Raw genomic sequence first — 72,089 nt, forward strand, 5'->3', positions numbered from 1 at the left:
ACCACTGCTGGGTGTCCACACTGCACCCCTCATGGGCTAAAGGATCACAGATCCTGAACAAGGGTATGGTGAGTAGCAAATGAGAAAGAGGCTTGGCAGATAGAATATGACCATATATTAATTAAAGAATATAAATTAATTTCCCCTTGAGTTGTTTTATAATATGTTAGAAAACATGCTTTTAAAATCCAGTATAAAAAAAATCTCACTTTTGTATTGCCTGTAGCCATAGAACACACGAGCCTATTCCTTCTGCTCAAAGAAGCAACTGTAATAGGGACTAACAAATCTGTTTTGGACTTGAGATCAAGGAAGTATTTATACAAAAGGGGCAGAGTCTGGATTTTATTGGGTCATCTACACGATGTGTTCATTAAATATTCGTCTTAAGCTTTAATAGCTAAATCAATTGAATTTTTGATCTCCAATAAAAAAATGGGAGAAATTGGTAGAGGATGTATTTTCCAGAAGGAATGAGAACACTGTTTACCAACAGTAGAGGTCACCACACATCATTCAGTTTCTCCTTGTAGTTTTAGTGGCATTGATAGACTAGTCATTTTCCCTTCTCCATCTTCTTGCCTCAGAAGTTGGACTCAATAGAATCACTGAATTGCCAGGTGGGACACCCTCCAAAAAATTGAATTATTTCCTGGAGATGCGCCCCTTTGTAGTACAGGCTTCCCCTCCTAGGTACAAGTGTTCTGGGAACCCATCAGCATCAGTGTACCAGCTAGCATTGTTGTGAGAGGCTGCGTTTGGCTTCAGTGAATTTTTTTTCGAGATTCTTTTAACGTGTTTGCCCATTTCATGATGAGTGCTTTATGAGTGCACCTGCCCACACCACACTGAATGTTCAGCAGTTTTTGACCTAGATGAAAAAAGTCCTCAAAGGGAAATGTTTTGCCAGTGTAGAAGAGGTAAAAGAGCCGAAGCAACAAACGGTTTCAAAATTGACGAGTTCAAAAACTGTTCTGAGCAGCGAAAAAAGTGTCTTGAAAGGAGGGGACCTGGTAGGGGAGGGAGGGGCATACCTCATCAACAAGGGAACCTGCATAATCAACATTCGTATACCTAACCCTGAATTGTACCCCACATCTTTATAATTAAAAGAAAAAGAAAGGTGTATTGCAACAAACAGTTCTTGAAGGTGAATGGAGTTTAAACGTGTAAGAAAAGATACACAATTTTAAAATAAATTCCAGTTGTTTTGGGGTCCCTCTCATATATTATATGCTGTAATGGTATTTTCTCCCAACAGGAAGAGGTACGAGGCAGCCACAGTATATCAGAGCCCCACGGATTGGCCTGGTTGTTGTTACAGGTCCTTTCAGAATTAGTTCAGATCCCCTCAGCTCAACTGAAAGAGGCAACAATGGCTCTAAATCTCACCCGCCCTCCATACTCAGCCCTAGGGATGCCCTTCAGGGCCCCACAAAGCCAGGGCTGCACTGCTGCGCTAGCCATGAGGCTGTCTAAAGCCAGAGGTGCCTGGAGCCATCTCATCTGCTGACCACATGCTGGCATCTGGCACAAGCTGTGCCTGCTCCACTTCTCAGGTTCCAATTCGCTGGGGCTGTTCTCCCCTTGGTGCCTGGCCCTGGAAAGTACGCAGACCCACCCAGGCAGCCCTCACAAGTTGCCCTGCTTTCCAGTGCTTTCCACCTGCATGAGAGACACTTCATATTGTGGCCAACAGGCACCTTTTTTTTTTAAGAGAGAGAGTCTTACTATGTTGCCCAGGCTGGTCTTGAACTCCTGGACTCAAACGATCCTCCTGCCTCTGCTTCCTAAAGTACTGGGATTACAGGCATGAGCCATCACACCTGGCCATGGCCATGGCAACATTTATCCTCAAATTTGTTCATAATGATTGTCTCTGTTGTCTCAAGCCTTCACTCCCTAGAAAAGCATTTCTCGGGCTGGATGAGACCTTCGGTCAGTAGTGAGGGGATTTCGGGGAGTAATCATAGTCTCAAGGAGGCCGAGATTCCTTGAGATGGAGCTGGAGATTGCAAGTCACATGCATGAGATGTGTTGTGCCCTCTCTGGGGACCTCCTGACATTTGGGATTAGCTGTGACTTTAATGAAAGGATACTATAACCTAGTTCTCTGTCCTAGCGAAAGACAACCTCCAGTACACACACACACACACAAGACTTAACAAGGAGAAGACAACAGAAAACTCAAGATAAAAGTATGAATACCCTTACGTCGGGTCTGTGATTTGTGCAAACATCGTGCCAGCGATTGGCAGAACCCAGCTTGAGACTGAGTGACGAAAGGGTAGCTGCTTCTCTCTAAACATCTCATGCCCAGTTCACTCTCAGAAAAGGGTGTGTGCGTGTGTGTAAGCTAAAGTCTCTACCTGCCATGTAGGCTTCAGGGTTAGACAACGGCGTTTCCACTCCACCTTCCTCAGTCCCACTACAAACCGATGTGGTGGAGAGAGAGATTGCTGTGCACCCTCCCCCTTCCCTCCATCTTTAATATTGAGGCTAGAGGCCTCTGGAAAACTACCTTCCCAGAAGTATGCTCCAAACCTCCACACGGTTTGGATTGAGACATTTAGAGGTCAGTCTTTCAAACTGCCCCAAGGAGAAAACTCAGTTTCAAAAATGTCTTCCTCCTCCACTACGAGTCGTGAGGTCTTCCCAGTTCCTGTCTTCTACACCTACTTTCTCTAAGTCAAGTGACCGCCTATGAAAAGGTAGCAGGAGACAGTTCTTATTCCCAAAGGTTTTCCTTTCTAATACATGTTTGCCTGAGAACAGTCTACACTTTCTCGTAGAATATTCTAGTAAGTGCATCTACAGAAACAAGGTTGAGGTGTCTTGTTGAGGTTGCAGACTCACATTCAGACACCACGGCTTGTTGACGTTGTGGAGGCCTGCATAATTTTTTTTTTAAGAGAGAGGTCTTGCTATGTTGCCTAGGAGGGACTTGAACTCCTGGAGTCAAGTGATCCTCCTGCCTCCACCTCCCAAGTTGCTGGGACTGCAGGCACATGCCACCATGCCCAGCTTGACAAACTAGAGTTTAAATTAATTATGGTATCCTCTCTCCTTGATGATGAATCAAGATGATGAATCAAGAGCGGCTTAAATTAGTTTCAGTCATTAGGGGGGGATCCTGCCATTTCTAGCCTCATCTAATCAATTAATAGACCTAGTTGGGACACGTTCTTACCATGTTGTTCCGAAGAACTAGCTCGCTTGGCGTCATTTAAAACTACATGTCAATAGGATGAAACTTAATTCTGCTTCTATTCGTATACTATCACTTCTCTAATTACCATTAGTGTTAGGAGAATCTTGGGAACTTCAATGCATTTGTTTTTTCCTGGGGTCTTTAATCATCCTGTCTGCTACTCATATATAAACTGCAACTTACCTGAGTGACAGTCACCCCTCCGGCCCACTGGACCAAAGAAAGAAAGCGTGATTTGTGTATACTGCTGTATAAGCCATGACTAACATATAGGTTAGTCTGAAAGCTTGGAAGACCTTCCAGGGTAGCTGTGGGGTTGGAGTCCCAGTATCAGTCTTTCTGTCCAGGTGGGGCCAAACAACTGAACTCTGGAGATTTTATAAGACTCAGACCTGAATCTTCAAGTCATTCCTCCCGGTAAAATGTTCAGTGCTGTTGTCTGGAGGTGACTATGACTTCCTTCACAACTGGCCTCCATATCCTAGGCAGCGTGTCAAAATTGATACCTGTCATTTCTTTTGGTCCTCAGCAACCCTATGGGATAGGTTCATCCTTATGCCCATTTATGCCAGGGATATCCAGAAAACAAATAACATAGGCAAAGAGAGTGGAACTAAGAACTAGAGTGCAAGTCTGTTTCATTTCAAGGCCCCGTGGTATGTATTAGTTGTCCTGGTTAATCCTGCAGGAGCTACAGTTGGCGATTTTAAATAAAACATTAAATAGCATTAGCATCAACGATAGAGTTCACTGTCTTTCAGGAGTTAAAATTTGTTCTGCCATTTAAAAGTGGTAACTCAGGAAAAACTGCGAAAATAGACATAAAAACTGTGATTATGAAACATGGAGACCAATTTTAAAAATAGAATTTACAAAACCAAATGGGTTCTTTTAAAGTATAGTCTGGAAAGTACAGCAATGATTCCATTGCTCAAAGCATTTTTTAGATTACTATTTATGTACCATCAATGCCTGTTTACAAGAAAATTAGTCTCATAAAATGACAGCAACATCTTGTATTTTCGGTAGACTTAATTGGTTGCTTAGGTTGAAATGTTAAGGGGATTAAAATCAAGGTGGGATTAGACAAAAGCTTGTTTCAAATGTGTGAAGAGTATAACTCAAAGAGAGAAAGCATAATTAGCATATGTTGGTATAAGCCATGACTAACAAATGGGTTGTACCATCTCCAATGATGAATAGTTGAATCTCAAATGGATTTCTGAAAGCTGACATGTTAGTCAAAAATTCACTATTGAACAGAACCTAGTAGAGAATCATTTTATGACACTAGAGTTGTATATCAAAGTTTCCCAGTCCTAAGACCTGGCTCCACCTTCCCAGATGCAGGGCCATTTTACAGTTCCCAAACTGGAAATATACCTTATGGTTCAAGTTGGAGGGAGTTAGTCAACCATTTCTCAGCCAACCTTGAGAAACTATTGTTAACAGTGAATCCTATGAATATTCAAGAGCCATGATTTGTATTTTACAAAGAAGTCTTCATGAGCATTAAAACTTTTCTTCAAGCTGGGCTCGGTGGCTCAGCCTGTAATCCCGCGCCTTTGGGAGGCTGAGGTGAGTGGATTGCCTGAGCCCGCGGGTTCGAGACCTGCCTGGGCAGCAAGACCTCATCTCTACAATAAATCAAAAAAAAAAAATCAGCCAGGCGTGGTAGCGAGCGCCTGTAATTCCAGCTACTCAGAAGGCTGAGGCGGAAGGATTGCCGGAGCCCAGCAGGTTGAGGCTGTGGTGGCCGGGAGTGGCCACTGCACTCCAGTCTGGGCGACAGAGTGAAACTCCAACTCAAAAAAAACAAACAAACAAACAAAAAACTTTTCTTCAGAGAACATAATTGAAGCCTGGTGATGGCTGCACTCAGAGGCTCACTTGGTCTTTTTCAACAAGTCATTTCATAAATTGTATGGTTTTTTTTCTAATCTTAAATTTTCACTTCTACTATATGAATAAAAATATCACTAAGAGAAAGTAGGGAGGGGAAAAAAATAAAGCATCCTCTTGACGTAAAACCTGGTCCTGACTTTCAAGTGTCATGAAAGCTTCATGATGGCTGTCAGGAGGCAAGTCTGGGGAGGTGAGGAGAACTAAGAGTGGGGAGACCAGGCCCAGCAGCACTGCCTGGACTCACCCTCCCTCCTGAACAAGTGCTGCCAAACCACCATGGATGGCTCAGTACATGGCTCATGCCTGTAATCCTAGCACTTTGGGAGGTGAAGGTGAGAGGATTGCTTGAGCCCTGGAGTTCGAAACCAGCCTGGGCAACATTGTGAGACATCGTCCCTACAAAAATAAAAAAATTAGCCAGGTGTTGTGGCACATTCCTGTAGTCCCAGTTACTTGGGAGGCTGAGACAGAAGGATTGCCTAAGTTCAGATGGTTGAGGCCACGGTGAGCAGTGATTGTGCCACTGCACTACAGCCTGGGCAACAGAATGAGACCCTGACTCAAAAAAAAAAAAAAAAACACCATGGAGGACGATGTAATGCACCCAGGCTCTCACTGAGGCTCAGCTTTCAACCACAGGCTGAAGCAAACAAAAGCTGGTCCACACTCGGAAGCAGAGGACCTGGGTAACCAGACCTTCCTTTCCACCACAGAGCTCTCCGTGGGGTAGGGGATGCTCTGCTCACTTGAGAACAGAGACGTGGGGCAAGAAGAAGGAGATACTCCCCTCCTCCCATGTTTATGAAGAAAAGGACATGCCACATCCTTTCTTGGTCCCGAACATGGTCTTTGGAAAAGACTTTTTGGAAATGATAAAAGGATGTTCAGAGGCCAGGCTTTTGACTGTGTGGTGGACTCCAAGTGCATCTCAAAGCAGCAGCCAGAAAGACTGTGGCGGTCCTACCTTCTCCCCCTGGCAGGCTGACAGTCATACTGCCGAGTTTCATCTTTTTCCTGGAATTCAGTGGTCAAGAAAGAGCCCTGCCATTTCCAAGACAAGGGCCCATGTCCTGTGGGGATTCTGGACACAGAGTGAGGAAGTGGAGTGCCCTCGTAGGCCCAGGGCTCATGTCAAAATAAAGAGCCAGCCTGAGCATGAGCAGGGAACTGTCAGACCACAAGGGTGACCTTTAGTGATGGAGACAGGGTGGCCTCACAGGTGTTTCCTTTTGTTCGTTAGGCTGTGCATTTTAAGGATAACTCAAGAGTGTCCTAAACCAGGTTCTATGTGTGGGAGAAATATATGTTTGCACTTATTTTCCTACCATGCTATAATTAGATTCAAATTTTCTTTAAATTAATAAGCTCCCTTTTATCAATCATGAAATGAAGAAAACCATCTCTCAACTATTAGAACTATGAACCAGGACACAAACAAGGACAATTCTCTGAAGGTTTGGATTCAAGATCTTCAGATTTGTTATTTTGTATTTAATTTTATCAAAACCTCGTTCTAATCTAGGCTCTGTTACAAAATATCTGAGCACATCACTTAAGCTCTCTGCTAACGAGGCCATTGGACTTCAGGATTTCTGATGTCTTTCCAACTTCAAAATTCTATCTTGGAAGACACATTCTCAAGCCAATGATTAAAAGAAGCTTATGTTACACTATTTCACTTTGTTGGCAAAGAAAAAACAGATGTTCCTTAAAAAATCATTCTCTATGCCCTTCTTACTACTTTGCTGTTAAGAAGACTGGTGGTGACAGCCCAGGCAGGTTTCACACCAGTGCCTTCTCCAGTCATTCCCATCTAATCGGTGCCACTTTAAAAAGTATCAGGAGGTCAAAGGAGATAGGAAGGAGCTTCTGCCTAAATTATCAACTTTTTACTTTTATAATGATTTAAGCTCATTACAATTTTAAATTATATATGTTTATTTCAATTAAAATGTTCACAGACTAAAAGATGGTATTTTATTAGAATCAATGTATAAGAAGTTTGCAATACTCATTTCTCATGAAAAATAAAAAGGGAGAGTGAGAGAAGGTAATCATTAAGATTTGTGGACCTGAGTGACCACGAAAACAGATCTCTTCCTGCAAACCAAGCACACAGAGACACACCCGCCTGTCTAGCAGCAGCATCCGGATGATGCATTAGATAAAGACCCAACATCCTGTGTGGTATTTGGAATGCAGGGTAAGGCTCACAGCTCATGAAGGCAGGATTCAGGTGCTGCTCACTGCAACACTTTGCAGACACACCACATCCATGCCAATGACTCGTGACTGACTGTCCCATGCAGTGACAGTGAACTGGGCATACTCTCACTCACTCTTGGAGGAAGCACTTTCCCTTTTAAGAGAGAATGAATTCAGGCAATTCTTTACAAAAATGACAAGGTTCAAAAGAAATGTTTGCTCCAAGGCACCAAGGGTGTAAGGCTTTTTAGAAAACACACAGAAATGAACAGACTAAAAAAGGGAATTAGTTCTCAATGGAGAAATCTGTTACCTACTGTAACTAGTGTAGACAATTACTTCAGATCAATTACAATAAAATGCACATGAACAGACTGCACTGTGAGTGGGAATGTCAGGCTAAGAGCATTCCTGTGGGCACTCAGGGTGCTGGCTGGGATGCACTCAGGGGTTTCTTCTCAGGGACAGAGAATCTGCACATCATTTGTACTTGTAAAATCCTTCTCCAGTCTTCTTGCCAAGCTTCTTCTCCGCTACCAGCTCATTCAGGGTTGGGCTGGGCTGAAATACGGGGTTCATCGCATCCATTTCATGCCACCCTATTGCAAGGGGGGAAAAGGGGCTTAGAACAAAGTGCTGGGCTATTTTTACATCTTGACATTCCCAGGGCAAGTCTGGAGGCAAAGCATGAGGAGGAGGGTCCCTCCTCTGAAGTGGGAGAGCACCCTGGGCACAGTGCCGACTCAGGCCACCACAGCAGAGGCACCAGGAGAGCTGCACAGGTACAGCCATGTCAGCCCCAGAGCAGGTGCACTGCTCATACCTGTGCTGAACGAAGCCTGGCCCTGTTATGACTCTCCTGTTTATCCAGTTTCTCTCGGGAAACCACTGAGGCTGAAAGTCCAAGGACACTAACAGAATCCATTAGCTTGCTGGTTGGACTCCTCAGTGGTACAGTTAACTTTCAGAATACATGTTAAAAATCTGAATTCCTACCACTGGTATTGTGTATCCTCATAAAATTCAAAACTTTACACTCCAGCTAGAGCCCTCCCAACTCCTCCCAAAGACATAAGCATTCTTTGTGAAACTTGGGACCATGAGGTACATTCAACTTCAATTGTCTGGTTTTAATAATTAGTTTTACTGTCTTCAGAGCCACTACATTAAAATCGATATTTTTTTTAAATGGCTGTGTATCTGGATTGCAATGGAAGTTACACAAATTAATTCACGTGATAAAATGACCTGGTATACCAATGTTATTTCCTGGTTTTAATTTTGCACTATGGTTATATAAGACATAACCATTGGGAGGAGCTGACTCAATGGTACATAGGACTATTTTTGCTATATTTGCAACTTCCTATGAATCCATAATTGTTTCAAGATGAAAAGTTAAAAAAAAAAAAGATTACCCCATACAATAGGCAGTCATATTTTTCCTTCTCCTGACATCTGTTAACTTAGGGGTCCCCAGACCCTAGACCACAGACCGGTATTGCCTGTGGCCTGTTAGGAACCCAGCCACACAGCAGGAGGTGAGGGTGGGCAAGCAAGCAAAGCTTCATCTATATTTACGTGGCTCCCCACCGTTTGCATTACTACCTGAGTTCCACCTCCTGGAAGACCAGCACTGAAAAGTCTGCTTCCATTTCCAACATCCTATCTTTGTGAAGCAGGGTTTTCTGCAGAAATGGCAACCGAAACGAGATTACAGAGTAGTCTGGGCATAAGCAATACACTTTGGGGGACACTTTCTCCATTGCCCCCAGATGGAACTGCCTAGTTGCAGAAAAACAAGCTCAGGGCTTCCACTGATTCTGCATTATGGTGAGTTGTATAAGTATTTCATTATACACTATAGCATTATAATAATAGAAATAAAGTGCATAATAAATGTAATATACTTGAATCATCCTGAAACCATACCCCCAGCCCTGGTCTGTGGAAAAATTGTCTTCCATGAAACCAGTCCCCAATGCCAAAAAGGTTGGGGACCACTGTGTTAACTTGAACCTTGGAAGGTCTTTGCTAAGAGACCTGATAATTTCTGTTTTAATTATAGGCATTATAATTCATAGTTCAGAAGAATGACCTCAACTCAATTAAAGAAAGACAACAAAGAATTCCAAGCCCTACCGTCCATGATGAACTTTGTAGTATCCAGCCCAACATAGTCTAAAAGCTCAAATGGGCCCATGGGATACCCGGCTCCTAACTTCATGGCAGTGTCAATGTCTTCCTTGGATGCATCACCTGAGGAGAAAGGGCAGCACTGGGTCACCACCATCTTTCCTATAAATCTCCCTATCATGGGGTTAGTCCAAGAATTACTAGAATTTCATATACTTGCATATTCAAAAAATGGCTAGAGTCAAAATTTCTTTTTTCAGAGGTACATGCTGAATAGGTCACAAGAGTTTCAAAGCTACTGCACCACTGTTCATGGAGAGAGAAAGCCCCAGTGCCTGGAAAAGGGCCATTAGCTACTTACAAATGGATTGGCGTTTTCCAACTCTAGAATAATTAATTTTAAAGTATCATTTAAAGCTATATTTTCATTGAAATATCATTTAAAGCTATATTTTTTATTCATAATTGGGCTTTTCCAAAAAAGAAAAGAACTAAGCCTTCTGTTTTTCTATGTCCTGTATGTATACTTTTCTTTTCCAGCTTTCTTGGCTCTCCAAGTATTGAGTATTCCCTTGGAATCACATTCACATAAACTCTTCAGACAAGATAACTGTTTAAAGAATAGCCTGAACCTGATTTAGAATTGCCATGTGTGTTTGAAAGCGTGTTGAGTAGACTAAGATGAGGGTCAGTGCACTTTTCCCTTGGATTTTTACTCTTAACATGTTGTCCTTGGGCCACAAGAGGCCTTTACAGAAAACAGCCTGTTCCCTTTCTTCAAAACCATAAACTGGAATAGCCTGTAACAAGTGGCTACTAGAATTTTGTTCCAAAGCACAAAGAAGCAATCAATCACACCAAGCTAAATAGAAAAGGAAAGTGGTGGGGGGTGAGGGAGGAGGAGGGAGAGTGCTAAAACACTCAGAAAGAGTTTCATACCAAAAATTTCAGATGTTTAGGCACAAGGAGCAGAAACTCTTACATATCGATAAAGACTACATATTTAAAAAGCATATAAAGTAGTAAAGTAATGTCAAAGGATTTCAAGGCAGTTTAAGGTGATTAGAATATCACTCAGTTATTTTTTTATGAGTGACATTATTAATACTACACTAATTAGGATTCGACTTCTGGGAAATCACAATTTGAGTTTCAGGCCATAAGAAAGCAAACAAAATACAAATCCATATATGAGCCTTATCAGGCAGCCTCATTCATTTACTCATTCATTCAACTTTTATGTAGATCTATTACATACATACCAGGCACCCGGGACTTAGGATGGGACAAAGGAAAAAAGATGAGACTTAGGATGGGACAAAGGAAAACAAGACAAGCACGCAATGTACTCATGATATAACAGAAGGACTCAGATGTCTCAACCAAAAATGTCAACCTTGCAAGTGCTGAAGAGTCATGAAGGTTTACACAGTTGTGTGAGCAAATATGGAGAGATTTACTCAGACTGCCAGAACTTCACTAGAACCACTCCCTAGGCCTGAGTCCTGAGGGATGAAGAAAGACTCCTAAGGCACAAGCAGGTAGAGGAGGACATTCTAGGCAGAGAGAATGGCTTGTGCAGAGGCAGGAATTAGAGGGAACATGCCATCTCTGGGAGGATTTCATCAGACCATGAGGCTCTGTGCTGGGAAAGTCCCCCCAGTGCTGGAAGTAATGGCTGGGCAGGCTCCTACTTTGGGTCTCAGCACCTGCCTCCATGCTGGGGCACTGCCCTCACACAGTTAAGGCTCAGCCTCTCACTTCCTTCAGGCTCTGCTCGGGTGTCACCACCTCAGAGAGTCTCCTCCTCCTCCCTACATATGGAACAGCAACTCCCTGGGCTCCAGGTTAGGACTCCTGCCATCCCTGGACTTTATTATCTTCTCCACAATTACTAGCCACAACATAACATGTCCATGCCCCAGCTCCTATACAATGGGTAGTCACCCTGGTGATGGAAAGCTGAAAGCATAATGGTTCTAAGTTGCTTATATCCATTAATTAAATCTATATTAAAGGACAAGATAATGAACCCTAGAAGCAAGACTCTAATTCCAGATTCTGAGACTCACTTAAGGACCATTTTATTTTGAAATATAGTTTGAAGATACAGCACATCATAGAAAAAAAACTAAATAGTTCTACAAAGTCAGCATAACTCTACAAATTTTGTTCTGAGTAATACAGAGCAAAGGAGGCAAAAAGGGAAGAAATAAAAGATGCAAACACAGATCACTGTGCCAACTAAGAGTTAAATGTGTAATCAGGTTTTATACCATTCCTAAACTTCTTTAGAGTCAAGTATTTCTCTGAGAATCTGACAGCCTCTCCATAAAAAAAAGCATGTATATGTAACATGCTATCAGCCTTAGGAAAACTCTGTCCTGCTGCTAGTTAAAAGCCTCTAACTCTAGTTAGGGGCTGCATCAGTCTTAGGAGAACTCTGTCTGCCTCTAGGTAAAAGCCTGACAAAGCAGAGCTTCTTCCGTGAGCTCCAAATCTGCAGGCTGGAGCCTGGGACCCACTCACACCTGCTGCTTTGGCTGGCTTGGCAGCAACCCCTACCACCCAACCTCAGCATCAACAGTAGAGGCCCCAGCGCCCTGATCAGACACACCATCCTGCATGCTTCGTGTTTCCTAATTGCCTGTCCTATGCAAACACTCTGGGGAGAATGAAGATGAAGAGGACCCAGACACTGCCCTAGAACAGCGAGTACAGTGAGAGAGGGGGAACACATGTTGTGCCACAGGAAGGAGTGGCAAGGGCCAGAGGGAGAGCCAAAGCCTCAAGCTGTGACAACAGAGATCACGTCCAACCTGGAGTGCCATGGACACTCAGGTGAGAATGGTGGAATAAGTCTGCGGAGATGGCAGGGCAGAGGGTGAGAAGGAAGGTTCTCTGGCAGAGCCTATATGTAGCAGGTCACCATAGATCCACTGAGATTGTCCTGAACAGAGGGAATGCTATAAGCAGGATGTCGCACAGTGACTGGGGACAGGCTCACGACCCTTCCAGGGCCAGCTACCAGCACACCCCCTCAGCAGAACTGACCACGTGGTCTGCCACCCTGCTAGTGCTGACCAGCTGGAGTGAGTGCCTAGCAGGGGCAGTAGTCCATTGTTGGGCACCAGCCTGTCCAGCCTCTGTCCCTCTCACCCACACCGGTGAGAGTGACTGGTGCATACATCAGGCCTCAGTCACCAAGTATAAAAGAAAGAGAGCAAAAGAAAGGGAGGACAGAGCTGGAGACACTGAAAAAAGGTCCATCACAAGGTGCAGTCAGACAGTAGAGGCAAGAGAGGGTCTATGGGGAGTCGGGAGAAGTGCTGCCAGCAGGGCCTGACCGGACAGGCCCACACATTTTTCCAGTGAACTCCACCACTCATGACAGCAGGCAGCAGGCTATGGATGGAGCACCCAGGCCCCAGCTGTGTCAACAGTCGGGCACAGAAAAGTTCTTCCCACATGAGTCCAGACTAAGGTCACAGAGACTTTGCCATGCTGCTGGACCCCAAGACACCTCCAGGGGGTATGTGCGCAGATACAGTATGCAGTGTTCCAACCTCCTGGAAAATATGACACTTTCATAGCAAGTAGTGGTGGAGACTGGTCTGGAGAAGACATGAGGTTGGTTAGCTGTGGTATAATCCCACCACTTTGGGAAGCCAAGGTTGGAGTTCAAGACCAGCCTGGCCAACATAGTGAGACCTTGTCTCTACATAAAAACACAAAAATTACCCTGATGTAGTGGCACAAGCCTGTAGTCCCAGCTACTCGGGGTGGGGGGTCGTAGGGAAGAGGCTGAGATGGGAGGATTGCTCGAGCCCAGGAGGTCGAGGTTGTGGGATTGTGTCAGTGCACTCCAGCCTGGGTGAAAAAGTGACACTCTGTCTGAAAAAGAAAAGAAAAGGAAAGAAGAAAAAGAAAAGACAGAAGGTAACATGAATTCCCTTGCTTCCTGAGGGAGCCTCCCTAAGGCAACCTGACTGGAACAGGGAGAGCTGGGATAAAAAAGGAACAGGTATGACAAGGGGGAATCAAACGTGTTGAAGAGACATAGCAGGCAAAAGAGGGAGCATTCAGATGCTTCTGGCTTTAAAGTGGAATCACTGCAGTTGGGTCAGAGGCTCAGAGCAGTGAACAGAGACAGGCGCAGGTAGCGTCTAAGCACTCCTCTGTGTTGGCTGAAGGGAGGGAGTAGCCAGGCAGCAGAAGGACATGGTGAGAGGCTTGGGGTGTGACACAGTTCAGACCATAGTGTGGACTGGAGGGAGGCAGTCCCCACTCCAGACAGGACACCCAGTTCCTTCAGAAGCAGATGCCCTGGTTCACAGGCCCTGAGAAAGCTGTGGAAAAAGAGGCAAAGGGGCCTATAGTGGCAGGCTATCAAGGGTAGCACCAATGCACGCTAAGAGCATGTCCCTGTGGGGTCAGGTCCTGCCCTGCCAGCTTCACCTCACAGGTGACCAGTGATGGTGAGGACAAAAGGGCATCCATCCACCTATGCAGAAAGGCACTGCTGCTGTTGGGGAGCCAAGACAAGACAAGGACTTTCCACTTTCCATCAGACACTTGGTACATCTGAGAGTATATCAAAGGGACACACTGTGTTTCAGTGAGAAAAACACCATGAAGAGGTGGATCAGCCACATGCCACATTCTGAAACATTATATATATTTTTTTAAAACTACACAACTGCCTTTTAAGGTAGGACAAAATGTTTCACACTTTCTTTGAGGTGTAATTAGGCATATTTGTTGATAGATAAACACAGAAGTGTTGGTTTGATCTTGGAGCAAAAGTGAGGCAATTGCTTCCATAAACCATAGAGAAAAGTTTTAATATTTAAAGCAGATTTTGAGGAAGCAAATGTGCTTTCATCTCTCTGGAAGAGCTGGTGTAAATGTTTTGTTTCAAAAATGACATTCTTAGGAGTGAGCATTTGTGAATGAAGTAATTGAAAACAATTATACTTGCTTTTTATCCAGTCCTATTAAGGCTTGCTCGCCTTTGAAGCAGACATGATAGTTACCTTTCCAGAAATAGGGAGGGGAAGGCCGGCAGAAGGATGCAGATCAACATAGAACCCAGGACCCTATCCCAAGTCTGATCTTTCTACAACAGGAAAAACTAAATTCTTTGTCGATTAAGGAAAAATCTTTAGACCATTTCTAAAGGTTAAAAAAGCACATCACAGTGTCATTCAGTAAGGACAGAAACAGGTCTACTAAAAACCATCCTTGACACACAACAGCCTTGTCCCACAGTTGTCATTACCTGTCACATAGTCATGAGTTTTAGACCTTAGGAACTTTCAAGATCCCCTAGCCTAGTGATTTTTATATGATGATTATTTTCTAAAGTAGTAAACTTCTTTTTTTTTTTTTTTTTGAGTTGAAGTCTTACTCTTTCACCCAGACTACCGCAGCCTCGACCTGCTGGGCTCTGGCAATCCTTCCGCCTCGGCCTTCCGAGTAGCTGGAACTACAGGCGTGCGCTACCACACCTGGCTCATTTTGATTTATTGTAGAGATGAGGTCTCGCCAAGTTGCCCAGGCGGGTCTTGAACCCGCAGGCTCAGGCAATCCACTCACCTCAGCCTCCCAAAGTGTGGGATTACAGGCTGAGCCACTGAGCCGGGCTATAGTAAACTTTTTAACCAAAAGTAGAGATCCAGGATACTAATCTGGGTGACCTGTACAGAAGCTCTGGCTAGGCCTGTAGTGGGAGTCCCATAGCTGCTTCTCAGAGGCCTCACAAGGAAGCCTGGGGCCATGGGAACACAGTGAGGGAGGTATCAGGGCCCAGGGTGAGGCTCAGCTCACAGGGCTCCAAGTGGTCATTCCTTCCCCTTCTTTGTACTGCTGACCCTCCCTAAGATGCTGTGAAACTCCAGGCAGTGGTGCCAGAGCGGAGGCCCACTGCTCCTGCCCCAGGACTGGATAGATACCTCGTTCATACAACTTGATTGCATCCAGGAGGTATGGAATCAGGAGACGGTTCACAATAAACCCGGGAGTGTCCTGTTAAAGGAGAGAAAAACAGTAAAGATTAGTGAATTTTCATTAAACTGTATCTTTTGTGAAGTCACCAGATTGCCCTTTCATGTCCTGCACTGTTACCCACATTTATCAAGCTCTACATTTTCAATTTTTTGTTCTAAAGTTCTAGCACAGCCTTATTTCTATCTCACATGACAGTTTAACAATCAAGGTACATAAAAGAAAAAAGTCAGCCCCAGATGCCCCCTCTGCACAAATCCTGAAAGGAAGGCAGATCAAGGCACAGGAGTCACCAGAAAGAACATGGCTTTGGGGGCAGGAAGATCTGGGTTCAATCTCTGATACTCTGTCCTGTTGTCACTCTGAAACTCAGTTTCTTCATCTGTGGATGGAGGGGTTATAATCACCACCTCATTATCTTGAGACAATTATCATTATTATCTTGAGAAGATACTCGGAAAACACACACGATGCTGTGCACACGGCCCTGTACTCAAGCAGTGGCCTCCTTAGTCCTTCCCACTTCCCCCCAGGAATCTAGAAAAAGCACTACTCCATCGTGAGCAATTTTCACAGGAGGACTGCTCTCCAGGCAACCTGGAGCTGTTCCTGGGCTCTTCAGCGTCTTCTTGGGTTCCAGTGCACAACACAGTGGAGTTGAGTTGGGGCAGGTGCTGGAACAGCATGGAATTCCGAGAGTAGGCCTTTCAGGGCATGCCACCTAAGGCCCTTGCACCCTGGACGGCACCTCGAGCCACACAGCCCTTTTCAGGGATGTCCCTCCTGGCAACTAATCTAATCATCTTCCTGGGAGGACTAGTGTGGGATTTGGATTTCATCTACAGATTTCTTTTGGGGACTTGTCAAGGAGGCCAGGTTGGTACTTTTGCCAGGAAGCGGATTTCCACTAAATAAATGGAGCCTCTGTTTTTGTCAGAAGGCTGTGATCTTCCTGATGGCAGAAGACTTCACCCTGGTCTGGGCCTTGTCCTATCTCTAGTACACACCAGGCACTCCATTAACATTTCAATTGAGGATGAGCAGGTCCAGCATTCCTCACAAAGCGAACCACACTGCATGCTAGGCAACAGGAGTTGAACCTCCTTTAACTTTGGACAAGCTGAAACCAACTCCAAGCCCTATCACCACAGGAGCATAAAGATGCCCAAATGAGCTTTATCAGCTTAATCAAGGTTATGAAACGATGTTGATATTATAGGTGCGGCAAAGATACTCTTTTCAACTTCAAAAGGTTTAGAGTAGAAACTCAGGTTAAGGCATCTGAGCACAGGAGGCACACCACACACAGGTTTAATGGGCAGAAAGCAGCCTGGTAAAATATGCACTGCAATTGCAATTGTTAATATTCTCTAGAGACAGAGCTCAGAGCGTAACAAGGAAAAAGTTCTAAAACTTACTAGTAACCAAAGAAACATTCATTAGGACAAATACCATATTTGCCAACAAGATTATCAAGAGTTGTTCCCCCATTATTATGATATTCAATGCCACCGAGGACGGAGAAAGACAGATGCTCTCAGAATATAGGTGGAATGTAAAGAGAAATAGTCCAATAATAGAGCGATTTATTTTGTCTTTTTTTTTTGTTTTTAGAGTCAGAGTCTCACTCTGTTACCCAGGCTGGAGTGCAGTGGCATGATCATGGCTCACTACAGCCTCAACTTCCTGGGTTCAGACAATCCTTCTGCCTCAGCTTCCCGAGTAGCTAAGACTACAGGCATGCACTATCAGGCCTGGCTAAATTTTTGAATTTTTTGTAGAGACAAAGTCTTACTATGTTGCCCAGGCTGGTATTGAACTCCTGGGCTCAAGCGATCTTCCTGCCTTGGCCTCCCAAAGTGCTAGGATCATAGGCATGAGCCACAACACCTGGCCTCACTAATTTAGTTTTACATTATCACATCCCTTATCTTTATCAGATTTTTAATTTCTTTATTAAACACATTTTATTTACTGTGCTTATTATGTGTCAGGTACTGTTCTAAGTACTTTACAAATATTAATTCATTTATATCTCATAATAACCTCATGCAACAGGTACTATTATTATCCCTGTGTGAGGTATGAGGATACTGAGGCACAGAGACATTAAGTAACTCACCGAGGTTCACACAGTTAATAAGTGCCAGAGCCAGGATTTGAACAGAGTCAAACTAGTCCATGACCTTAACCTTCACATCACTGTCTCCCTGTGAAGTCTTACTATCAAGACACATTCCAGGCACATTAATGTCATTCTTCTGTCAGGCATTGGTAAAGTACAATATTGTAGACCAAATCCGCCCATTTTTCAATAAAGTTTTGTTGGAGCATAGCCACACTAGGGCCTGCATGTACTGTCTCTAGCTGCTTTCACATTACAACAGCAGTGCTGAATAGTTACAAGAGACTGTAGCATAAAATGTCGACTATCTAGCAGAAAAGTCTGCTGACCCTTGTTCTAGGTGGGTACCATACAGTGTCTGGATGCCTCATCAACAGCTTCAATAACTGACCCAGAAAGCCCTAAGATACCACACAGAGGAGTTCTGAAATGATCTGACAAGGACAATTATATGTGGCCAAAGAGTTCCTATTCCTGCAGCCACGTGTCCACTCCAATGGGAGAATGAATCATCGCTCTCCGCGAATTAATGATGCTGCTGAGGATAACCATTCGTTTTTTCCTGCATGTCCATTTTCATATCTTGTTTTGCCTCACCCTGATGTTCTTCCTAATCCTATTGCTACTTTCTTCCACTAACAAAGCATAAATGGGTAAGAAAGGACAGCTACAGTATCCAGTTAGTAATTAAAATCCAGATTTGAAACCACAGAACTAAACAAATACAAAAGAGTATTCAAAATGAGAGTCCCTGATAACACCTTGCTCCTGGACTGGGGGCAGGAGACAGCACATATAAGTCTTTGGCCATCAAGACCTGCCTTGACTGATGGTTCATTCAGATGATTAAGGAACAATATGTTTTTTTAATGGGTTAATACATTACTGTGAGATCAAACTGAGGAATATTTTAGAAAGCAAAAGTATTCCAAGAGAAGATCTATAATGATATAAACAATTGTGGTCAAAATAGTAGGTGGCTTACTAATAAAACCTGGTCATGATGTGACATTTTGTGACAAAACTACCTCTTTAGAAAACCTGCAAAATCATGCATAAGTGTATTCTCTAAGAGGAAATAAAGCAAAAGAGAATAATCAGAATGAAGCAGGTCATCATTTCAGCAACAAGGATGTTTATACATATAACTGCAGAGTATAAGAAAGGGAAAAAACACCAGGCTTGGTAGCTCACACCTGTAATCACAGTACTTTGGGAGGCTAAGGTGAAAGGTTCACTTGAGCCCAGGAGTTTAAGACCAGCCTAGGCAACATAGTGAAACCTTGTCTCTACAAAAATAAAAAAATTAGCCAGGCATTCCTGTAGTCCCAGCTACTTGGGAGGCTGAGGTAGAAGGATCACCTGAGCCCAGAAGGTAGAGGTTGCAGTGAGCCATCATCGTGCCACTGTCCTCCAGCCTGAGGGATAGAGTGAGACCATGACTCAAAAAGAAGAAAGAAAGAAAAAAAGCTGGAGGTCAAGCATGCTTTCCACTCAACCATGCTTCTTACTGAAAAACAAAACAACATACAACAAGAACATAATGCAACATTCCACGGAAAAACAGCCTCATCAATGCTACCTTGGGCAGACTTCCTGTCTCATCATTTCCCTAACCATCTGTAGATTCTTCCCAAAAGTAAAGCTCTGGCTTTCTTTTAGGGATGCACGTGTCTACCAGGCTTCACCTGATACATAGGGTTCAACAGAATTTAAAGTGGATTGGGCAACAAAAACCATTAATGAAAATACAGCTGCGCATCAACAGACCCAGAGAGAAGGCCAGAGTCTTCTGATCAGTTCCAATCCTGGGCTCTGTTCTGATTTGAGACTACCCAACTAATAGTCCTGTGCATGGCTTAAGAATCTGGGTTCCCTGCCTGTAGACAGCCCACTCTCTGCAATAAGCAGACAGGCCTGTAGTAAACAGTACTCCTTTGCTCACATAGTTCTCTGAGAAGAATTCCACCAGGAACAAGTCAGGTTCAAAAAAAGTACATCTTCCCCAAGCTCCCCATACTCTACCTTGCAAGAAACCGGATGCTTTCCCAGGGTTTTGCTAAAGTCTATCAGAGATTCAAATGTCTTCTGGCTGGTCATTGGTGTTTTAATGACCTGGAAATGCAAAGCAGAGAATTATGACCGGAGAGTCAGCAAACAACTTCAATAGAATGTTTCTAGGAAACATTGATCAAAAGGTTCCACATATGCAACAAAAATAATTTTAGTTTTAGCACAGAAGTAGGGATCTCAGGCTAGAAACAGTGTTTCCCTAAGTGTACATTTTAAGACAACAGAGTCCTTCAGAATGCATAAAATCAAGGCTTAAAATATGCACGCATGTGTGTGGTATGAATGTGTGTGCCAGTTTTCCAGGCTTTATTGTTGAGACAGACCTGGGTTCAGCTGCACCACCTACTGGCTCTGTGACCCTGGGCATGTTTCTTGACATTGAAATCACTCTCTCTATCTCACAGAGCCAAGGTGAGAATAACATTAGCTTGAGGTAACTGAACACAGCTCCTAGGAGGAAAGAAGAGCTCAGTAAGTGCTGGCCTTTGCTACTGCTCATTACTTGAGTGGCAACGGGGAGTCAAGAAGGATACAGTGACTGTCCTTAGCATCCTCTACATGGAACCCATCTCTCCTGCCATAAATGTGAAGGAACCCTAGGAAAGTGGAGCTTTCACCCTAGTCACAGGTCTCCTGGATGCCCACATGGGCACTGCTCCCATGACACTACCCTCTCCCACACAGACATCCAGACACCAGTGGCTTCAGAACAGACTCATCCTGAAGGGGAGGCTTTCATGCATACCAAGCAGGGCTGTGGCCAGGGCCCGTCACCCACTCCAGCAGCCTCTTGACTTTCTGTGAAGCACAGGCATGGGTGCAACTGCCACCCCGCTGGCATCTATATGAGACGGCACCAAGTATAATGCACAGTCAGCACTCAGCAAATGCTTAGAGAATGCATCTGTCGGGAAGTAGATTCTGGCAAACAGAGATACCCAGGTGAATTTAAATAAATAAGTATATTTACATGGATATACACGTACATATGTACGTGTGTGTGTGTGTGTGTGTGTGTACGAGAAAGGACCCCAGAAAACCTGAAATTACCTTTCAGAGAGTGGGCCCCTTGTAGTACAGGCTTCCTCTGCTAGGTAAGTGTTCTAGGAACCCATTGGCATCAGTGTACCAGTTAGTGTTGTGAGAGGTTTTATTTGGGTTCAGTGAATTTTTTTTTAGGCAAACAAGTGACTGATTTCTCCATGACGACAACACACCTGACCATACCTCGCTGAGTGTTCAGCAGCTTTTGACCAAAAACAGCATGACTCCCATACTTCACCCTCCTTATTCACCTGATCTCACCCTGAGCAACTTTTTTTGAGTTTCCCAGTCGAAAAAACTCCTCAAAGGGAAACATTGCTGCTGATGTGGAAGAGGCGAAACAGAAACAGCAGAAAGACTAAAAGGCATCAAAACTGATGAGCTCAAAAACTGTTTTGAGCAGTGGAAAAAGCATCTCGATAGGTATATTGTATCACTTCAAAGAGTACTTTGAAGGTGAATGAAACTTAAACATGTAGTAATAAACACACAATTTTTTATAAATAAATTCTGGTTTATTTGGGTCCCCCCCTTAGGGTGTGTGTGTGTGTGTGTATGTGTATGTGTATAAAATTTAAAGGCCAATAAAGAACTCCAACCAGTGTCAAAGCAAACAGGCTTGGCTTTGATATCAGACTCTTTACACGATCTCAGGCAAGTGCATCACCTCCCTCCTATGAAGCGGGTACTGCGATAATTGATATGTTCTCCCCTTGTAAGGGGCTGCCTAGCTGCATGAGCCAATGAGCTGGTGTTTGTGCAGGGTGGAAGGCGCTGTATAAACAAGAAGTCGTTCTCTCGCCCATGTTTCCATGTGATCACAGCCTGGCTGTGGTGGCAGTCACAACACTGAGGGGAACAAATGAGTGGAAACTTGGTAACGGAGATGAGGGACAGGAAGAGATGGGCCAGAAGCAACCTGCAGGACCCCAGCAGCCCCAGAGCTGCTCAGGAGTCTAGCACCTCATCAGTGCTCCTTGTAGAGACCTTCCACTGCTTTGGTCAGATTGACTCCTGGGTATTTTATACTTTTTGTAGTTATTATAAATGTGGTTGCTTTCCTCATTTCTTTTTCAAATTGCTTACTTTTGGCATATATAAATACTACTAATTTTTGTATGTTGATTTTGTAGCCTACAACTTTACTGAATTCATTGAACAGTTCCAACAGTTTATTGGTGGAGTCTTTAGGTTTTTTTAGGTATAAGATCATGTTGTCTGCAAATAAAAATAATTTGACTTCTTCTTTCCCAATTTGGACGCCCTTTCTCTCTTTCTCCTATTGTTCTGGCCAGTACTTCCAGTATTATGTTGAATAACAGCAGTGAGAGTTGGCATCAGAACCACAGAGTTAAGACAAAGACTGCTACCTATGGAGTTTTAAAAATAAGTTTTTAGTTTAAAGAAGTCAATAGTGAAGCTTTGCTGTTTTTTTAAAAACAGGCAATGGCTCACATCTGTAATCTAGCAACTTGGGAGGATTACTTGAGCCTAGGAGTTCAAGACCAGCCTGGGCAACACAGTTAAGAACTCATCTCTACAATCCTCCTCCCCCCAAATTATCCAGGTGTAGTGGCATGCACCAGTGGTCTCAGCTACTCAGGAGGCTGAGGAGGAAGGATCGCCTGAGCCCAGGAGGTCGAGGTTGTAGTGAAACATGATCATGACACTATGCTCCAGCCTGGGCAACAGAGTGAGAGCCCAACTCAAAAAAAAAAAAAAGCATACACATTTTAAGAGATGTTATCTACGCATTACTTTCTGAAATTGAATTAAATTATGGTAGCAATGTGTAGCATGACATTCACTCAACCATGCTTCTGCCATTTTGACTGTCCTACCTATTGCATGGTGACATTCATTTGATCAATGCCATCTTCTGAGTGAACGTCATACTTAAAATGTGTATACTTTTTTTGGCAATGGAGTATGATGCTCACTTAAAAAATGGTGCATATATGTATATATTTACTTATATACTTATGTTTATGTTTATAATATGTATAATTAGGCCCAAGGAAAGGGAACACTCAGCATAGTATACAATTTGTTTTGGTGCTCACCACCAGAATAAAAATTATTGAATACAGAAGAACACTTTTACGAAATATTTTCTAGAAAATGGTAACATTTCTATGGCTCCAAGTCAAAATTTTCAACTATATGACTACCTTATATAAGAAGTTATAGAGCAGTTATATGGCTTTAAATCAACCATTATATGAAAAACTGTTAAATAGAAAAGTAAATATTAAAAAAAGAGAAAACGGTAACATTTGCTAAGAATGAGCTGTTAACAACCAACATACTATATTTCCAAATACACAAGTAGACATTATCAGATAGATTTAGTTGAAAATATTAGAGTAAATCTACAGAATGCATCTTTAACACCAAAACAATTATGTACATGATAGAGTAACTAAAGAAATTAACTGGCCCCTAGGTACTGAAATGTGGAAAGTTCCACACCACTTTGCTCTTCTCTGCATAGGACAAATGCTGTTTTTTTGGTTCCCTGCGCCTCTCCCCTTCATTCCTCATCTTCAAAAGCAGCTTGGGGAACAGAGAAGATGGGAAGGAGCTGAGGAACAATGTTAGCAGGACTGATAAATTCCTGCTGTAAGATGGTCAAAGTTGTCACTTGAGAGAAAATACTAGATGCTAGAAAAGAAGATGTAGTCATTGTTATGATTATTGTAAAAACTTATGCTGGGCAGGGGGAGGATGAGGGAATAAAGGAGGAAAAAGCAGATGGAAAAGGCAGCAGGAAGAAAACTGGCCATGTACATATTCCCAGAGGCCATGTCCATTCCTGGAGGTGTTCCCGGCTCCATCACCCACACAGCAATGTCCCCCACACTTTGCACAGGGCAATAACTCCTCGACCTCCGGAACAAATGCTACTTTAATAGCGGCTGCTCCTCAGACCCTGTAATTAGCCCCCCCTGTGAAAAGCAAGTTGCCACATTTCAGGTGCCAATTGCCTACTGTGACTCCATCTTCACACCCCAATCTCCAAGCAAGCAGAAGCCCAAACAGGAGTATAGGGGCAGCCCTCCCTGGCCCACCCCCCCACCTCCGGGTTTGTGGTCAGAAGGCTCAAGGCAGTCGGAAGCTTTGATCACAGCACACTGATGTGCCTCATCTGGGGACAATACCAAGGCACTGCTACATGGGATCAGAATTTGCCTCTGGAATGGTGGACAGGGTAGTGTAGTCCGTCTAATGAGAAGTCCATCTACAGCACCAGGAAACTGACCTCGACGAGACAACATGAACACATATGGGTCTCCCCGCTGTGGCTGCTCAAGTCCGTAGGCTCCTGCTGCCTTCCCAGTCTAATACCTCTCTGTATTGCCCATCAGCTGGGACACAAATAAGTAAATGACATTCCACAAAGTTTGCAACCCTCCTGCATATCACTGGTCAAAACAAAAAGTAGAGGGATCCTCCCAGATATTAAGTGTTTTTCTTCCTCTGGCTTTGGAAAGGACATACTATGGCAAGAGACACCGGAGCACAGGGACAGCCTCCCCCCACCACCCCCCATTTCGTTAAAATCCACCTGACACACTCCTGCTGGCAGGGGTGGTGTGATGCAGAAGAGCAAGACTGGGAGAGCAGCAGAGCCAGCAGCCACCCATATGCCAATACCTACTGACCTCCACAAGTTTCATCAGGGGCACTGGGTTGAAGAAATGAAGGCCAGCAAACTGGTCTTGTCTGGTGGTGGCATTGGCTATGTCTGTGATCTGCAAAGAGGAAGTGTTGCTGGCAAAGATTGTATGTCTGTGGAGAGAAAAAACGGTGGAGCATCAGAAGGAGGCTCATGGTTGGAAGCAGTCCACACTCCCCCCAGGTGCAAGGCACAAGATGACTGCTTCCTTCCAGACCTGTGGTCTTAACCCACTGGGGAAGGCAGGGAAAAGACACGCCCTCGAACAAGAAGGCTGAACTCAATAGACCTCGGCTTTAATTAAGTTTTGAAGTTTTAAATTAAGTATAATGGAGATTATTTGTGCTAAAGGAATATTTAATCCTCATCAATCTTTCCTTAATTTTCAAGAACAAAATTTCACCTATCTACTTGTAATAGTTAACTTCTGTGGTATGCGAGAATAAGAAAAGGTGGCTAGTTGATCAAGCAAGCTACTAAACCAACCTTCCTCACAAAATGAAACTAAATAAATCAAAGATGAATAAAGAAAGGAAGGATGTATCACAGATACCTAAAATCAATCGAAAACTCCAAATAAACACCTACATCCTCAACCAGGTAATAAACACGAATTAACAACTTTTCCTTCGAGTGAATAGCTTTTTTTCGTTGGATAGGGATGAAAATGAAAACAGAAGAAAACCAACATGATCCAAAAAAAGTTTTAAGGTGACACAGGTAGATTTGGGGATGGATGATACAGGCATATACATGATACAAGTTCAAGGTATTCTGCTTACAAAATCTTTTTTAAAAGTACCACCTGCTGGGTGTGGTGGCTTGCACCTGTAATCCCAGCACTTTGGAAGGCCGAGGCGAGAGGATTGCTTGAGTTCATGGGTTCGAGATCAGTCTGGGCAACTTGGCGAGACCTCATCTCTACAAAAAAAAAAAAAAAATTAGTCAGTCGTGGTGGTGCACGCCTGTAGTTCCAACTCCTTGGAAGGCTGAGGCAGAAGGATCACCTGAGTCCAGCGGGCTGAGACTGCAGTGGCCGAGAACGTGCCACTGTACTCCAGCCTGGGCGACAGAGACTCCTACTCAAAAAAAAAAATCATCTTATTTTGCATATTTAAGGCATTATTAATTTAAAAAACCTACACTGACTTAAGTCAAATTTAATGTTTTGAGACAACACAGTGGAGTGCCAAAGGCAGGATAAGTCAGGCCAATTTCCAGGCTTTCCGACAGTGCCACCTTGTGGATAAGAATACAAGCTGGCCTGCAGCTAATTACCCCAAACCTAAGCGCCAGACTCATGGTTCCTGAAATCAGGGTTGGGTAAGAGGAGGTAAGGAGGAGAAGAGAGAAGAAATCAGCAATTTGGAGAGGAGGGAAGAGAAGTGAAAGGTAAGGACAGTGTGGGTGGGTGGGCAAGAGTCTTCCCTCTGAAGGCACAAATGCACCTGCCTTCTCTGTAGCTTCCAAGTTAGGCCATTTAAAGGCCAAGCAGAGGGCTTTTTCTTTTTTTAAAAAATGACAAATTTTTAAGGTTTTATTTAATTATTTATTTTTGAGTTGGGGTCTGATTGTTGCCCAGGCTGGAGTGCAGTGGAACGATCATGGGTCACTGAAGCTTCCAATTCCTGGGTACAGGTGATCCTCCTGCCTCAGCCTCCCTAGTAGCTGGAACTACTGGCATGCACCACCACATCCAGCTAATTTTTTTTTCCATTTTGGTAGAGATGAGGAATTGCTATTTTGCTCAGACTTTTTCATAGTCCATTTGAAGGGTTAATTGCCTACAAAAGGGGGAAACGCTGGCACATTACATCACACAATAAAGTGACATCAGAGCCCAGTGCCATGTGATTCCAGCCCAGAGCACTCTCAGAATATATCATGAAAAAGAGGAAAATGTCTCTTTCCAGCAGACCTCTGCCTCTCCCAATCAGGGTAGGTAGGCTCTGCTCCACACAGGTCTTGCTCTGCCTGTGTTCAGCACAAACACAGTGTGTTTACATATTAAACACGCAGGACTGTCTTATTTTCTACAAAAAAAATCTTCTCATATTTTCCTGGAAGCAACTGACTCTCTTCTTGACCATCTTCTGTTTTTCTCTGACACCTAGATACCCAAAAAGCTACTCTTCCCTTAAATGTACTAAAAGCAAGTCAATAGCTTGAGCAGGCTACGCCCACACCCAGGTCCTAGTATTGAGAAGACAAAATTGGGAAGTGGGAATTGCAAAGGATCAGAGAGTCCATGCTTTGTTGAAAGGGGAAAGCTAGGACTCAGTTCAAGCTGCCTGTGACCATAGTCAAGCTCTTCAAGTGTGCTTCTTAAACTGAATGTCAACTCAGGATGCAACTGCTTCATCAAGTCTTAAAAAGGAAACTTTATCACTTGAATATATTTTATTTCCCCATAATAGGATCTAAGTGTAAAACTTGGTGTAATATATGTCTCAACAAAGTTGCTTAGAAGAAAACTTAGCAAGCATTCAATAGTGGTGGTAGTCTAAAACTGTGGCCCCCAACTTTTTTGGCATTAAGGACAGGTTTTGTGAAAGATAATTTTTCCACAGACAGGGCAGGGGGTAGAGGATGGTTTGGGGATGATTCAAGTACATTACATTTATTGTGCACTTTATTTCTATTATTACATTGTAACATATAATGAAATACATAGCATCACTGCCTCAGCTTCACCTCAGATCACTAGACATTCGATTCTGCGTGCAACCTAGATTGCTCACATGCACAGTTCACAATAGTATTCACACTCCTATGGGAATCTCATGCCACCACTGATCTGACAGAAGGTGGAGGAGGTAATGTGAGCAATGGGGAATGGCTGTAAGTCCAGATGAAGCTTCGCTGGCTCACCCACTGCTTATGTCCTGCTATAAGTCCTGGTTCCTAACAGGCTACTGACCACTTAGGGACCCCTGATCCAAAATGAAAACAGAGAGTGTCAAGAAGGATGGCTGAAAGTCATATCTTTGGTGTGTGCCCTCTCACACATCACATCTGTTTTATAACAACTCAGGTGAAGGAGTCAAGCGCAGCACCTGATACGCAGCAGGCACTCAGGAGATGTGAGCTGAGTTAAATCCATTTCCTAACAACTCTGTAAAGTACATACACCATCTCTATTTACACATAGGGAACCTAGTCTTGCAGAGACAGAATTGGAAAGGTCTTGGAAATTGTTTACCCCTCACCCTTCAACTCACATTACAGATGAGAAATCCCAGACCTTTCCAATGTCAGAGAGTGGAGTGGCCAGAGAGTGGAGGGGGTGGGGGGCAGGCACCAGACCACCTGACTTTCCCCCAACAATCCTTGTGTTACCTGTCACTGACATCAGAGGACAGTAAGGCTTTTCACTGTCACCAGAAATGGCCATCGTTTCAAAACAGGCTGAACTGCTTGAAGAAATTCCCTTTTCTAAGGTGAGTGTAATCAGCAGAGTGACATACAGATGACAGAAAGGCAAATTTCCTCTCTGTTAAGGCAGGGCCCCTCTGGCCACGAGGCCACATATCCCTGAGGGCTGACGTTCCAGTAGACTGATATGCGAGTGTCTCTCTTTAGCCATTGCTCACTGGTGCTTCCTGAAAGTTATTTTTGTCATATAATCTTATTCTGTCAGTTCCAGCCAAGAAGGGTAAAGTGCAGCCAAACAAGTCACCAGGAGAGTATGAATTGCTGTCAGGTGTCACACACTTGAAGGCTATGGATTCTGAGGTGAAGTAGGTGTTGTGTGTACACAGATACAGCTGCAAGCCCTGGGCACTCCTATGTCTAGCATGGGTGTGGCTGGCCCTCCTCTGTACCCTTTTAAAGAAGTCTGGTAAGAATTCAATGCTCCCAAGAGTGTTTCAGCTTAAAACATGAGTGAGCCCTGGGGAACTCTGTGTAGACAGAAAGGAATACCCCATTCTGTTTATTTTACCCCCAAAAGGGAGAAACACAAAACCGTACTGAGGTTCCTCAGCAGACATTTAAGGACATTCCCAAGTCTCCTCAGTTCCTTACATGCTTCAAGAAACATATAGGCCTCTTCCTGGTTAGATCCCTTCGCATTCCAATGGGTGATTCTACCTTCATTTGAGGACAAGGATCATATCTGGGCAGACCCAGCCTCAGGAAGCAAACTGGGAGTGGGAGGATGGAGAACAAAGGAACCAGTACTGGCTTTTCTAGAAACAGCTATGGGGCAGTAGAAAGAGAGATGGATAGACTTGTCCGAGGATTCTTTCCTGGGGGAGGCAATCAATAAGGAGGAAACTCTGAGGCCCAGGAAGGGAGCCCTCAGAACCCAAGAAGAATATACAGGGGTCACCTACTCAGCGGCAAACTTGTCCAGCCTTTTGAAGAGCTCGTTCTTGACCTTCAGATTCTCCACGATGGCCTCCACCACCAGGTCTGTGCTGTGGACCACAGATGCTGCATCCATGCTGGTGGATATGCTGCTTAGGGTCTTCTGCATAAACTCATCACCAGCCTAGGGCAGTGGGAGGAAAGAGAAGAGAGTACTCACTGGGCTCACTGGGAATGGTGTGTGGCCTGCTGCAAGGAAGAAAGAAAGAGGAGGGCTAGGGACCAACACACCCAGACACAACCTGAAGGCACCCTGAAATCCTGAGAAGTAAAACTCCCTACATTTTTGCTTAGGAGCGATGGCATCTCAAGATACTTCTAGAAACCTAGGCAAGAGTCTGCCTGTGAACAATCCCAACTGTTGAACAACTGTCATTGTCTTGTGTGATCTTTCAAGTTCTTAGCTCTGCTCCAGTTACTAAATTGCTCACACAGATATAACCCACTATTTCCGTTCCAAGAGTATCCATAAAACCTGCAATGTATCCTTCCAGAAAGGGTAAGAATGTGGCTCAGCACTATCCATTAGTCTTAGAGGTGGTGCTGACTATTCCTCTCTAATAGGAGACAGACGAGCTGAGTCAGAGCAAGAACCAGGGTAAGAAAGCCAAACCCAGCAGTCATTCAGCAAATAACAATTGCCATCATGTACCAACAACTGGTCTTTCAAAAATGAGCTAGATGCAGGCTCTGCTCTCAGAGAGCTTGCAGTTTTATCTTTTCCTTGTCTTCCCTCCTGTGACTCCAGGTTTCCACAAATGGACCTCAATTAGAGCAGAAACACGGACAGTGTCTCAATAAGCTGCCACTTTACTTCAAGATGTAATTTGTCCACAAAGCATCAAAATAGCCATAATCAGCAAAGGCATCCAAAATCATCATTAAACAGCTAGATCTGAGCTCTTATATAGAAATATAATGGGAGATGATTGGTAGTTTTACATTTTCTATTAGCCACGTTTAAAAAAAGGGAAAAGGGACAATCCCTTTGGGTCCCCTCCCATTGTGGGAGCTTTTCTGTCCTCTCAATAAATACTGCTTTCTTTCTTTCTTTTTTTTTTTTGAGTTGGAGTCTCACTCCATCGCCCAGACTGGAACGCAGTGGCATGCTCCTGGCCACTGCAGCCTCAACCTGCTGGGCTCCAGCGATCCTTCCACCCCTGCCTTCCAAGTAGCTGGAACTATAGGTGCACACTACCATACCCGGCTAATTTATTCATTTATTTATTGTAGAGATGAGGTCTCGCCAAATTGTCTGGGCGGGTCTCGAACCCGCGGGCTCAGGCAATTCACTCACCTCAGTCTCCCAAAGCGCTGGGATTACAGGCTGAGCCACTGAGCCTGGCCTAAATCCTGCTTTAAAAAAAAAAAAAATGAAAAAGACACTAACAGGTGAAATTCCTTTTAGCTAATCCAATACATCTACACCTCAATGTGTAATCAACATTAATTGTTCTATATTCTTTCTATTAAGTCTTTAAAAACTGGTATGGATTTTATTCTCAGAGCACATCTCAATTGAGACTACTCACATGTCAAGTGCTCAACAGCCTCTTGTGGCTAGAGGCTATTGGACTGGTCATCGCAGAGCTAGTCAATATGGTATGTCAGTCAGGCAAGGTGAAACTGACATCGACCTCTCCCTACAGTGTTCCTGGCAGAGGAGAGAGACATTGGGAAACCAGACTCCTGAGGAGTTGCTAGTCAGAAGCTGAGCGACTTGAGCAAAGGGCTCATCTTTTTACCCTCAGGGTGTGGCTCTGAGCCTCAGCCCAAGGACAATCCACTAAAAGTTTACAGAGTAAACAAAGGGAAAATGCAGGCTATAAGGGTTCAAATCCACTCTGTTCTTGACTCCAACCCTCAGCCTAGGGCTGTTATAATCCCATTCGCTTAGAGCCTCATCCTAACACCCCATATTGGGGGGGCATGATTAAGAATATAAAGGACAAAGGAGAGTTTAATCTCCCCATGATATTCATTCTTTGGATTTCATAAAGGAGAGGGTAAAATCACCTCCATCCCAACAGCTCTGCTTTTAAAAGGTGACTGGACATTAGGGAAAATGCAAATCAAAACTACAATGAGAACAGGGCCCAGTGGCTCATGCCTGAAATCCTGGCAACTTGAGAGGCTGAAGTAAGAGGATTGCTTGAGGTCAGGAATTCAAGACCAGCCTGGGCAACACTGCAAGACCCCCAACTCCAAAAATAAATATTTTTTTTAATTAGTTGGGTGTGGTGGTTCATTCCTGTAGTCCCAATACTACACTGGGAGGCTGAGGATTGCTTGAGTCCAGGAATTTGGGATGCAATGAGCATTCCCATGTGGGCAACAGCAAGACCCCCAAAATCAAAAACCTCACAATGAGATATCACTTCACACCTAGGATGACTACAGTGAAAAAAAAATAAAAATAAAAAAAATAACAAATGTCAGCTAGGATGTGGAGAAATCGGAACCTTCATACATTGTTGGTGGGAATGTAAAATGATATAGTCACTACAGTTATGATGGAAAACATTTTGGTGTTTCCTCAAAAAGCTAAATATAGGATTACCATACAACCCAGCAATTTCATTTGTATGTATATACCCTAAATAATTGAAAACAAGGACCGGAAACAACAGTATGACATTGCTCACTGCAGTATTATCCATCATAGCCAAAAGGTAAAAACAACTTAATTCCATTAACAAATAAATGGGTAAACAAAATGCAGCATATACATACAATGAAATATTATTTAGTCATAAAAGGAATGAAGTTGTGATACTTGCTACAATATGGAGGAACCTTGAAAATGTGATGCTAAGTGAAATAAGCCAGATACAAAAAGATAAATATCATATGATTCCACTTACATAAAGTATGAATGTGTGAGTGTAATTAATGCCACTGAATTGTATACTTAAAAATGGTTAAAATGGCAAATTTTACATTATATGTATTTTATCACAATAAAAAATATGTAAAAAGCAACCAGACACATACTTGGATATCTCAGGTAAAAAACAGCCACATATGCTCTATTTGTACTTTGCTCTGGCTGCATTCAGAGAGAATCCCACCCAAGCCCTAAGGAAATCAATCTTAGGCAACTTCAACAAGGTGACCACAGTAAATGAAAATTCAGAGGGGACTTTGCCGTGTTTCTCACTAAATGCAAACTCCTAAGTGAAATCAGCACGGTCCAATCAGAGTTGGCAAACCAGAGTTCCCAGCCTGCTGAGATTTCCTCATGCTCTTCTAGCTCTTCTCCTGGAAAGCAAGTGATTTACCCGTATTTTCTTCTCTAGCTCATCATAATAGGCATAAGATAATGATCTAAGCAATCAAAAGTTTCTATATAAATGCAATGTTTATTATATCATTCTCTCTTTAACTTGCAAGTACAAAAATTATCTTCTTGTTTCTTCCTCTTTTATCCTTTTAGCAAAACAAGAGGTCTTAAATTCCAAATTCTCAGTGTTCTAGAATGAGCTCACTACCTGCAGAAACATTCTCTTCAACCTCAAATCCTACTCAACAATATGGTTATTTACTTCTGCTTTCTTTCTTTTTTTTTTGAGTTGGAGTCTCACTCTGTCGTCCAGACTGGAGGGCAGTGGCCGCTCCCGGCCACCGCAGCCTCGACCTGCTGGTCTCCGGCGATCCTTCCGCTTCAGCCTTCCAAGTAGCTGGAACTACAGGCGCGCACTACCACGCCCGGCTAATATTTTGATTTATTGTAGAGATGAGGTCTCGCCTTCCCAGGCGAGTCTCGAACCCGCGGGCTCAGGCAATCCACTCACCTCAACCTCCCAAAGGCGTGGGATTACAGGCTGAGCCACCGAGCCTGGCTTACTTCTGCTTTCTAATCAGCACATTTTGTGACTATGCTATTATATTAAATTAAAGGCATAGGGAAATGAGTTTTACACAAAGTCAAAAAAAAAAAAAACAAAAAGAAAGACAGCAAAGGCCAGAACACCCTCCCCGCAATGTGAAGCAGTCAGAGGACTGGTCTTAAAGACGTCGATAATAAGAAATTACCTTTGGGTTTTCTGCAAACTTCTTCTTTGAGACTTTCCTAAGGCTTTCCTCAATTCCCTTTTTGGATTTTGCCAGGATGTCCTCTGACTGGTCTACCAACACTACTGTGTGACCAGTTGCTGCTGCAACCTGGAACAAGAGAACAATTCCTTTTTAAAAGAAAGAAAACATAAAAGTCTTTTTTTTAAAAAAAGGAAAACAGTAGTTTCATATTCCACAAGTATTCTACCACCACTCCATTCAAAAAACTCAATGAACAAAATGATAAGTCAACATTAATGAAGCATACACTTCCTGCCAGGTACTGTTCCAAACCTTTTATGAAGAATACAACAAATTCTCAAAGTCACCTCAGAAGGTTAAGAAGCATCCCCAACATAACACACAGAAGCAGAGCTGGAATCTGCATCAACAGTCTAAAGGCCAAGCACTAAACCCCTTTAAATTCATTGAAATGAAGTAAGATAGAAAATTCAGTCCTCAATTGCATGGGCCACCTCTCAAGTCCGCAACAGAGTGTTCAGAGCACCTACTCCTTGGAGCTGGGTGCCCTGTGCAGCTCGGACCCCTCGGCCCTTTAAATCAGCAACAGGTAAAACTTTAACAGTGGCAAAAAGACTCTTGTCCCCGAGGACTATTTTGTGATGAAGATGCCCATGAATGTGAAGTCTTTGGCAGTTGACAATTAGGACAGGTAACTCCCTCCTTCACCAGCCACTCTGTTTATATAAAGCTGCTCAAGTCCGCATACAGCCAAGCTTAGTGTAGCCACACGATCCCTATTTCATCACAGCTTGGCAATAGCTTCGACAAGGATCATGGAATGGGTAGTGTGGCTAAAAATAGGCCATTGGGTCACCTTACAGGCAAGCGTAAGTGAATCAGTCAAGCCGGAAGCACGAGGACACATGTGACTAAAATAGTCATCAATTATACAAGAGGCCACTGAGATGACCTCAGAATCTGAGATGCCCCCTGCAGGACCACTGTTTTGGAAACTCAATGGCACCAACAGTATACAGGAGAGGGCCAGGTTAGATGGAATGAAGCTGCCTAGAGAAGAATGTGGAGAGAACAGTTAAAAACAATCCTAAACTGGGCTCGGTGGCTCAGCCTGTAATCCCGTGCTTTGGGAGGCTGAGGTGAGTGGATTGCCTGAGCCCGTGGGTTCGAGACCTGCCTGGGCAACTTGGCGAGACCTCATCTCTACAATAAATCAAAAAATTAGCCGGGCGTGGTAGTGTACGCCTGTAGTTCCAGCTACTGGAAGGCTGAGGCAGAAGGACTGCCAGAGCCCAGCAGGTCGAGGCTGCGGTGGCCAGGAGCGGCCACTGCACTCCAGTCTGAGCGACAGAGTGAGACTCCAACTCAAAAAAAAAACAAAAAAAAAAACCAATCCTAAACCATGGCCGTGAAGTAAGATTTTTGAAGTCAAGCAACTAAAACTCAAAGCAGAAAACCAATGAGGAAAAGAAACAGAAACAAGAGATCAACACTTAAAAGCAAAGAGAATTAAATTGCAAAGCAAGACTTCCAAGCAATAGTTTTCAAAATAATATGACAGGTTTTAAGTGCAAGATCAGTACAACTACATCCATGGCTTGGCACAGAGCAGTGCAGGTCTGAGCCTGCTGGCCTGTAGGCAGCATCAGCACTGCCTGGAAACCAAGGAACAGAAACGCTGCCAGGACTGAAAAGTCTAACCAGAGCAGGGTGATGGAGGTGACGGGGGCATGAGTTATCTTGAGAAAAGGACAGGGGCAAGCAGCAAGCCTGTCTGTCAGCAGAAACACCCATCAGTCCAGACCAAGGTTTCTCCCTAAGTAACAAGTGACCAAAGCCCATCTCCCCAATAACTCAAATCACATGATGCAAATTTGAACTTCCAATTAAATAAATTCAAGCAAAAAAGCAAGAGCAAATGTAGAAAGACTTAGCATGGCAAAGTGGAGACTGCCATCCTTAGAGAAAGACCTGCTTGCAAGGTTGGCTCTTGGCTGGCATCTGGAACTTGGATTACCAGCCCTTCCTCAATAAGCTGTGCCTGAAGTGGTGTACAAACATGGTTGATGCTGAACTCCTGCTTTTCTTCTGAAAAGCATGGAATTTTGGAACATATCAGGCAAAGAGTGTCTGTATGACTAGCCCCAGTAAAAACTCTGGGCACTGAGTCACTCATGTGCTCTCCTGAAAGACATTTCACACATGCTATACCAACGTGTGGCTGGGGAATTTAGTGTGTCCTTTGTGGGAGAGGACTGGGAGACGACCCTTGAAAGCTCTTGCCTGGTCTCATTTGGACTTCATCCTACACACCTTTTCCCTTTGCTGATTTTGCTTTGCATCCTTCTACTGTAACAAATTGTAATCATGAGGCCAACTATTTGCTGGGTCCTGTGAGCCCTTCTAGTGCCTTACCAAACCTTGGTGGGGAACCCTCACATATAAACTAAGAAAATAAATCTCAAGTCCCAGCTGGAGGTGGTGGGAAAACCGAACTGCTCTGGGATGGGCAGCCCTGGGGAATGACAGCAGACAGGCAGGACCGATGATCTTGGATGGGATACATCATCTGCAAAGCTCAGCAAGCAGGGTACTGGCTTGGGGACTTGCCGTTTTTGTCTAGGCTCCTCTGTCATGCAGTTTGCATAAAAACTTAAGAGGCCTGGATTCAGAGAACTTTCGGATAGCTGACCATGTGGAGGGTCCTGGAGGGTGACGCCCAGGGAGGGCATGGAAGCACCAATCACCTTCCTCCATGCCCTACCCTATGTGTCTCTTCATCTGTGTCCTTTGCAATATCCTTTATAATAAACTGGTCAACATGTTTTCCTGGGTTCTCTAAGCTGCTCCAGTAAATTAAACCCAGAGATGGAGTTGTGAGAACTCCAAGTCTCTAGAATGACAAAAGTAATTTCACTTTATTCTTCTTAACCTCTGCCCTAGTTTATCCTTTGAATAGGCCAAGCAGGATTCCTCTGATTCCTCCCTGCCTGGGTCCCAATGCACTTTCCCCCATTTCACCTCTCCAGGCATGCCTTATGCTTTTTAGCTCTTTAGGGAGGTGGGGGGAAGAGTCAAGCATGTTTGGCACAGATGGTGTTGAAGCTGAAGGGAATCAAGGCAAACAAAAATAACAAGACTCATATCCTTTCACTTAGAGAGGTTATTATCCCTCTGAGAAAACATGAACAAGCAAACTCAATAATATAAGGTTCCTGTGCTGTTATGATATATATTTCTATATATTTATTTTGAGACAGAGTCTCTCTCTCTGTTGTCCAGGGTGGAGTGCAATGGCATGATCTCAGCTTACTGCAGCCTTGACCAATGCTCAACTGATCCTCCCACCTCTGTCTCCCCAGTAGCTGGGACTACAGGTGCATGCCACCACACCTGGTTAATTTTTCTATTTTTTGTAGAGACAAGGTGTTGCTATGTTGCCAAACTCCTGAGCTCAAGCAATCCTCCCACCTTGGCCTCCAAAAGTGCTGGGATTACAGACATGAGCTACCACGCTAGGCCATGATATATATTTATAGGTTAGTTTTCTTCCACAGTTCCAGGCTCATAACTCAAATAGCCCTTGTTATGGTTTGTTACAGTGCTGGGTGTGTTAGGCCTCAGGGGGCAGACCTTAGGAAATAGAATCTCTCTGCCCTCCTGCTCTCCTTTCACCCAGCCCAAGGCAGGACTCCACTCTCCCTGCCTTCCTTTCTGACTGTGGGTCTTAAGACCCTCCCCAGAGAGGGTCCTGTTCTATACACTAGTGAAAGCAATGTTGACATCATGCAGCTTGCACAAAAACTCAAGAGGCCTGGATTTAGAGAACTTTCGGATAGCTGATCACATGGAGGGTCCTGGAGGGTGGTGCCCAGGGAGGGCATGGAAGCTCCAATCACCTTCCTCCATGCCCTACCCTATGCGTCTCTTCATCTGTGTCCTTTGTCATATTCTTTATAATAAACTGGTCAACGTGTTTCCCTGGGTTCTGTGAGCTGCTCTTGTAAATTAATTGAACCTAAAGATGGGGTTGTGGCAACTCCAAGTTGAAGCCTGTGGGTCAGAAGTACTGGAGGCCCAGCCTTGCCACTGGTGGTGGTATGGGGGCATGCTTGAGAACTGAGCCCTGCAAGGTCTGACACTAACTCCAAGTACAGAGTGTTGGGGTTGAAGGAGAACATCCAGCTGGTGTGCACTGCTTGGTGTGTGAAGAACCTTCCCCCTTACATTTGGTCAAAGAAGTCTTCTTTTCTGTAGATGATTGTTGTATGTTAGTGTGAGATTAGAGGGAAGGCATAGTTTGAGAGTTTTCCCCGAATTAGCTTCACACGTGGGATGTCAAATAAAATAAAAAACACCATGGAGAAGGGTCCTGTCAGCCAGAAGATCACAGAATGCCAGGTAAGAGGAGTACACCTAGAATAAGCCCAACTTCCTCAGGGATAAGCCTTAAAAAGGTAGGATGCAGCAAATGAAGGAGGGCTTATTTCTGGAAAGCTATTTGCAAAGTTATAATAATTACGTTTGATAATGATCATCACTGGGCATTTTCGGTTGTTGCAGGTAAGATATGACACTAGCCTAATTACTTTTTTTTTTTTTTAAGCTGTCAGCAGAACCAAACCTAGAGAGGACGTACCCTTATACATTTAAGTAAAATAAAACACACTTATGAAGACACGAAAATTCTACTAGGAAGAGCCCTGGTCAAAAAGGATGTTCAGCCTCAATGCTGACTTTCCACTTCTATACAAAGTCCTCTGATAAATACCCTCTGGGCTAATTCAGTCACTGACTTTCTTTCTCTTGGCCTCCAAATGAGCGTACCAGAGGCAACTACATATGCAGACACTGGCCAAAAAACAACTACTCAGATCAAGGCTCCCCAGGTAGTGTTTCAGGAGAGCAAAGGGCATGTGTCAAATGAACATGTCAAAGTGACCAAGTATATAAAACGTTTGTTTTTTCATCTCAACCAGAAGATACAGGAAGTTCAAGGAGGGGCCAAATCTAATAGAAAGGAAAGATAGATCTTCTTTCCCAGAGTGCTACTAACTGATCACATTCTGCTCTGAAAACTTTCCCTGGCCTCTCTCTGCCTCATGGGTCTGAAAGAAGCTATGTCTCTTGGGAAACTTTAGTCCAACTTTTTTCCCACCTCAGGCAACTCCCTGGAATTTCCTACAATTCTGGGCTCTCTAAAATGTCTACATTTGTGTTTCTGATTTAGTCAAAAGGCAACAATTATATGCTCTAAATGGACATTCTTGGCAGGTTTTATTTTTATTTTTTGAGTTGGGGGTCTGTCACTCTGTCACCCAGGCTGGAGTGCAGTGGCACAATCTCGGCTCACCATAGCCTCGACCTCCTGCCTCCAAATTGACTCAGACCATCTTCCTGCCTCTGCCTCCCAAGTAGCTGGGACTACAGGCGTGCATCACCATACTCCACTGTCTTTTATTTTTTTGTAGAAACAAGGTCTCACCATGTTGCCCAGACTCGTCTCAAATTCCTGGGTTCAAGCAATCCTCCTGCATCAGCTTCCCAAAGTGGTGAGATTACAGGCATAGGCCACTATGCATGGCTTCTTTTTTTTAAAAAAACAAAAACAAACAAAAACTTTTAATCTCAGCTTTTCTTGGTTATCTTACAAAGCTTCAGGGAAATATGAAGGAAATTTTACAGTGTAGCTATTCCATAGGCAGACAGAAAGGACACTCCTGCTTAAACTCAAAGTGAATATGGTTAGGTCCGAAGGGAGAAAACATAGTGAATAAGAGAAATTTTAATTATTCTTGAAATATTTTCCATTTTATGGTAAAGCTCTGTTATATAGGTCACAATTTACTGCATAGCAATAAACTATGATTACAGCATAACTTCAAGTGATTTCAAGTTAGAGCAGCATTTTCACTTCATCCATCTGCAGAGATCAAACCAATTTAAATGTCCAAATTTCTTGCAATCATTTCTTACAGACAGACCCTAGAGACAAAAAGTTAGTAACTTTCTACAGGTCAGCTTCATATCTTTGTAAACCCCAATGCCAGACCCACAGTGAATACTCAATGCACAAACAACATATAGCCTAATACCCAGTATATATTAGATGTTTAATAAAATTCTAAGGATTGAGGAGTCAATGTTCCTTGACTCCATTAATCTATTCCAATGGGATGGGTGTGCTCCTCTCCTACTGGCGTGTTAGTCTAAATGGGCTCAAATATAGGCAAGCTGTCTATATTTGAGATGGACTCAAATATAAGCAAGCTGTCCTTTTCTCTTGCATACCAGGAAAGCTGCACAACTCTTATTCCACACAGGCTCAACAGGCTGTGGTAGCCTTAAGCATGGCTAGGCAGCCACAGGTTACCTGAAGGCCATCTTGTTTCTTCCTGAATTATTAATGCACTTGTCATATTTTTTCTGTAAGATCCCTGAGAGCTGGCAGAGCCAACAGAAGTCGATCTCCACCCACCCTCAGTTGACAGCAAGAACATACACCTTTAAAAAAAAAAAGCCAAATGCAGCAAATATAAGAAGTACCATGTACTGAGCACCTGCTATGTGCCAGGCTCATACTATGCATTTCCCAAGACTATTTCTGATTAATGCAACAACCTTGTTGAAGTAGACAGCATCCCTAGTTTGCAAAAGAAGAAATGGGATTAGAGAGGTTGAATCATTTGGCTGAGATCACTCAGCTGTTAAACCACAAAGCCAGCACTCAAATTCCAAGACTGCCTGGCTCCAGAGCTTGTCTTCCTGTCATCCAGCTAAAGGAGTACAAGGAATGTTGCCTTATTTGCTGAGACAACCAGTTTTCAAGATTACAATAATAATAAAATTCCATGTTACAGAAATTTCAAGTCCTCTTAAACAGCTGTATGTCAGTTCTTTCCCAAACTGAAGCCCTAGCTAATATACCGTAAAAGTCCTTAACAGTCCTTATGGCATTACTGTTCCATTTTATAAATGAGGAAAACTGAGTAGAGAGGTTAAAGAATGTGTCTAAGATCCCACAGCTACTAAGTGGAATAATAGCACACACCAACAACAAGCATCCTTTTGTTTTCATCAAATCACAGTCACAGAAATAGCAAAAATGACTTGATAAACAAGAGCACCTATCCAGGCAAATAACAGTATCCTTGTCAGCATTAGAGACTCAAAAGCAATACAAAACACCCTAACCATTTTGTAGCTCTGGAACAGAGGTTCCCAAAGTGTGGGTCCTGGGCCAACAGTAGCAACATCATCCAGGGATTTGTTAGAAATGCAAATTCTTAGGCTCCATTCCAGACCCAATGAATCAAACTCTGGGTTGGGGCCCAAAGAGCTGTGGTTTAACATGCCTTCCAGGTGAGTCAGATGCTGGCTAAGGTTCGAGAACCACTGCTATGTGTTTCAGGGTGGCTGCAAGATTGGAATCAGCTGGGGAACATTTAAGAAGCCCAAAGCCCAGGCACTACCTACAGATATTTTAACTCATTTAGCCTGGGGAGGTGCCTAGGCACTAGCATTTCAGAAAACACCCCTAGATGTAAAGCTCTGTAATAATCTGTGGGCCCTGATCCCTGTCCCCGCCCACACCAGCCACTCCTGGGTTGCCAACTACTTCCTCAAACTACTGAGAGGCCCTAAACCAGTACAGTTCAAAATGTCTTCCTGTTGTTCTCTGTCCATGAGCAAGTTCCAGACATTATCCAGAAGATACTACCTAGAAGACTCCTCTCCCCAAACTCCCCAATGAAAGGTCAGTCAGGACCCCTTCTGCCTGGGACTCTTCAATATCAGGGTTTTGCTCCACCTTCGCTAAATAAAACTTGCTTCTTAATTCCTTTCTTGAAGCTCAGGACCGCACTTGTTTCCCGATGTTCCTTTCAGTCCCCTCCCCTGAAAAGACTCTCTTGATCTCTGGTCATATTTGCATCTACCATACCCTGTATTGCCCACTCCTGGCTGACTAACCTCTTCAACCATTCAGCTAGCGACCCACCTTTTCTTCTCCACAGGACACAACGCTGGGGGAAAGCCTGAACTGCCTAAAGAAGAAATCTCTTCAAAGACCCACAACCAATGAAATCAAAGGTGACAAATGATTGCCACCCCAATAGCAGCTTCTGTTTCGAGTGCCTTTGAATACCAAACATCAGGCCTATCACATCTCATTAAATTAAATTAATTAATTAAAAATAATTTATTAATTATTCTACTTATTCTCCAAGGCCAGATGCCAATTTTAATAAAGCGCCACTTTACAGTTCTGTAGTTTGTTTTCTTAAAAATGAGATAATTATGACATTAAAATCTGAATTAAATGAACATATAATACAGGTTTTTGATATCTGAAACAAAAATTCATCACAAAATTACCGTTATGATTATAACTACTTATTCATCCAAAGACAGGATCCAGGCAACACACAGGTCTACAACAAAAATGTTGTGCTGACCCTCATGAGGCTTGGTTCTTTGGCATTCAAAGTCCTGACACCAACACATTCACGTGCATGTAATGGCTCATCTCCCACCATGTTCCCTTCCACATCCTATGGTAAAATGTTCTTGGGGAGGCACCGTGACTTCACTTGGCACAAAGAATATTATGAACAAAAATGTACATAAGAGCACGGATGTCTCAGGTATCATGAGTCATGAAAATAAACATTCATATCATCCACAATATGCTTATATTAACTTTAGGATCATCAACAAAAGAAAAACACAAATTTTAAAATTTCTTATACAACCTTTAGATCCCCCCATTAAGTCTGAACAGCCTAGAGAAACAATAACCTGGGCTGGGCATGGTGGCTCACACCTGTAATCCCAGAACTTTGGGAAGCCAAGGCAGGAGCATCACTTTAGCCTGGGAATTCGAGACCAGCCTAGGTAACATATTGAAACCTCATCTCTACAAAAATATAAAAAAATTAGCTGGGTGTGGTGGTGTGCACCTATAGTCCCAGCTACTTGGGATACTGAGGGTTAGAGAGGCAGAGGGATCACTTGAGCTCAGGAGGTCAGTGCTGCAGTGAGTGGGGATGGCACCACTGTACTCCAGACTGATTGACAGAGTGAAATCTGGTCTCAAAAAGAAAGAAAGAGAGAAAGAAAGAAAGAGAGAGAGAGAGAGAGAGAGAGAGAGAGAGAGAGAGAGAGAGAGAGAGAAAGGAAAGAAAGAAAGAAAGAAAGAGAGAAAGAAAGAAAGAAAGAAAGAAAGAAAGAAAGAAAGAAAGAAAGGAAGGAAGGAAGAAAGGAAGGAAGAAAGGAAGGAAGAAAAGAAAAACAATAATCTAATCTAAACTTTCTGGTAATCATAAGATCAAATGTTAAGAAAGAAGGTGTATTGAAAAAAAACTAAAAGGAGTTACATTATCAAATAAACATTTAAATGGAACAGAGTTATCATCTGGTTCAACATTGCTCTCTCATTACCACAAAACATCTTAAACTCTAGTTTAGTGGTACATTAACTCTTCAGCAAAAGCCCCAAACCAAGCTCATCTCTTCCATCTTCTTAAAGTACATCTCAGACTGTCTCTGCAGGTTCCTTCCTCTAGCAGATACCAGGACTCTTAAGGTTGTCCTCCACAAGTGCTTCAGCGGCTGCTTCTTGATGGTAAAACCTCTTTTCCATCTAACTTCTTTCTTCATTCCTTTCTTGAAAGAAATATTCCTAATTGCTGCTGAGGTCAACCTCTTCTCTATAATCCACATGGTAGTTCATTATTATGGGTTTCAGTTACTCCCGAATGGAACCCAGAGTGCTTCAAGTGATTAAGTGTTCATTCGTAGCTTTCAGAAATATGCTGGTTTGAAGCTATGACCAGAACAGGAAGTGCTATGTTTCTCTTGGAAGCCAAGTAACTGTTTTGGAATATACAAACAATCCAGACAGTAGGGAAGCCTTTGGCTAGTTTGGCTAAAAAATGCAGAGATTATTAGAAAATGCTTCCATCAAAGGTCACAGGACACTTGGCTTCATTCAGAGGTGAGCACTTTTGATCTCCTGCCCCAACACCTGAACTCCCCTGGGGATAAAGCAGAACTGCCATTTAGAGTACCAGGCTGGGCATGTCCCTCATTCATTCCTTCACTGACTACTGCTTGCTGTTGACTCAGCACCTGCCTTGTCACTGTTCCAGGCCCTAGGATCATGGATGAACAAAACAAATCCTCTGTTCTCAGAGAGCTTTCACTTCTTATAAGTTATCCCATCTGATCTTTACAGTAGTCTTTGGGGGGAGGCACATTAGTTTCATGGGAACAAGCAGAAAGTCTACATGTGACTAGGATTTAAAGCCAGAGTTGTCTACTCACTTGCTGAGCCCCCAGGGCATGGCTGGGTCTAAGGGCAAGAGTCTGAAAAGACACTGAGCTGGGCAAGGGCCAGATTCCAGAACCTGCCTGCCAAGTGGGAGATGGAAAACATTCCTTAACCTCTGCAGGCTGTCTCCTCATCTGTAAAACTGGAACAGAAGGGGTAAATGAGTCAATACCAGTGCCTGGTATATTCAATAGCTTTTTTATTTTTTAATTCTAGGCTGCCCTCTTCCTCCTTCTGCAAGGGTGTGAGGCCTACTACTGGATCCAGGTACAGTCTCCTAAGGTAAACGATGTTATTTTGCCTCATCCTCTGATCTCAGGACTAGTTTCCTTTTCAGGCTTCATTTTCAGGTCTCTCTTTCTGTGTCCTTCTATTTTTACAAACATATTAGGATCTTGCTCCAATTACAAAGGAAGGAAGAAGTGGGTGGAAGTTCCTTCACCACCTGAAGTTGGCCTTTACCACCAAAATCCTTTAATTGCTGCGTGGCATAGTGATATGTGGAGAAACAAGTTCTAGAACTGAACTTCCTAGGTTTAAGGCTTGATTGCTATAGTTCTTTCCAAAAGTCAGGTATTGCCAATAGATAGCGTTAGGAGATAGGGCCTTTAGGAGGTGACTGGGCCATGAGGGCACCTCTCTCATAAAAGGGATCCAGGGCCCTTGCAAAAGGGCGTGACAGGGGACACAGCAAGACACCAAATATCAGCACTTTGATCGTAGAATTCCCAGCTCCCAGAAATGTGAGAAAATACATCTGGTCATTTTGAGTCACCCAGACTTAGGTATTCTGTTATAGCAGCACAAAACAGATCAAGACACAGACTGGCTTAGCCACTGACCATGTGACTTTGGGCAAGTTATGTGGCCTCCATATCTCAGTTTTCTGGTCTGTAATTAAGGTTGATAGCACAAGTACCCACCTCACAGAGCTGTTGTAAGGATTAAAGAGGCTAATGCAATTAAAGTGATTAAACTGACGCTGGGCACATGGAAAATGTACAAAGCTTGTTGGCAGCCACCGTTCACTACACCTGGTGCTTCCACTTTCTCCTGAGTCATTCAATTCCTCAACCCTGATAATATGGTTGTCTGTGTTTCCGACTGTGCTGCTATATCAAAATACCCCAGACTGGGAATTTATAAGCAACAGAAATCAAGATCAAGGCACCAGCAGGTTGAGTGTCTGTTGAGGGTCACTCTGATTTCAAGATGGTGTCTGTTGCTGCATCCTCTGACGGAGACGAGCAATGTGTCCTCTCATGGTGGAAGGGACAGAAGAGGCAAAGTCACCAGCTCAAACCCCTTTATGGGGCACTAACCCATTTATGAGGATTAAGCCTCATACTCTGATCACCTCCTAAAGCCCACTTATACTGTTTCAAAGGGGATTAAGTTTCAAAATACTTTTATTTTTTTAGTTGGGGTCTCACTCTGTTGCCCAAGGCTGGAGTGCAATGAAGTGACCATGGCTCACCTCAGTCTTGAACTCCTAGACTCAGGCAATCCTCTGACCTCAGCCTCCTGGGTAGCTGGGACTGCAGGCACACACCACCATGCCTGGTTACTATTTTTTTTTAAATTTTCTGTAGAGATGAGGTCTTGCTGTGTTGCCCAGGTTGATTTCGAACTCCCCAAGTTCAAGCAACCCTCTCACATCAGCCTCCCAAAGTGCTGGGATTACAGGTGTGAGTCACCACACCCAGCCTCAACATACGTTTCGGAGAGTACACAAACATTCAAACCACAGCAGCTTCCTCCATCACCACTGCTGCATGAAATTATAGATCCAGCTGTCCCCCTTATCTGTAGTTTTGCTTATCACAGTTTCAGTTACACACAGTCCAAAATTGTTACATGGAAATTCCAGAAATGAACAACTCATGTTTTAAAGCACACACCATTCTGAGCAGTGTGATGAAATCCCACAACATTCTGCTCCATCCTGCCTGGGGTGTGAACCCTCTCTTTGTCTAGCATATCCATGCAGTATGCTACCTGCCTGTTAGTCAGTTGCTGACTGGGTTATCAGACTGAAAAGCATACCTAGGATTCGATACTATCTGCAGTTTTAGGCCCCAACCATGGGGTCATGGAACGTATTCCCCTCAGATAAGGGGGATTAGTGTAACTTATTAAGGTACTCTAATTGCTAAAGTCGGTGCCTGCTTTTTAGCTTCATCTTCTGCTTCTCCACAGCCCTGCACACTGCTGACTAGGGTTTCCTTATTTGCCTGTTCCTTTCAGTCATATGAATTTATTTCTCTTGATCTTCTCAGTCTCTAAATAAAGGTATCCTTCAAAGTTCTGTTTTCAATAACCTTTCCTTTAGAAATCTCAATCATTCCCACAATTCCAAGTGCCTGAAACCAACACATTCTATCCCAAGCTATAGTCATCATCTTGACCCTAAAACCAATTATCCTAGACCTTCATTAATGACACCACTATTCTGTGGGTCACAATTTGCTGGACAGTACTTTTTCCTTAACCTCAACCCTTAGTTACTATTAAAATTATGTCCATTATTTAAAGCCTATTTCAAATGCTACCCTCTCCATGAAGCCTTCTTTCAAATGGATGTACTCTTTCTGTTCTAAAACCTCAAGGCTAGATTTTTTTTTTTACCACTTGTATTATGCTACTTTATGTCATTTGGCTATTTGTCTAATCTCTGCTCTTAGATTTAAAATCCTTTAACGGCAGAAATTGATTTGGTCTTTGTATCTCCTAGCACTTGTCACATGCCTTGCTCATGATAGCTGTCCAATAAATACCTGCTAAATAACAAGTACTTTGGAGTGTAGTAACCGAAGCTTGTATGTACCCTTCCCCAGTCACACCACATTTCTCCCTCCTCTCATGGTTCCACACCCTTGGGCATGTGGCTTCCTCTGCCAAATATGTCCTTCCCCCTCACTGCTGCATGGGGGACTCCAGTTCATCCCTCATAATCCAACACACACTACCACTCCTTTAGTGACACTTGTCCCAAGCCCTAGCATTACCTAGTGGTAGTCACTTCTCTTCTTTATGTCTCCATTGATTAACAGATACAGCAGATCTTTTGTGTAGGTCTTCAAACTGAAAGGAAATAAATAGCAGAGTTGTAGAGCTAGTATGAGCCACCAATGGCTGCTCAGTCATGTAATAGTAGCCCAACTCTCAGGGTGTGAATACAACAGACAAAAACTGAACTGGTTACAAGTTATTTCATGTCGTAGAAAAGAATCTCACACGTTTCAGCATAAAGGTCATTAACCAACCAGAATGTAGGATAAATTTCAGATCTGAAAGATGAATGACAAATTAGAAATGGAAAAGCTGACCAACTTTTTTTTAATTGATATATAACAGTTATACATTCTAGGGGGTGCAAGTGATGTACTGATTAATGTGTATAATGTATAATGATCAAATGAGGGTTACTGGGATATATATCACCTCAAACATTTATGTTTTCTTTGCCAATGCCAACTTTTAATGATGAACTTGAGATAATACTGAGAGACACTTTCAAAAGATCTACTGTATCATCTTCATCAGATTCTGAAGTTGTTGTTACCACAAATCCCAATATAGGGTGGCTCTGGTATATCCCTACTGGAATTTCAACTAGAATTTCCAAGAAATATGCACTTCATATACGTATATGCAGTACAAAATATACATATTCTTACATACACTTTAATACACTTTTTCCTTGCTATAAGAAATACACTACATACTAGTAAAACTTTTATCTGCATCAGGTCAAATCCCAAACATGAAAAGTAGGCTGCCTGTGTCTCTGTTACCTATGGTTGTTCATACTTGTATTTCTCCTGCTAGACAGTGGGTTCCCCAAGGGCAGCAACAACATCATACTTTCACCCACCCCATATCTGGCACATGGGAGACACTTCATACTCGTGAAATGAAAATACAAATAATGGATCTATTTTTTTCAAAGCCTCAATTTGTAAATTACATTAGGACTAAGTTCTCCAAATCATGGCTGGTTTTGTTGCTAAGTTTTATGACATAGCATGTTTCATGAAAAACTTTATGTGACCTTCAAGTTATTTTAGAATGAAATCACATTATTAGTTTGAAAAGGATAGTAAGGAAAAAAGGAGCTAATAGAGATATTGAGTCTTTAGTCAATTACTCTTTCTTTGTTGTTTTGGTGAGCAGATTAACCGTTTTCCAGCACTTGTGGCTGGAATGCTAGGCAAAAGCAGAATAGGAGGCCAACTGCTATGTGTTGCCTAAAGAAAGATCAACATTCTTTATGTAGTGTGACCAGTCCTGTGATTTCAAAATGGATTTGTGCATGATTCACTTCAACATGTGAAGGTGTCTTATACCTTTTACCAAAGGGGTTGTGGGCAAGGCCAGAGGCACACCGACCCTGTGTCTGAGTAAGTCAGGTCGGAGATGGCACAGACAGACAAGCTCACTGCCCCCCAGCACAGGTTTCTTTTCTATCACGGGTGGAGGGTAAGATACACAGTTTCTCAACTTCTGTAAGAGATAAATTGTTTGAGATCAGCAAAAGCATTTATTATTCAGGTTTATTAGCTACAGAAATCATGACCTTCAATTTTTTTTAGAGCAGGAAGATACCCCAGAGACCATCCAGTGTGGTGGCTTTCAAACTTTTTAGCCATAAAATCCTTCTCCATAGGATTGTATACAGAAGACCAATATACAAAATAAAGATTGGAGAAGGAGGGCAGTCAAGAGCCACCAAGGAGATTCAGGGAATCCCCAAATTCCATTAAATATAGCTTAAATCTAAGCCAGGAACAGTGGCTCAAACTTATAATCTTAGTGCTTTAGGAGGCCGAGGCAGGAGTATTGCTTGAGGCCAGGAGTTCAAGACCAGCCTGGGCAACAGAGCAAGAACCTGTCTCTACAAAAATAAAAACTAAAAAAATTAGCTGGGTGTGGTGCATACCTGTAGTCCCAGTTACTTGAGAAGCTGAGGTGGGAGGATAACACTTAAGCCTAGGAACTCAAGGCTGCAATAAGCCACGATCATACCACTGCACTCCAGCCTGGGGAACAGGGTGAGACCCTATCTCTAAAAATAAATAAATTTTAGAAAGTTCTTACCTATTTATACCCATTAGAATGGCGATTACACACACACACACACACACACACACACACACACACACACACACACACACACAAAGTGTTGCATTGCTGATGGGATATGAAATGGTACAGCTGCTATGGAAAACAGTATGGCAATTGGTCAAAATATTAAAAACAGAACTACCATATGATCTAGTAATTCTACTCCTAGTGAGATAGGAGATAGTTAGAGAAAGGTTAGGTAGACAGGCGGGTTCTCTGGTAATGATGTAGGGAATTTCTGGCAGGCCTCTCAGGCTCAGCATTGGTAAACAAGTTAGAGCTGCTGTTGGGATGGAAAAGCAACCAGTCAGCTCACCATTAGGTCCCTACCTTAATACTGACCAATCAGAACAGCTACAGCTCACAGCTAGTGCTAGCCAATTGGCTTGGACTTAGGGCTATATAAGCACCAGGTTTTCTACCCCAGATAGGCAACCCCTTCGGGTCCCCTCCCACGGTGAGAGCTTCTTTGTCCTCTCAATAAATTCTGCTTACTCATTTTCCAGCTGTCTGTGTCCCTCATTCTTCCTGGGCATGAGGTAAGAACATTGACCCTGAAGAACTACAACCTGAAGAGCTGCAGAAGATTGTCAGAGCCAAAAAGCCGTGTACCCCAGAGACTGGCTTGCCAGCCAGTGGAGCCAGTTGAGCCAAGAGAGCTGCCAGAAGGCGGCGAGACTCCGAAGCTGAGACACCTGGGGGCTAGTCTTGCCGGCCCACCGAATCAGCAACATTCAAGGATCAGCTTGCCAGCCTTGGAGCTGATACTTCTGGGGTTAGGCTTACTAGCACCTTGATGATCCTCTCTGGGGCTTGGCTGGCCAACCCATTGAGCTGACACTCTTGAAGCCCATGTTGACCTGAAAAATCTGCATCACTAGGTATATACCCAAAATCGCTGAAAACAAGCACTTGAACAGACATATGTACACCTATGTTCAAGCAGCATTGTTCACAATAACCAAAGGATATAAACAACTCAACTATCCATTTTTGGATGAACAGATAAGCAAAATGTATCTACATACAATGGAATATTACTCAGTTTACAAAGAAAGGAAATTCTGGTACATGGATAAACCTGAAAGATATTATGCTAAGTGAAATAAGCCAGTACCAAAAGAACAAATATTGTATGATTCCATTTATATCAAGTACATAAAATAGTCAAGTTAATAGAAATGGAAAGTGAAACAGTGGTTGGGGGAATGGGGACTTATTGTGTGATGGGTACAGAGTTCCCGTTTTGCAAGATGAAACAAGTTCTGGAGATGGAGTGTTGTAATGGTTGCACAACTATAAGGGAGGACCCAAAACAACGTGGAATTATTTTTTGGAAGGCAGGCCCCTTGTAGTACAGCCTTCTCTCACTAAGAAAGTGTTCTAGGAACCCATGGACATCAGTGTGTCAGCTAGTGTTGTTGTGAGAGGCTGCATTCAGCTTCAGTGAATTATTTTTTTTTGGAGATTCTTTCAACACATTTCATGATGGTTGGTTTACGAGCACACCTGCCTAATACAGTGGTGAGTGTTCAGCAGTTTTTGACCAAAAACAGCATGACCTCCATGCCCCACCCTCCCTATTGACAGCCTGAGTGACTTTTTTATTGTTGTTTTCCCGGATGACAAAAAGTTCTCAAAGGGAAACATTTTGCACTGTGGAAGAGGTGAAACAAAAAATGGCAGAACCACTAAAAGGCATCAAAATTTATGAGTTCAAAACTGTCTTGAGCATTGTAAAAAGTGTCTGGATAGTTGTAGTGCATTAAACAGAGAGTACCTGAAGGCGACTGAAGTTTAAACATGTAAGAATAAATACAGATTTTTTTGTAAACAAATTCTGGGGGTTTTTTTGGGGAGTCCCCTCCTTTTATGTGAATGCCACTGAATTATACACTTAAAAATGGTTAAGATGGTAAATTGTATGTTATTCATATTTCACCACAATTTAAAAAGAATAAGAAACCTCTAACATAGCACTTTCTTTTCATTGAGGAAGAAAATAGAAACTAAAGCAGAAAAACTATTCACTTAAGATACAAACAGGCACTAGAGTTTTATCTAACGTGTAACTCTGTGCAGGGTTACTTCTGTGTCACTTACTCCATCAAACTCTTCAATGGCTGTCCCTGTCTTTGGAAGAAAGCTTAAGTTCTACACGTGACATGCGTCCTACAGTACCAGAATTCACCTCCCCTCTAGACACACCACTCACGGGTGCCAGACGCATGGCATTTGAACACCTCCATGAGGCCTGTAGCTCCCTACATCTGCTACTGCTTCTCGCCTCCAGCTCTTCACTTGGCCTCATCTTCTCCCCCACCTCACCTCGTTAACTAAGCCTGAGTATCACTTCCAGATACTAAGCCCACTAACCAAGATCCTCCTGGCGCCAAGTTAGGTGTCCCCATGTGTTCCTGTAATATCCCTACATACGGCTCCTGATGTACAAACCAAACTGTGTCATAATCATCTGCACTCCTCTACTGTAGGTTCCTAACTAAAGGTTATTCACCACTGTATGCTAGGTACCTAGACCCTGCCTGGCTATGGTGAGCCCTTAGGGAATGTTGACTGAACAAATACATCCGGTGGTAAAGCCAAGATGAGATCTGGTAGCTCAGTCCACTGGTGTAGCTGAAGGCCTCTCTTGATAATGTGAAAACGATTACATCGCCGAGGGCTGTTATTTAGAAAAGAATTGCAAGGATCTTGGACTCAAGAAATCAACAACATTCATTCTTGAAATATGCAACTTTCTGGGACGGAGACAGCAGTTGAGGAATGAACCACAGTAGGAGAAAGGCCTTTTTTTGCTCCTCCCATAGACATCTATTATTTTTACAATACATGAGGAAGACTCTTCTTGACACTTTCACTTAAGTGACCATAATTTAAATCAATCCACCAAGACCTCTTGTTTTATATTACAGTGACCTATACACTTGAGGTCCCTTGACCTTGAGGACCAGCAGACTGCAATGGAAAAAGACTTATTTGAAGGCTATGTCCTCAGCTCCATGACATCTCTAGGCCTGGTGGAAGGCAGGTTTAGCCAAAGAGGAAATATTTTTAGACAAGAGTGCTTCAGAGTTGTTAAAAATAGGCCAAGTGACTAGTACACTAGTCAAAGCCCCCAACTACTCTGGCCACAGGGCCAAGTTCACATGCCAAGCAGAAGCAAGCTGGATTTATATATCTTTGCAAATGTATCACCAGGTTGGAAGCAGCTTCTCTGAAGCACAACTTAAGTAGTGAATCTGTGAGACAACCACAGCAACGGGTGCAGTGATTGGTCTCCCTCCTGGCCTCCACAACACAGTTCCACTGCATGCTCCACATGCCCCTGTATTACAGGAGGGCTGCCTCTCATCAACATCACGTTCACCCCCAAAATCCAGAAGTTATGCAAACGATCTTCCACACCCAAATCCTACTTCCTGCAGCACCCCCAGAATAAGCAGACTATGGCAGTGTGTCCCTAGGTCAACTGTGCTCCAAAGGCTGCTGTGCATTCTCATCAAGGCCTATCCCTGTGGGCTCTCGTGATGTGATCCAGGGAGGAAGAAAGTAATAAATCAGCTGCATCTCCCAGAGCTGGCAATTACGAGTTTATGATTATCTCTGATTGTGCAATATCTTGAACTCTGCCATTAGCACACACTGTCTTTCCTAACTTCAGCAATCAGCAGAAGGCTTTCCCCATAACCAGCTGGTTTGTTCTTGAAACAGCTAAATTAATTGGCGGCCCTCCTTTATGACTGAGATTTTTATATTTTAAAAAGTATTTCTAAAAAGCCAGCCAATTTTTTAGACAAGAAGCCTATTAAATGTGTAAATAAAAAGAAAATTTGTAAGTGTCCAGGTTTGGTAATATAGAGGAAATAACTTCTCGCCCAGGCTTCTAATCTCCCACAATTTTTGAAAAAGTGAAGGGATACCCAGACATGTCAATGGCATCAACCAAGTCTCAGTTGCATTTAAGAATCCCTGAAAGTTGTTGTGATAAGTGAACATGTTCAGGATAGGGGAGAGTTGCAAATCCAAACTGCTCTCCAGGAAAATTAATATGGCAATGTTTGCTACGATGAGTGGATTTTTTCTTTTAGTTTTTGCTGAAAGGACCAATTAAGAGGCTCCCACAACAATTCAGGTAACACGCCTGGTCTAGGAACTACAAAAGAGAGAGCAGAGGAAAGAGCCCTCCTCGGAAAGGAAGTTACAGAGCCTTTTCCAACATGGAGGAGACACTGACCGTGACCCCATCTCAGAGTACATGTGGCTAGAAGAAATACAGTAGCAGTAACAGGAGGAGGAAACTCTCTGGGAAAGCTAGAGGGGGAAGAGGAAGCAAATATAATGAGTTAATTAAATCTTGCCAGGTGAGTTTGGGTCTATTATGAACAGAAAGATGGCAGCAGAGCACTCAGATGGAGATGACCAGCAAGTGACTCTAACTTTGAGTCTAGAGCCGAGGAGAGGTCAACCTGGCATCTACTGATTCCAGAGACACACAGAGGATGCTTTACCCATGGATGCCATACTTCTCCCACAAGACAGCACAGGCAAGAGGTGCATGCAGAACTGTGGTTATCTCAGCCTCAGCAGAACAGGGGAAAAGAGACCCAAGTTCCCATCCTGGTTCCACCTCTGACCCTTGACCCCAAGTACCATCTTTGCAGGGATGATTACTATAATGGTCATACAAAATGAAAGACATCAAAATGTTCTGAACAGAATTAAGTGTCATATTTGTAGAGTATTTTTTTAAGGTTCTGCTTGATATGCTTTATGAATATGAACTCATCATAATACCCCAAAACAAATGACACTTAGATTCTCTTTCTCCACAACACACATAAGTAAGACTTAAAATCTTTAGAATTGTCTGGGTGCAGTGGATCAAGCCTGTAATACCAGCACTTTGGGAGGCCAAGGTGAGAGGATTGTCAGAGTCCATGGGTTCAAGAACAGCCTGGGCAACTTGGCGAGATCTCATCTCTACAATAAATCAAAAAATTAGCTGGGAGTGGTAACGTGTGCCTGTAGTTCCAGCTGCTTAGAAGACTGAGGCAGAAGGATTGGCTGAGCCCAGCAGGTTGAAGCTGGGGTGGCTGTAAGGAAGCCACTGTACTCCAGCCGGGGCGACGGAGTGAGACTCATCACTCAGAAAACAAGAAAAAAAAATATTTAGAGTTGTTTGAACTCCCCATCAAATATCTTTAATGATAGTTAAAATCTAAATAAGCCATCACCAGATTAGATTTGAATCACTATCAAAGTAGCTGAATATACTGAAGAGTTACTATTGAACACACTAACACAATTTTAAGTGTGTGTACATATGATAGCTCATCTAACTTTCAAAACAGTGAACTATTCCCAGATAAGGAAAGCGGCAAAAAGGGGTTAAGCAACTCATGCAAGGCTCCTGAAGCCTGGAGAGGAGAACTGGGATCTAAACTCTAGCAGGTACCTCTCAGTTTGTACTTCTGAGCTTAGAACACTACCACCAAAAAAGATTGCATCATGAACGTAACCCAGGGGAGACATAGAATAGAAAGCGGCAGTATTATCCTCCTGTGGTCCCTGTAGAGGTAGACAATGAGGTGTGTGTGCCTAAGACAGATATGGGAAGAAGAGAGAAGGGGGAAGTAACAGTAAGTCTGGAACTAGGGTCATGGCAGAGAAGAGCCAAAACCTGACTAAATGAAGTGTCATTTCTGCTCTACAAAGTGTCCAAACATATTCCATGGTGTTACTTTCTTTTGCCTGTCAGCCCCACCTCTTCTACCCTCTGGGAATGACAGTATCTCCTACCCCAGCCCAAGTCCAATGATGCATATACTGATAGAGGCTGGTTCTCCTGTCCCACTACCTCAGCAAGAACAGAGAACAGTCCAATAAAGAAGCAACAACAAAGAAAGTGAGGGAAGACCTTCATGACAAATGCATGCATCCCATGCTCTTGAGTTCCATCTTGGAATAAGAATTTTTGAGTTAACATCTGGGAATAAGAATTATTTCCTCCATAAGGAACAATAAAAAAGGAGAGCTTACAGCTAGATGATAGGGCCGGTCTCCTGGGATCCTGAAAGTTCACCCAGGCTTCTGCACTGATTTTCAAGCAAACTTCAACAGGGCATAAAAGAAAAGAATAAAGCTAAAACAAACAAACAAACAAACAAACAAAAACCCCAACTCTGATCATGCTTCCATTCAGCATCAGAAAATTCAGAGGTGGTAGCAGGGAGAAGAGATAGGAGAACAAATTCAGTGGCTGAGAAGCTCTGCAAAGTGTCTCTCAGGTCCTACCTGAGTCCCTACAGCACCACAGAGAAACACAAAGGCCTGGGGAATGTTCACCTGCAGCTTAGATGGCTTCCCCTATCAACACTTTGTTTTAATAGCCCAGGATGCTCTCCCCAGAAGAAATATGCATCTTTTGCTTCTTAAAAAGGAGAAGGGGGGCAGGGGGAAGCAAGCTTTGGGAGAAACCCTACCTCTAACCCCTTCAAGATGCAAACTTTCTCACTTCCTCAAAAAAGTGTAGTGCCCTAAAAAGAAGGCTGTCCAGAAAGTCTCTGGAATGCCATAGCCAGGAAGTCAACAGCCTCCCCACTGATAATTTAATGAAAGCTATGAGTTCTCTGGACTCCTCAAAGGAAAAAGGGTAATGGATGAAGGAAATCTTAGAAAAGGTTCATAGCTGGATAAATGCACACTTTCTTTCCTTCCTGTTTTTTTTTTTTTCTTCTTCTTCTTCTCTATAAAGCAAAAACAACTTGTTCACCACTCATGGTTCATTTAATGTTATAAGCTTCTTTGCAGACCTAAGTATCCAGTGAAGATAAATTGGCAATCAAAGCCTAGTCAGAAGTGTATAATAGGCAAACACATAAAACAAGTTAACTTACTTAAATATTAACCTGCAGTCTAAGGGATTTTTTAAAATTTAAAACAAACAAAAGAAATGACAGGCAAAGTGATACTCTTGGAAAATACACATGTACAAATGGCCTGTGCTCTGATCAAATGTAATTAAGCATGGACCTGACTTGTCTTAAATTGTTTAATTGCTTGAGAAATGCATCAGGCTCCCACAAAATCTATTTGATTTTTTTTTTCATCCTACTCAGCACAAACTGAAACACATGTTTAAAATGATAAACAGGCTGGGCAGTGGCTCATACCTGTAATCTCAGCACCTTGGGAGGCCAAGGCAGGAGGACTGCTTGAGCTCAGGAGTTTTAGACCAGGCTAGCCAACATAGTGAGACCTTATCTTCACCAAAATAATCAGAAAAATTAGCCAGGCATGTGCCTGTAGTTCCAGCTACTTGGGAGACTGAGGCAGAAGGGTCATCTGAGCTCAGGAGGTCAAGGTTGTGGTGAGCTGTGCCACTGCACTCCAGCCTGGATGACAGAGTGAGACCTCGATTCCAAAAAAGATAAAAAAATTTAAAAATTTTACTGTACCATGATTAACATTAAAACTACTTCAGAAAGTTCAAGAGAATAAAGCTAAATGCAAACTAGTAGCATAACCTAGATGACTAGTTTGTGCTTGTACTTTTATGACTTTACTAAGGCTTAACAATAAAATGGGGGAGTAGATTGAAAAGTGCCCTCCTTCTTTCCAGAGGTCTCTGAAACAACAAACCACAGTATCAGCTGGTGTTTGCATTCACGGTAATGCAAGATGGAACAGGGGGTCATGACCAACATTATCCATCTATACATTTCATGCCTGTTTGAGGGGGAAAGAGCAAAGGGCAGAGATTACCACAATGAAGACACTCATCATCAAGACAGCTAACTCTGTGAACGCTTATGACTGTGTAACTGCTTGATACATGCAAATTCATTCCATCTCCCTAGAAGGCTAGTATTAGTTCTACTCTAGAGATAAGAAAATGGAGTCACCGTAGTGAAGTACCTTTCCCATGTAACACAGCCAGCATGAGGCAGAGCCAGCATGCAGACCATCCAACTCCCTATACTCAACTGGAGCCCAACTGTATTCAAATCACATCAACTAACCAGTCAGTGCAACTCAATAAGTGAAACAGGTTCATCCTATGCGAAAAGCTGTTGGCCAAGAAGCACGAAGAATGAGGCAATACCACCTAGAACTGCATGTTACGGGGTGGAATGCAAAAGAGATCAGCTAAATCTCCAAAAACATTGCACACAGAGAGATGTTTTGCAGGAGAGATGGCTTCCTCCACATGATTAGAATTGTCAGCTAAAGTGAGGCTCTCCTAAACTAATTACATAGGATGGAAGTACTACGTTTATTATGATTGTTCACTTCTGTTTGTTGTTGTTGTTTGTTTTTAAGAGACAGAGTCTTGCTCTGCCACTCAGGCTAAAGTTTAATGACACAACCATGGCTCACTGCAGCCTTAACCTCCTGGCCTCTAGCAATCCCCCTGCCTCAGCCTTCTGAGTAGCTGGTACTAGAGGGGTGAGCCACCGCATCTGGTTAATTTTTTTGTTTTGTTTTTATTGTTATAGAGTCCAGTCTTGGGTCTTGCCTAGATTGGTCTCGAATTCCTGGCCTCAAGCAATCCTCCCACCTCGGTCTCCCAAAGTGCTGTGATTATAGGTGTGAGCCACCATATCTGGCCAGACTCATGGTCTTTACTACCTCATGGAAAGATAGTTCTATTATATTTCCAACCTATGAGGCAAGTAGTTCTTCATTCCCCTTAAGTTTAAAAGGCATTCCCTGGTCCAACTACTCAAGGATTTGATCCCCAAATCTGTGTTCCCCATCAGTGTCAATCATTTCTCCACTCTCTTTTCTCAGGTAGAAGCTCCAACACCATACCTATAAATTTAGGTGCTGCCTCTCTGCCTTTTTATGCAACATAACATCCTTTTTTGGCCAACAACAGATACGGAATTCCAAGAACCGAGCATCCTGATTTTGTACAGAAGTTGTACTACTTACTTTCTTTTTTTTTTTTTTTTGAATTGGAGTCTCACTTGGTTGCCCAGGCTGGAGTACAGTGTCACGATCACAGCCACCCCAGCATTGACCTGCTGGGCTCCGGCAATCCTTCCGCCTCAGACTTCCAAGTAGCTGGAACTACAGGCGCGTGCTACCACGCCCGTCTAATGTTTTATTTATTGTAGAGACGAGGTTTCCCTCAGTTGCCCAGGCTGGTTTTGAACCCGCAGACTCAGGCAATCCACTCCCCTTGGCTTCCCAAGTGACAGGATTACAGGCTGAGCCACAATCCTGCCTTTATTTACTTTCTAATCTTCTTCTACTGCTGTCTTCAAGGGCACCATCCACAAGAGTTTCCTGACTGATTTCCTATATTGTTACAGGAGGCTTAAGACCCTAATATTTTATTACTAAGATGTTTAAAATTGTTTTAAAACAAACACATTGTTTCATTTTTACCATAACAAATCTCATTCTCACAGCCTTGGGAGATTTGGGTGGACCCCAAGGATACAAGTGCACTCCAACTAAACTTTCTCTGGAGTATAATGTGCGGAACTTTCAGGTTAAAGGGATTTACTCCTCCTATACCACATATAACATGGGTTATGGGGACACCATGTCCTGGCAGCCAGGGCATCCACATAACTGAAAGAACAATGTATGTCCAAAATTAAGGTCTTGGAACAAATGGGAGACCATAAGAAGTCAGGATGTTGCACATGACAGAAATGCAGATTTTAGGAGAAAATGTAATCAATCCAATGTGCTGCAAAAAATTTTGCAAGGAGGGGGAAATTAAGATATATAATATATAATAGTACTTTTTTTTAAAAAAAGTAAGCATTGGATTTGATTGGAAATAGACACTAAAAAATTAAACTCGAGCCCAGAGGTTTGAGAACAGCATGGGAAACTTGGTAAGACCTCGTCTCTACAATAAATCACAAAAACTAGCTGGGCATGGTGGCACGCGTCTGTAGTTTCAGCTACTTGGAAGGCTAAGGCGGAAGGATCACCTAAGCCCAGCAGGTGGAGGCTGTGGTGGCCATAAGTGTGCCACTGCACTTCAGGCTGGGCTAAAAGAGTGAGACCCCAACTCAAAAAAAAAATTAAACTCTCTCATCACTGTAGCCACTGCACTTGCACCCCCAGGAAAAATTAGATGACCATAACTGCCTCTTCCAACAATACAAGTTGCAAAGGTCTGAAACGCTAAGAAATCATGGTTCTCCAATGTAAGTTGGAACTTAAAAAAAATAAAGTACAAGCATTCCAGTAACCAGGTAATCACTTGCACAACTGACCTGAACCACAGCTCAGCTGACAGTGTTACTAAGTCCTGAAGATGCACAATGAGATTAGAGACCTGTCTCGGGCCCTCCGCAGCTTTATCTCCCCCTCTCACTCTCCCCAGTGGCAAAACCACACTGGGCGAAACGGTGCACAGAGGGCACGAAGTCAAAGGTCAAGCTGCCTTGTGCAGCAAGGGGCAGAATCCCAGGATCACAGCAAACTCCCAGTAGGTAACTTGACAAAGTGCTACAAAAATGATGACTATTATTATTCTTTGTAACCCAGCAAGCGAAGAAACCCGGGGGAGGGCGGGGAGACCGTTTAGGAGAGGAAACTACTCTGACAAATGACTGCAGAATTACAAAACAAAACAAAACAGATAAACAAAATCAAAACTGAGCGCAGTCCAGGTCTCTGGAAGCAAATGCCTGTCTGACCCGAGCAGCGAGCAACCAACCACGTTATGCCTGACCCTTGTACACACATAATACTTTCTTCTCTTGCACGGCCAGTTCCAAAGCGCAATCACCAACATTCTCCACGGAACCTTCAGCCTTCATCGGGCCCTGGGGTCCGCCAGAATTTTAGAAACGAGGAAACTGAGGATCTGCCCAAGAACAGCTTTGGGGCGAGAGGAGGAGACTGTTGCGCCTTCACAGGCCCAGAGAGACGCCAGAGAGTTCAACTGCACGGGAGGGGCGGGGTCAGAGTTGCCCGGGGTCCGGCGGGCGGAGCCCCTCGGCGGACCGGCCCCAGCACTGCCGCCGCGGCCTGCCGGCGCTCTCATCCCGGGGTGAGCAGCAGGGCGAACGGGTAGCTGCCCCCCGGGCGGCTTACCTGGGCGATGCCGGCGCCCATCAGCCCGCCGCCGATGACCGTCACGTGCTTGACGATGATCTTCTTGGCAGAGGCCGAGGCGGTGGACGAGGAGGACACGGAGCGGACGAACTGCCTGGTGACGAAGGCCATGGTGCAGCGAAGGCGGCGACAGCGACGAGCCGGGGCAGAGCAGGCACGCGCTGCGCGGGCACCAGCAGACTGGCCACCTCCGGGGGCGGAGATCCGGACCGCCCCGCCGCCGGCGCGCCTGGGCGTCCCCGTGACGTCACCGGGCAGGGGGCGGGGACTCGAGGCCCGCTCCGCCCATTGGCCCAGTCCGCTGGCAACCGAGTTCGAACCTCTGAGCGCGACGGCTGGGTCCACGTGGGCGGGTTCTGACCGCTGTCATTCGTCGCAGACCCAGACGAGCGCTGGACTGGGTCTTGCGGCCGCAGCCGGCCCCTTATTGAATGAAGTGCATAGCGTTGACTTGGCATATCCTAGCCTTTGATGCTTGTGCATATCTAGGCGCTGAATAAACATGTGCTACTTGGCTGTGCTGGTGAATAGACCCAAGATGTGCACCCTTGGTTGATGACACCAAATAATCAACTCTAGGGATTATTTTAATTCCGAGGACAGTGATTGTTTCCACTAAAAAGGAGAGAAATTTAAACTGCTAATGCCTGAAACAAATGTCTAGACCAATGAATTCTAATGCAAAGATCAGGCCCAGAGAAGGGAAGGAGAGAGTTGACCTTTAGTTACCCATTTCAGTGTCGAACGTCTATCAGTTCAATAAACTTATAGACGGTTTAAGGTTAAAGAGCAACCTTTGTGGAGTAACTGATACTATTAGAACGCATAGGAACGGAATGTCTTTCCAAATAATGGAATATTTGATACCGAGTAGGTGAGTCTTCTCACTCTTGTGAATACTTTCTAGCTACTGTACTTTAGTGATGTGGAATTTTTATTATTTTATTCACTTTACTTTTAAATACAATTTCTAAAAAACTTTAGACAACTTAAAATTAGCAAACTTTATCTGAGCAAAGAAACAATTTGCGAGTCAGGCAGCATCCTGAATCAGTTCAAAGAACTCCAACGAGCAATAGTGGGCAGGCAGAATGTATAGACACTGAAAGTAAGTGACATACAGAAATAGCCTGATTGGGTCAAGGCTCATTTGTCTCATTTGGACATAGCTGAGCAGTTTGCAGCCTGAGATTGACTATAAGTTCTGCTGCTATGATTGGCTGAGATTGGGCTACTTGTTACAAGAATATACTCTCATGTTAGATTGCAGTTTCTTTACATATTAAGTTAGAGTACATTTCAGTATGTATGGCAGCAACTTTAGGATTAATTTAATTTAATACTTTCCCCCCTTTTGGTCAACCTCTCAATTTTGGTCAGCTTCTGTCAACTTTGAGAGGCTGACTAAAATCTTGAGTATCATCACTACCTTCTGTCACTATCGCAATGGACTTGTTTGGTCTCAGTATGGAATTCACAATGGCAAATTAGTTGGATGATTATGCTTTCTTTATGTTGTTATTCTAACTATAATGATATCATTTGATGTATAAAAAATGGCTGCATATGACTATTTAAAACTCTTGTGGGGATACAACACATCAAGGAGGCCACTATGATGGCTATCAGGAGGATAATACCAATAAACTGAGGTACAGTACACTCCTTAACAGGGGATTCCACAAATTGAACTGATAAAAAAAACAACAGTTCAAATTTCAGGCAATAAAGATAGTTCATAATGTTTGCTCAGGAGAATTACAATGATTAAGAACCATAGTTCACTGAATGACTCATTTCAGCCTGATTTTAAAAGGTATCCATTTTTGTAGTTAGCCTGGTAACCTGAAGACTCAGTACATGAAGCATAAAGATTAGAAAAACTTGAACTAGTCAAGCTTGTCATTCACCAGTCAAACCAACGGTTTGCTGCTTTGGTAAACACGTCATGTGTTTTCTTCTCCTGAGAAATTTCCTTAGAGTATTCAATGACAGTGTCTAGAGAAACAGCAATATCTGCCACCTTTGAAATTAAGCGTTCTTTAGTAATAAAATTGGAAGGAAGATAAGTGGAGCATTCAGTTTTGTTCAGCACCATGTCTAAGCTCCCAGCATGGACAAAAAGGAGATCTAAATCTGGGTGATGTTCCATTAAGTGTTTTTTGTTGAACACAAATGTTCTCATCGACCTGTTGGAGAATGGCTTCTGTCTGAACCCCTGGGAGGTCTGATTGGCTACACAATCCAATACTTTTCCCAATTTACAGATTAATTTCAAACTCCATACAACCGGAACCCCACCACCTCCCAGAGTAAGGCTCCAGTAACTCCATGGTTACTTTTCCTTGAGGAAAACTAAGTTACCATCATTATTTTGAGTTTGGTACTAATTTTTATTATTGATCACTTTAACCTCTGATTATAGGCGGTATTATAAGAACTTTCAGGGAATGTTATTTGGAAGGCAGGAGTGAGCCAAGCCAAATAGAAAATCTGAGACCAGTGAAGAGGCAGAACAAAGTAAGCAAATTCTCCACAGACCCAATATAGACCTTTGGGGGCATGAAAATAGGGGAACCTAGTGGTGTTCAAGCAGAGATCAGTTTAATTTGTTCCTCCTTAAGTCCACATAGCTCCTGAACAAAATCCTGTGGGGAACTTCTTTTTCTGTGGTCTCTTTATAGCATGTTGTATAAGAGTGAAAACCACATTTAGTAGAAAGGAACTTTACTGGATTTAACCCAGTGACATCATATAAGCAATTACTTGTACCCACCTAGGAAGTCCCCTAGGACTTCAGAATGTGATACCTGGAGCCATAATGTACCTTTTTGCAGGCATCTCACTAATAGGTTATTATTATTATTATTATTATTAATCTTATAATTGGCATATAACAATCGTACATGTTTATGGATGTCATGTTTCAATACATGTATACACTGTATAATGATCAAATCAGGGTAGTATATTTATCACTTTAAACACTTAGTTTTTGTAGTTATAACATTCAAAATCTTCTCTTACAGTTATCTTGAGATATACAACACATTATGATTAGCTACAGTCAACTGTACTGTGTAATAGAACACCAGAAAACATTTTTTCCTGTCTAACGATAACTTTGAACCCATTGACCAGCCTCTCCTCATCCCTCCTCATCCCTCCTCCACCCAGGTTTTTATGTTTGGTAGAAATTAGATTATTATTTGGAAAGATCAGGATAATACTTCCAGTGAGTGTAGGAAAGCAAATAACAGTGATATCTAGAATATCGTGCATAGCTTTGGACCCTTCCTTTGGAGTTTTAGGATGACTCTCATTAGGAACATAGAGAGGCACTGAACTACTGGAATTATTTCCCGATTTGGGGGCATCAGCCCATAAACCCGACAATTGCTCTGATTTCTTGCTAGAGCATAAGTACTTGACAAAGTCATCCACAGATTATGGTCCCATGGGTTTTCTTGTAAGGAAAGGGAAGCTAGCCAGGACATCAGGAAATAGGGTGAAAAAAGAAAAAAACTGAAGCTTTCATGATGGCAGAGAAGTCCTGATCAGAAATCTTAGGGATGTTGTTCACATCTAGGATGCCATCTGCTTCTAGGGAAAAACTACCCTGTCTGCTTTATTTTAAGGTCTTCAACAGGTATACAATTCCAGGAGTCTGTAGGGGGCCTTTTAAGTTGAGAGGTGTGGATCCAAGATTTGAGACCCTGAGGTTTTGCTGCAGAGGAGAGCTTGTTATGATTCTTTTCTGCAGAGTTCAAGAGCAGTCTGTCTCTGGTTTTATTTCCAAAATATCCATTCTTCAGTTTTTAAATTGTGAAAGATTTCATTGTCATCAGTTGGGAGTTATGAAGGGCTTCTTTTACCTGGTAAAAATATGCTTTGGCATTATGCATTAAAGCTTTGCACTACTAAGTCAATTCAGAGTTTATAAGAGTGGAAGAGAATAGGCCTTTCAGTAACTATTTCAATCTGTGTTTTCTAATGGGAGTGGATCTGACTGTCATCAACCAGTAATACCTATGACCAAGGCAATTCTATCAATTTAGTTAGCTTTTCCTAATGCTATTGTGCTTGTAAGACCTTATTTAACTCTTTCACAACTTGTCCAGTGAAATGAGAACCTCTATTGCTGGGAATTTCTCCAGGAGTGTCCCATAAAGGAAACACATTTCCTAGTAAACCTTTAGCTACTATTATATCTTTGGCCTTCCTGCATGGAAAAGCTTCTATACAACCAGAAAACATGCATTTAAGATGGCAGTTGAATGAAATCCACCTGTAAGTTTTCAAATGATCTAGGAAGTGCTGGAAATGTGTCACCTGAGGTTTTTATTATTTTACCAGGATTATAGGTTTGACAATCAGATATTAATTATAAACCATTTATTTAGCAATTTTATAACAGTTACCCTACTTGTGTTTTTTCACAACTTGGATTATTTTATCTCTTTCAAACTGACCTTTTAATAATGGAAGATTTAGCTGGGCTCGGTGGCTCAGCCTGTAATCCCGCGCCTAGGGAGGCTGAGGTGAGTGGATTGCCTGAGCCCACGGGTTCGAGACCCACCTGGGCAAATTGGTGAGACCTCATCTCTACAATAAATTTTTTAAAAAATTAGCCAGGTGTGGTAGCGCACGCCTGTAGTCCCAGCTACTTGGAAGGCTGAGGTGGAAGAATCGCCGGAGCCCAGCAGGTCGAGGCTGCAGTGGCTGCTCCCGGCCACTGCACTCCAGTCTGGGTGACAGAGTGAGACTCCAACTCAAAAATAAATAAATAAATAAAAAATAATGGAAGATTTAAGGACTCAGAAAATACCAGACAGCCATCCAGGCTTAACATGAATCCAGGCTTAATACTGGATTTACATTCTCTTAAATACCAAGTTTATTTCTCCAATTCAGGTGCATAGCATTGTTTATTAGTTTTTATCATAGATAATACGAAACTCATTCAAATTGCATATTTTAACAATTTTAGTACTGGCTGAGTTAGCATGAAATTCTGCCAAATCATTTCCTTGGTATATAACTATTTCTTGTTCCATTTGCTGTTGGGTTAGCATTTTTATGCACTAGTCAGTTTCCTCATTAGCGTCCTGGGAATTCATTCCCAGTCCAATGGCATGATTGTAAAGTGGTCAGAAACTTGTACTTGGCAGAGTTTTTTTCATGAATCTCCTTGAAAATGAAATAGGAAAGTACCAGAATAAACAATTAACCATCTGTGAAAGATAAGACCAACATGGCCATGGTTAAAGTTCTGAAGAGAACTCAATACAATCATAACACAATTGACAAGGTAATTTGGTTATTTCTGTTTCATACATTTTAAGATAGTAACTAGAATTATAACTGATAGCATAATACATTAGATTTCTATGAATTTAACATAATTTCTAAAATGCATATTAATAACGCATCCATAACTCAAAGAAAGTTTAGCATTGCTTATTATTTGATAATGCTTCCATATAATATAATATACCAAATAAGCCCAATTAGTTTAATATCTCTCTTTCTATAAGGAGAGGTATCCTTTTGACATGTTCTAAGGGCCCATTTGGAAAGCCACAAAGTTAATTCATGGTCAAGAAAAAGACTTAATTTTGAATTTTATTTTGGAAAGTTTGTTGAAAATATTAAAAGATTAAAACATTTGATATCAAAATAGGATCACAGGTCACTGTGAACATAGTCATTCATTTAATCAGTGATGCTTAAAATACTTCAAAGACAAATATAGAAAGTTACATAGTTGTAGAAAAACCTTAGCTCTTTTAATAGAAAGGACTGAGTTTTCTTCAGTGATCAAAAATCTATTAAAGACAATATGAAGCACAGGAAATTATCGTAGTAAAACACAGAATCTTTGTTTCCCATGCCAATTATCTAAAAGGTAAAGAAGAAATGATGTTTATAATTAAAGGTAATTACCTTTCATAATTTCCTATCAAGAGCAGACCAATACTCTAAGAAAACCTTGTTTTTTAACAGAGGACCAAATTCTAGTTTTGCATCAGTGTACTTTTGATATTAATACTCAATTTTTTAGAAAAACTCATATATAATTTCCTTCTAGTATTAGCCAGCTTGACACACATAAAATTTTTCATAAGCAAACATTCTTATTCATTTAGTTTTGGTTATATGCTTTTCCTCTGCTCATTTTGGAGTAAGTCCTTCTACTTAAGGACAAAAATTACTCTTTCCCCCTTAACAGCAACAAAAAAAGACTCATATCTTTATAACTTTTTCTTACCAAAAGCACATCTTAGCTTCCTTATATACTTTCAAATAGTTTTTACCTTTTTATTTCTAGCAATTTTATATATTTTAGAATATATTAATTAGAATTCTTGACCCTTACTGACCTTAATTTCCAGTGAATGCTAGGAAGCAAGCAATTGTGAACTACCACATCACCAATCTGTAGACTAGCAAATCTATGAATCCCAATTTCTAGAAGCATGTGTTTTCTTATAGCACAATTTTTCTGTGCCCCTCAGAACATGTTTGTGACTAATTTCAATATCTTTAGTCTCTCTGTAATAAGAAATTGTAGAGGATGCAAAATTTCATCTCTATCCTCTTAGAGTTTTTTTTGTTCATTTGTTTTAACTAGGCCTGCGAATTAGATTGTTACTTGTACAGATTTCCCTCCGTCTCAATTTTCCTTCTGGTATAGGAAGGACTGGTTTACAAGAGAATTTAATCTTACTTATATCTATTTATTTAAAAAATTTCTTTTTTATATCTATTTTTAAACATTTAAATAGCTTTAGGGGATACAAATAGTTTTTGGTTACATGAATTCACCATATAGCAGTGAAGAAGTCTGGGCTTTAAGTGTAAACACAAATTCCACTTGTGCACATTGTACCCAATAGGTGATTTTTTTTATCCCTCCACCCCATCCCACCCTCCCCCTTCTGAGTCTCCAGTGTCCATTATACCATTCTATATGCCTCTGCAGATTATTAATTTAGCTCCCACTTACAAGTGAGAACATACAATATTTGGTTTTCTGTTTCTGTGTTAGTTCACTTAGAATGATGTTCTCCAATTCCATCCAAGTTACTGCAAAATACATTATTTCATTCTTTTTTAATGACTGAATAGTATTCCATGGTGTGTGTGTGTATGATATAGATATATATTGTATTTTCATTATCCACTGATTGGCTGATTCCACTTCTTTGCAATTGTGAATTGTGTTGCAATAAGCATACAAATGCATGTACGTTCTTTGCACAACCTCTCTTCCCTTGGGTAGATACCTAGTAGTGAGATTGCTGGATCAAATGGTAGATCTACTTTTAGTTCTTTGAGAACTCTTCATACCAATTTTCACAGAGGTTGTACTAATTTGCAATCCTACCAACAGTGTATTAATATAAGCATTCCCTTTTCCCCACATTTGTGCCAATATCCTTTTTTGATTTTTTAGTAGTGGCCATTCTGACTGGTGCAAGGTGGTATTTTATCGTAGCTCACTTATTTTTAACAAGTATGCATGGATTGCTTATAAAGACGAGACATTAAACAGCTGGTCTGCATCTTCTGTTATTTTTCTTACTGACAAGTTTTGTAATATGGAGGTAGCATAAGCTTGTTTTACCAGTAAACCTACATGGAAAAAACTGTGCATGTGTATTATATTTGATGTTGAAAACTCTAAAACATGACTGTTTTAATCAAATCAACGGTATTTTTATTTACCAAAGATCACCCAAGTAATGTGAACCTTAAAAGCATTTGGGACTGAGCACGGTGGCTCACGCCTGTAATCCCAGCACTTTAGGAAGCAGAGGTGGGAAGATTGTTTGAGCCCTGGAGTTCAAGACCAGCCTGGACAATATAGTGAGACCTCATCTCTACAAAAAAAATTTAAAAATTATCCAGGCATGGTGATGTGTACCTGTAGTCCCAATTACTTGAGAGGTTGAGGCAGGAGAATTACCTGAGCTCAGGTGGTTGACGCCACGGTGTGTCATGAATGTGACACTACACTCCAGCCTGGGTAATAGAGTGAGACCCAACACACACACACACACACACACACACACACACACACACACACACACACACACACAAACACACACACACACACACACACACACAAACACACACACACACACACACACACACACACACACACAAGTGCTCTTTTCCAGGAATGCTGTGTAAAGGCACTCAGAATGGTCCAGAGTTTGTCATACCGTCGTAGGCTTTCCTACAATACAGTCTCTAACAAAACTAAGATGTCCCGAACGCCTGGTAATAGGATTGTTTACCTATATACCAAGAAGGTAGGGTAAGCACCAAAGTCTGCGTGTGGTGTGTTACCAGGCAGACTTCGAGTGGTTCGTGCTGTGAGACCTAAAGTTCTTACGAGGTTGTCCAAAACAAAAAAACATGTCAGCCAGGCCTATAGTGGTTCCATGTGTGCAAAATGTGTTAGTGACAGGACCAAGCGTGATTTTCTTATCAAGGAGCAGAAAATCGTTGTGAAAGTGTTGAAGGCACAAGCACAGAGTCAGAAAGCAAAATAAAGAAATGAAGTTTTTTTCTGTAATACAAATTAAAAGTCTTTAAAAAAAGCATTTAGGTTAGCTCTTAACTTTTATATAAGACCTTATTTTTTAAAGCCAATTAATAGAGATTTTTCTGCTTTAATTTAGCAATATCATAAGGAGTTTAAGAAGTTACACACATACACACATACATATATATGTCGTTCATATAGACATATATAAACATATAAACAGAAACAGATCTTATAGCTTTCATTTAAAAATTTTGGTCATGTGTCAGATACAATAATACAGAATTCACTAATTTATTTGAATATATATGGACTCAAACTGCTTTTCTGTCCAATAGAACAAGATTTCCTGCCTACATGGCTAAAGCTTTTGAATAATATTTGTGAAAAAGACATTTAAGTTATTCTCATCTGCCTTCTGTAAGGAACCTTATAAAGAGGCACTCTTTGATTCATATATTATTTTAGATGCTTCTGTATACCAATTTAAAAATGCATCCAATTGCTTTGTGACATTATGGATTCTTTCTTTTCTAATGTACCCTGCAAGTGAACAATTTTATCTTAGTTAAAACTTCCCCATTGTGACCACTGTAATTCTAAATTACCTTTGGTAAACCTAACTCATTTTTCAAAAACACACAGGTCCTGGATCCATGATTTTTGTGCATAAAGTTAGTTTGTGTCCCAGAAAGTGGAGACCCCGGCCGGGTTCAGTGGCTCAGCCTGTAATCCTGTGCCTTTGGGAGGCTGAGAAGAGTGGATTGCCTGAGCCCGCGGGTTCGAGACCCGCCTGGGCGGCGAGACCTCATCTCTACAATAAATCAAAAAATCAGCCAGGTGAGGTAGCGCGCGCCTGTAATTCCGGCTACTCGGAAGGCTGAGGCGGAAGGATCGCCGGAGCGCAGCAGGTCGAGGCTGCGGTGGTCGGGAGCAGCCACTGCACTCCAGTTTAGGCAACAGAGTGAGACTCCAACTCAAAAAACAAAACAAAACAAAACAAAAACAACGAAAGTGGAGACCCAGACTCTTGAAATCTTAGACATTTTAAATTTGGAGAAACTCATTTTCAAAAATATTTACCTGAGGCTTCTGGATTCAATTCAGTTAATTATTAGATTCAGTCAGATTCTGAATTCAGTACAGTAAAAAATTACTTAAAGTCAGAAAGCTCAAAACACAAGTTCAGGAGTTTGACTTTAGGAAAGAACTCTCCCATGATCCCTATTGATCTGAAAAATCAGTGGGCAACATTGGCTTTGATGGGTATCTTCATTTGGTCGTACAGTGCTCCTGTGGTTCCCTGGAGGGCTACTTTGGATCCCACTACTGGCACCAATCTCTTAAAAAAAAAAAAAACTTGGGACAAATTAAATTTAGCAGAATTTATTTGAACAAAGAAACAATTCAAGAATTGGGCAGCCCCTTGGACCAGTAACAGAGAGCTTTACCCAGCAACAGTGGCAGTATTTATAGATATAAAAAGAAAGTAACATACAGAAATAACCTGATTAGTTCGGCTTATTTGGTCATGGTCTGAGTAGTCTGCAACCTGTAATTGGCCGAAAGCTTTGCTGCTATGATTGGCTGAGAATCTACTATTTGTTACAAGAATATATTCTCAATTAGGTTGTAGTTTATTTACATAGTATGCTAGGTTACAGTCTTCTACATACAGGAGCAGCTTTAGGCCACATTTAGTTTCATTTAGCAATATGCAATAATGACCCACAAACTCACCATCCAAAAAAAGTCATACATCCCGTACTAGAGGTCGCTATCATAACGAATCCTGTTATCACCTTTTCTTTGCTTTGCTTTGATTTCATCTGTATGTCTAATTCTGCTCTTTTTTAAATTTATTTTTTATTTTTTAATGAGAGAAGCACTGTTGTTGAGCACCCTGTTAGGTTTGGGAGATCACTCCTGGCTGAAGAGCCAGTATTACATTCAAATAATTAAACCACATTAAGCGCTAGGCTGTAGCAAATGCAAAAATCTATGGGGAAAAAAAGCAAGATTATATAGACAAACTTTGTAACTTGGAGAGTGAGTAAGTTTATGAAGAAAATAAAATTCTAGGCAGAGAAAACAGCAAATGCAAAGGCAGAGACAGGAGAAATTATTGCAACAGGAAAAGGGAATGAGGAATTAGTTATGATTAGTGGTGAGGCTAAGATGTAGGTTAGGAAGATGACTGTTCAGGTGGGTTTTTAACTATTAGTTCTCATTTACAAGTTGTATCTAATGCAAAGTTAAATATTGTCTAATTGCAGTACTGTCATAATATGTTTTTTTAAATGAAATGTGTGTGTAATGTACAATATGATGCCTGCATATGGTAGATCTGTGATCTGTTTTCTTCAGGAAAGAAAAATGGCCATAACCACTTGTCTTACCCCATTCAGGCTGCTGCTCTAGCAAAAAATCAGGTGGATTATAAACAATAAAAATTTATTTCTTACAGCTCTGGAGGCTGGGGGGTCCAAGATCACAGCCCCCGCAGATTTGTTGTCTGGCGCGGGCCCACTTCCTGATTCACAGATGGCTCCCTCTCATTGTAATCTTATATGATGGGAGGGGAAGTGAGCTCTCTACTATAAAGGCACTAATCTCATTCATGAGGGTCTGCCCACAATTACCTCCCCTAGTCTCACCTCTTAATACCCTCACATTAGGATTCAACATATGAATTTGAGGAAGACACAAACATTCAGAGTACCACTGCAGTGTCCTGAGTACCACTGCAGTATTTTTTTTAGAGATCCTCAAATCTGAGGTCACCATTAGTATGTAAAGATGCAATCTAAGGAAAGAAGTGCTGTAGTGAGAATTCAGAGTTCGGGTGCTATCACTATAGTGATACTGTACAGCCTTCTGCAAACATCTGCCCTCCCTTGGCTCCAGTGTCTTTGTCTGTCAAAAGAAATGGTTAGGCAAATAACTTGTCAGCTGTTTCCTACTGAGAGTCCAATCCTGCTTGCAGTCCTCTGAGGCAGGAGGGCTCCCCTGCCCCTCTTCCTGCCTAGTACTGATCAGATGACAATTACAATAGAATCATTCTTCTTTTGCAAGGACTGCAAGTCTTTTCCCAAGTATGACTTTGGGTTTTCAGAAACCCAGTAACAACTTCTGTGGTCTCTGACTTTCACCTTCATCCTGACCTTGTGCTTCGTTTCTCTCTGCAGAAAGTGTGACCTCCTGGGAAGCACGACCCTAGCCACTGAACAGCCAGTGCTCTGGCAAAGGAAAGGGCTGGCACAAAGAACAGAGTAAGTAATGACTGCTTTTACTTTTGTTGCATAAATGTATAATTGTAATACTTAAAAGATAGGTTCAAAAAAGCATTATTTAGCAACATACATGGTTGTGGGCTCTAAGAGCAGCAGAAACAGGGAGTACAGAAGATCCCCTGCCTCCAACAAAGCAATAGCAAAAAATATCAAAGCCATCCTGGCCTTCATACTTTATGAAGTAGGCAGCAGAGAGAGACCAGCTGACACGGTCTTTACACTGTGAGGTGACAGACACTTCAACACAAGACCAGGGTTTATTCATAACCAGGAGCATTTGGGGGCAACTTACTCAAATTCATGGAGTAAGTTGGAATTTTTCTTCTATTTGTGGGAAATCAGTGATTTCTGGATTCTGGGGGATTTGTGAAAAATTAATGCTGCCTCTTATGTTTTGTCCAGCAATTAAAATTTCATGTGACAGAAAACCAGAAGCTGTGGCTTCTCAGAGTGGCACAACAGCAAAGCCCAGAAAATTCAACCAAAAGCTTACCTGCTGCAAAATTAAAGATGATTGACATTGCCAATATTGTCAGCAGAGTTTTCAAGGAAGTAATCATATGACTTGCATAATGCAATTAATTAAGAAAGGTGTAGTCATGAATTTGTATACTAAACTGAAACGGGCTCTCAGAATGACCTCATAAAGCATGTAATAACTAATAAAGCATCTAATAACACGAAACAATTTCAAAAATAATTTTTCCTCTTGAGTTTTTAGAAAAACATTTATCAAGGCAGATATTAAACATGTGACTTGGTTTTTCCTTGTCATGCTAGCAGTTGTCTCAATACGAGCTGCTCTCTACCTCCATTCTCTCCTCTACTTGGAAAACCTTTATCTCACAGAGCATGATGGCATTCCCAAACACAA

General features: G+C 42.5%; 1 protein-coding gene and 1 pseudogene across 2 annotated transcripts; one reads left to right on the plus strand and one right to left on the minus strand.

Moving 5' to 3' along the window:
• Positions 1 to 7,030: 7,030 nt before the first annotated feature.
• HADH (hydroxyacyl-CoA dehydrogenase) lies at positions 7,031 to 59,578 on the minus strand. 2 transcript variants are annotated; one of them, XM_021709110.1, is made up of 9 exons: positions 59,345 to 59,578; positions 32,791 to 32,919; positions 28,722 to 28,879; positions 24,371 to 24,497; positions 19,614 to 19,703; positions 15,408 to 15,484; positions 10,069 to 10,115; positions 9,464 to 9,580; positions 7,031 to 7,920 (listed from the first exon to the last, which is right to left on the minus strand). In XM_021709110.1, the coding sequence occupies exons 1-9, from the start codon at positions 59,474 to 59,476 to the stop codon at positions 7,802 to 7,804; spliced, it is 996 nt and encodes a 331-aa protein (XP_021564785.1). In that variant the 5' UTR covers positions 59,477 to 59,578; the 3' UTR covers positions 7,031 to 7,801. The 2 variants fall into 2 exon arrangements, with proteins under 2 accessions (XP_021564785.1, XP_008049268.1); XM_008051077.2 differs by lacking the exon at positions 10,069 to 10,115 and having other exon boundaries at positions 15,412 to 15,484.
• A 7,997-nt stretch (positions 59,579 to 67,575) lies between these two features.
• On the plus strand, positions 67,576 to 67,977 carry LOC110594909 (annotated as a pseudogene).
• Positions 67,978 to 72,089: the final 4,112 nt, after the last annotated feature.

The sequence above is a fragment of the Carlito syrichta genome, unplaced genomic scaffold (genome assembly GCF_000164805.1).
Source record: "Carlito syrichta isolate Samal-C Ts95f unplaced genomic scaffold, Tarsius_syrichta-2.0.1 Scaffold158902, whole genome shotgun sequence".
NCBI lineage: Eukaryota > Metazoa > Chordata > Mammalia > Primates > Tarsiidae > Carlito > Carlito syrichta.

What these genes read in the sequence shown, in the direction of transcription:
- HADH (XM_021709110.1), bottom strand. Translation starts at nt 59,476, where the DNA reads ATGGCCTTCGTCACCAGGCAGTTCGTCCGCTCCGTGTCCTCCTCGTCC. An exon ending in AAGTTGTATGAACGAGGTAT is followed by an intron (nt 10,116 to 15,407) that starts CTATCCAGTCCT and finishes CAACACGCTTTC; the next exon opens with AAACACACATGGCAATTCTA. An exon ending in TTCAGGCTATTCTTTAAACA is followed by an intron (nt 9,581 to 10,068) that starts GTTATCTTGTCT and finishes CTTTCTCCTCAG; the next exon opens with GTGATGCATCCAAGGAAGAC.